This window comes from Chelonia mydas, chromosome 4 (assembly GCF_015237465.2).
Source record: "Chelonia mydas isolate rCheMyd1 chromosome 4, rCheMyd1.pri.v2, whole genome shotgun sequence".
Lineage (NCBI taxonomy): Eukaryota > Metazoa > Chordata > Testudines > Cheloniidae > Chelonia > Chelonia mydas.
In genome coordinates this window covers 4,717,125-4,789,213 of record NC_057852.1, presented here as the reverse complement: position 1 = coordinate 4,789,213, position 72,089 = coordinate 4,717,125, and positions in this window count along the sequence as shown.

Sequence of the window (72,089 nt, the reverse complement as noted above, 5' to 3'; positions counted from 1 at the left end):
CTCCTTTCAGAGATTCATTTCATTGTATACAAAATGGAATGGTGTGACCTCAGGGCCATGGCAAGTGCGGGGGAGTAGGGGTGAGGGCCCCCCTTGGTCCTAGACAGGGCCCAGATCCCCAATTCTGAGAACCCCAGGCCACTATCTCCTCATGGTGTTTCATCTACCCCTTCTGCTTCGGGGCCCATTCCAGAAGGAGAGATGGCAGCTCAGTGAGTACATACAGGGTGGACAGAACCCCAGATATACACAAACACCTCTTGAAACACAACTCATGCGTAATCCCAACGACAAGGAAATTGGGAACCTCTGCTACTTGGCAGGTAACAACCCCGCCTTTGGAACATTCTAATTGCACTCCTATGTAATATTATTGTCCTCCTCTTGAAAATGAGAATTATATATGGCTTTCTGGTAGTTTTAGTAGCCTAAGAAGGTTTATTTAAAGTATCAATATAATATTAGACTGCTTTCTTCCAAACTCAGTCCTGTAAATATACCTGGGATTTCTCAGGGCGTGCGGAGCACTATAGGCCTCAATGCTGTAATGGTTTACGCCCAGGCCTAATTTTAAGCATGAATAGTCTCACTGAGCTGGGCGAGACTACCCATGGGCTGAAAGTTAAGCAAGTGCACAAGCCTTTTGCCTAAGGACTTGGCTACACTTGCAAGTTAGAGCGCATTCAATCAGTCCCGGGCACCCTAACTCCTGAGGTGTCCACACTGGCAAGGAACTTAGAGCACTGGACTCTGCAGCTGGAGTGCTCCTGGTAATCCACCTCCATGAGAAGCATAACGCTTGCTGCGCCTCGGTTGTAACGCATGGGTGTCAATGTGAATGAGGTGTTACGTTACTGCGCTGTGATTGGCCTCCAGAAATGTCCCATAATCCCCTGAAGTCAAGTGGCCACTCTTCTCATTGTTTTGAACTTGCTGTAGGAATGCAGATATCCCCTTTCAAAGCTCCATTTCTGACAGCCGGCTGCTTATCTGCTCTGGGACAAAGCACCCATTACTGTGGAATGCTGTGTGTGTGAGAGAGAGAGAGAGAGAGGCGGGGGAAAGGGGGGTCTGCTGCTGTCTGACTTACAAGACAGAGTGCTGACACACTCTCTGCCCCCCAAAACACACTGTCTCTCCCCCCACACACACACAGCACACTCCCTGTCACACTCCACCTCCCTCCCCGCATTTGAAAAGCACGCTGCAGCCACTTGCACACTGGCATACCTACCACAATGCACTGATCTCTGTGGCATTGCAAGAGCTGCTAATGTGGCCATGCCAGTGCGCTTCCAGCTGACAGTGTAAACACACAGTAGCGTTTTCCCTGCTGCGGTCTCCGAAGGCTGGTTTAACTCCCAGCGCTCTATATCTGCAAGTGTAGCCAAGCACTTAGTCAGCAAACACAAGGCTCAGTTCTGCAAGCCCTAATGTACACAAGTAGTGCCAGGGAGCTCCTGTGAATTAAAATTCCTTGTGTGAGCCAGTATTCACAAGAGCAGGCCCAGCATCATAGGTGACCTCGAAAGTTTGAAGGTGAGGTAGAGATAAGCCCTGAAATGTATTAATACTTATCAGACCTGAATCTTTTGAGGTCTCCCTCCATATCTGCCTCACAGCCTTCTTTCTCACTGCTTCCAATCCAATCTAACCTAGCTCCATCTTTCCACTGACCCCAAATTCCCTCTCTCTGAGACCAACAGTCCACTCTTTCTCCTCACCCAGTCACTGATCACACAGGCCAACAGACTCTATCAGAAGAGACATGAATAGAAACAGGTAAAAACAGTCTGGTGACCTCAGAATTGGCTTGAAACTTCCCCCAAAACTAGCACTGTACCCTGCTAATCCAAAACAAAACATGCTGCAAATCTCTCAAGAAACCTTGATCCCATGAGATTTCCAGCTCAGCTTCCAGAACAAGGAAGCTCAATTTTTTTCAATTTAAATTTTCATGGGAATTCAGTGCATAGGAAAGGTGCTACATTAACAGTGGCAGAATGCTCTTCTATCTATCCACGCACAGCCGCAGCGTGGTTGCCAGGCGTATGAGTCTCTCCTTCCTGACCTTCCAATGTACCTTCACCCTCTCCCAGCTTTTAGGGTTCAAAGCATAGTTCATTCTGCAGACCAGTTGAATCCTTAGCTTCTAAAATGAATCTACAAAGACTCTCACTTCTGATCATGAGTGTTTGACAGACTCCTACCCACTGGGAGAGATTCAAATAAATTTCAGTACATTTCACATCCGAATATTTGTTGGAGCTGTTCAAATTTTTCACTGTAGATCAATTATCCGACAAGCTCTTTTTTCCTGACTATGAGCTGTTTGCACTTTAGCACTGATTATTGTGAATGAAATACACAGAAATACTCACCAAACATTTTCAGTGAACAAATTTCAGCCCATGGGGTGTTTGTGAATTGGTCACTGTGACAATATGATACTATTAGGGCAATGGGAGTGGACACATAAGTCAAAGAGGATTGGTTCTGCTCTGATTGGATGATGAAAACATTATAAATAAGAGAATAACAAATAGCAACCAATGGCTAATGAAGACTGACTACTATTGTTCATGCCCAAATACCTTTACTTACATGCAGATACGGTTATTTATTTCAGGGACAGATATTCCCTAAACATCCATGTGAATAATGTCAAAAGGGAATGAGGTGATCATCTAGTCTGGCCTCCTGTGTAACATGCCAGAGAACTGCCCTAAATTCATTCCTGCTTAAGTTAAAAATGGATATTTTTTTCTATTTTAAAGATTGCCAGAAATGGAGAATCCACCACAACCCTTGGTAATTTGTTCCAATGGTTAATTGCTCTCATTGTTAAAATGTGCACCTTATTTCCAGTCTGAATTTGTCTAGCTTCAATTTCCAACCACTGGATCTTGGGCAAGCCAAACAGCCATTCTGGGTTCTAACGAAGGTGCATAAATGTTGTTTGAACTAACTGACCAGCTCTTAAAGATTCACCTGTCATAAATCTCAGGTCTGAGACTCTCCATGCTGGACTCTCACAAGATGTCCACATCGGATCTCATCTCCTCCAGCGCTCCCTTCACAAAGTCCTGTCATTGGAAAGAAATGCACACCGCACACCGCCCAGCAAAGATTGCCAGACCACCTGCGCCCTGGATCCAAACTCAGTGATGTGGCATCTTTGTGACTAAGGCAATCTGGCCCTCGAATGTGATGGCGCCCAATGTGAACCTGCTTCTGTGACAGCCAGTCAACTGAGAGCCAGCAGGTTTTAAGGGTGGGCCCATTCCTGTCCCCACCCTAGTGATTTTAGCGCAAATTGATTTACAGTCAGAGGTGAAAGTAACATTGAAAACTTACCGCTACGGGGGCCGCCTCCGGCCCCGGCCCCCCCGGAAGGGGCCTCGGGCGGAAAGGCGGGGCTGGGGGCGGGTGTCAGCGGCCCAGCCTGCCCGTCCACACTGACTGGCCCGCGCCGCCCAGGGCTCCGGCAGCGGTTGAAAGGGCCTGGGGCTGCGGCCGCCGCTGCTGCCACTACCACAGTGGTGTCCGGAGCCCCGGGCCCTTTCAACCGCCGGCCCCAGGGCAGCGGTTCCGTTTGCCCCCCCCCCACCTTCCCCCCAGGTTGGCAGCCAGGGGGGCAAAAGGGGCAGCGAGGTTGAAGCATTGCCGCGGCAGCACTTTAAAATAAGTCGGTCGGGGCCGGTACCAGCAGCCACCTGGTACCGGTACAGGGTACCGGCCCGCCCCACTTTCACCCCTGCTTACAGTTCAGCTCTCCAGTAGGTCTGAGGTGGGAAGAAAGAGAGCCAGATTCCCCTTCTGCTTTCCCCGCTGAAGCCCCACCGACATCCGTGGCTTAAAGAAGAGAAGAGCGTGGTCAAGTGGGAGCAGTGGTGGGATGGTAGCACCTGAGATTATACAAACTGCCGGCCAAATTCTCAGTCCCCCCCCGCACATCAGTTGACTCCGCTGCGCCTGTACAATATTGCAGGCGTGCAAATAGCCAGGGTTCATTCGTATTTTTTGATACACTTAATGGTTTGACAAAAATCAGCAAAAATATAATTTACAGTAATTATGCAGGAAGCACTCATCAACAGATGCCAGGTGGCATGCAAAAGTAATTTAATGGGAATATAAAACTTCTCTGTTTTGTGTTAAAACAAGCAGGACTATAATAAAATCAACTCCTCCCCCCCCCCCAAAAAAAAAAAAAACTAATAGAATTTCACTCTACTGTCATTGTCATTCATTTTCCTCAGTGATATAATAGCCTTGGTCATTTTGCATTCAAATCATGCCTGAGTTTTGCTGGTCTCGTTAATTCTTGGAATGGAAAAAAACCTCTTCCTGTTGACTGCATGATTTCTGACCAGAGCTATATATTGATGAGAGGAGGGAAATCTTTGAAAGGTGGCTCAAATAACTCAGCAGCTCATTCTAATTCTAGCCAGAGCAATGGTGACAAACCCATCGTGACAGGCAAGGGAATCAGACACAACTTGTGCTGGCATTTTTAAACCTTGGTCCAAGGCAACATTGGTCCTTACAATCAGTACAGTGACATAACTCCATTACAGCTCAGGCAATGGTCATTACAGCTAAAACATTAAACCCCTCTTTTACAACAGGGTGATGCTGCAGTGATATTAAAGCTTCCACAAAAATATCCTAGTAAACATGCCAACATGATAAAGCTATAACTATCTATTAAAGTTTTACCACAGATTTTAGTACCTCAAAGATACAATCCGGCTAACCCATTTATCTGAGTAAGATTAGGTAGGTGTAGTAAAAGGATTTTGATAGCACAGCGGTTCCTGAAATTGCATGCTTTTGAGCCAGTGGGGAAGCCTCTGCCAAGGCTGATTTTAAAGAGGCAGGTCTTCCAAATTCCCAATCACAATTGTGTGTCATTGCTTTTCATGGGAGTAACCCCATTGCCTCTAAGGAGAGAAAAGGTTTGCAGGATGGGGCCCAGGAGTTGACAATTTTACAAATTCCTCATGAATACTCTATACCAAATTCTGCCTTATGTCCCAAACAAAGTCAAGATAGATGCACAATTCTCACAAAAGACACGTTATGCCACAACAGTTTGAATATTCTTAATGAAACAGCTGTCTCCACAAGAATTTGGAAATGCTCTGTATTGCATTTCAACCTAGAAGAAACAATGCAAGTGTTAAGGACACTGGTCCTTTTACCTGCTTCTCAGCACGTCAATTGTTCTATTTCCTACACTATAAAATGAGATGGCAAATATTTCTTACCTAATCAACACCAGGTAAAGGGAAAAGAAAAGGAAAAGTATTCTTATCTGCAGTATTTAAATCCCTAAACATTTATACCCTTGCTTACAACTTCCTCATTCAACATAGCTGACATACTCCAACCCTTGCAAATATGTTTGTATTCAACATTTTGGAGGAAGGCAAAAAAATACCGATGTCTGGCTTGTACTTTTAATTTGATGAGTTACATTTGCATGACAGTTCAGATGTATTGGGTTACCAGCCAGGTGTACAGCATATCTAACCAAGCCAAGGAGGACCTCATTAAGGCTCCTGGCTGGTGCTGATGCTACTGAGTAGAATTTGGCCTGATATATGTTTGTTTAAAAAGTCTAATCAGCAGATACTGGTAAAAATGTAATAAATGTTTGCACTTCTACTGGTGCTTTCATGGAACAATCTCGAAAAGGCACCCTACAATAATAACTGAGTTGCAACATGCCTGCAAGATAGGTCAATGCTACTGTGCACATGTTACAGATGGGCAAATAGAGGCACAGAAAGAATAGGGTTGGAGGTTTCAAAGGAGCATAAGGGAGCTAAGCACCAAGGACCTACTGGAATTCAGTGGGATTTGAAGATCCCACTCAAATAATCTCTTATGTTCAAGGCCTACACACAAAGACGTTAGATAAAAAAAGATAAATCCTCTCACTGGAAGGTGACAATGTAACAGTATTTTATTTCTTAGAGTTCAGAGTGATAACACACAAGAACCCAAAAACTGAGGGCATGAAACAGACTGCTTCCTAGAACAGAGAGGTGCAACTCACCCAGCCTTACTATAGGCTGTCTGATCACACACTTGCCTAGAGAGCACCATAGCCTGCAAGGAGGATCAGGAAAACCTCTTCAAACTTAAAGTGCTAGCTTGTAATTTTAACATAGTTTTAAATACACCACAACGATTGCCAGTTACATCAGCGGCTGTATTGGGAATAGAACCCAAGGGAGAAATCCTGCCCCATGGAAGTTAGTGAGGGTTTTGCCATTCACATCAATGGGTGGGGAGGCAGGATTTGACCCCAAAAGTCCTGGCTCCCAATTTTCTGCACTAACCAATGCAGGAAAGGGACTTGAATAGAGCTGGTCAGGAAACATTTTTCATCACAAAATGCTGAGACATCAAAGCCAAAAGAAAGGGCTGGTTTCAACAAATTTCTCAACTTGAAAAATGTTCAGAAAAATGGGTTTTGAGATTGTTGAAAGGTTCCATTTCAACATTTCCAAAAAGAAACATTTCCTGGTTTCCTGGTTGAAAACAACTTTTCACCTAGAAACTGAAGCTAAATTGTAGTAAAAAAAATGTTTTAATGGTTAATCAAAACAAAGCGTCTTGATTCATTTAAATTGATTTTTTTTCAGCTTTTTTATTCATGAAAATTCTTGAGATTGACTTTTTGAGCTGATTCAAGAAAAGAAATGTTGTTGAAAATGTTTGGATGAAGGGAAAAACAATTTCCTGCCCAGCTGTAGTCTTGAACTCCAAATCCAGCAACATTTCCCACCCTCTTTCACTTACAGGGTGACCTTTTTAAAATACTGGGCTTGTGGTCTTTTGGACTACTCTGTGATTGAGAAAAAAGGCCTGCAAGGCTTTTCTTTAATAATAAAACAAATTTGCTTATTTACACCTTAGAAATATCAGGACCATAAAGACATAAAATCTGAACTTCTCAGGATTTGCTGGAGTACTACTGGGAAGTCTAAGGGATTTTTAATGTTTGCTCTTAACACCTACACTGAGGGCTGAAGGTACTGACTGTTTAATAAAGACTTCCTTTATTCAAAATGTTAATCAGTCATTGATGTTAAATAGGTGTTTGCAAAACCAGCAAAAACAAATAGTTTTAAACGGTCTGGCTCTAAATCCCTTCATAGCTCTAATTTCACTCTCTTGGCTCTTGCAATGACACCAGTTACATTAGTTCTCCAGAAAGAAAAGGAGTAGTTGTGGCACCTTAGAGACTAGCAAATTTATTTGAGCATAAGCTTTCATGAGCTACAGCTCACTTCATCGGATGCATTCAGCGGAAAATACAGTGGGAAGATTTATATACATAGAGAACATGAAACAATGGGTGTTACCATATACACTCTAACCAGAGTGATCACTTAAGGTGAGCTATTACCAGCAGGAGAGCGGGGGGGACGACGACCTTTTGTAGTGATAATCAAGGTGGGACATTTCCAGCAGTTGACAAGAATGTCTGAGGAACAGTGGGGGGTGTGGGGGGATAAACATGGGGAAATAGTTTTACTTTGTGTAATGACCCATCCACTCCCAGTCTCTATCAAGCCTAAATTAATTGTATCCAGTTTGCAAATTAATTCCAATTCAGGAGTCTCTTGTTGGAGTCTGTTTTTGAAGTTTTTTTGTTGAAGTATTGCCACTTTTAGGTCTGTAATCGAGTGACCAGAGAGATTGAAGTGTTCTCCAACTGGTTTTTTAATGTTATAATTCTTGATGTCTGATTTGTGTCCATTTATTCTTTTACGTAGAGACTGTCCAGTTTCACCAATGTACATGGCAGAGGGGCATTGCTGGCACATGATGGCATATATCACATTGGTAGATGTGCAGGTGAACGAGCCTCTGATAGTGTGGCTGATGTGATTAGGCCCTATGATGGTGTCCCCTGAATAGATATGTGGACACAGTTGGCAACAGGCTTTGTTGCAAGGATAGGTTCCTGGGTTAGTGGTTCTGTTGTGTGTTGTGTGGTTGCTGGTGAGTATTTGCTTCAGGTTGGGGGCTGTCTGTAAGCAAGGACTGGCCTGTCTCCCAAGATCTGTGAGAGTGATGGGTCCTCTTTCAGGATAGGTTGTAGAGCCTTGATGATGCGATGGAGAGGTTTTAGTTGGGGGCTGAAGGTGATGGTGAAGGGGGCTAGTGGCGTTCTGTTATTTTCTTTGTTGGGCCTGTCCTGTAGCAGGTGACTTCTGGGTACTCTTCTGGCTCTGTCAGTCTGTTTCTTCACTTCAGCAGGTGGGTATTGTAGTTGTAAGATTACAGACCTAAACAGACCTAAAAGTGGCAATACTTCAACAAAAAAACTTCAAAAACAGATGTAACTCAAGTGTTGCCCTTAGCCTGACTCCCATCCATACACAACAGGTTAACTGGAGCTTTCGTCTTGGTCTACAGCACTACGCCAGCATAGGCTCTGTGATGTAGGTATACCCTTAGACTTGAGCTAGCTGGCTTGTCAGAGCAGGAGGGCTGAAGCCCAAGTGCTGCTGATGTCTGAGCTAGTAATGCAGTGGGGCCTCCGCTACTCTGTGCCGCTAGTCCAAATTCTGTGCAGCTCCAAGGTAGTTTGCACTGTGGTCACTCGAGCGAGGCTAACTCGAGAGGAGTTAACTTGAGTGTAGGGACTGGTCTATACTACAGAGTTAGCTTGGTTTCACTACATCCCTCAGGGGTGTGAAAAATTCTTCTGTTGACTTAACTACTGCCTGTTGGAGAGGTGGGTGTACTGCAGCAGTTAGGAGAACCCCGTCCATCTCTGTAATAAGTGTCTATACTACAGCAGCACAGATGCAACTGTGTTTGCTGTCTGAGAATCTCTCCATTATGAGAGAGATTTCTAGGTGTGGGTGGAGGCCTGGTCGGTGCTACAAAGTTAGATCAATGTCAACTGCCTTCCGTCAGCCTAGCTATGCATGCGTCTACACTTACATTTGTTTCCCACCCAAGTAAGTGGTCCATTACACCACCATAGTAACCCCGCCTCCCCAAGCACCGTTGAGCCCAGATCAATGTGCGGAGATGCAAGTGTAGATACTGTTACCTATGTCAGCACTGACAGTCCTCCAGCAGCTGTCCCACAATGCTCCCCAGTGACCATCTGATCACCATTGTGAACTCCAATGCCCAGGAGTCACGTAGACTGGAATCACTCCTCTTCTTTAAAGCTCCGTGAATTTTTGAAATTCCTTTACATCATAGCCTGGCTTGGTGAGAACACCTAGCAAAGTGCAACTGCCAGCTCACTGCGCTGGCTACATGCTCCAGACACTCTCTGGCCTGGAGTAGACAAAAGATATTGGATCTCCGGGGCAGCTCCAAACCAGCCATAGAAATGTGGATGTCTATGAGCAGATTGCAGAAGAAGGGATAAGACAGGGACCAGCAGCAGTGCCATGGCACAGCCAACGAGCTGCAGCAGGCCTACCAGGCACCCAGGGAGGCCAACAATCAATCCAGTGCTGAGCACAGACCTGCCACTTTTACAATGATCTGCTTTCACCCACCCCAGACCAGAGTGGATACCTCTGAGGAGCCTGACTCACAGGCCTCTTCTATGAACAGCGAGGAGGAGGAGGTGGGTGAGGAAGAGGAGGAGTATGGAGTGAGGTGACCGGTGGGATCCACCTGCGCAGAGAGCCAGGACCTGTTTTTGACTTCGCTGCCGTCCAGCCAGTTCCACCAGTGGAGCACAGGTGAGCCTGATGCAGGGGAAGGCACCTCAGGTAGGTGCGTAGATAACTTTTCCATTACAGGGATGGCATCCCCAAAATGGCAGGACACAACTGTTGACTTTTCATTACTTTACTCGTGCTAGAAGAGGATGTGGCACAACCAAGAGAGGCAGAGTGGCTACCTGCTTTTCGTTCCCCTCGTTAGGCCAAGGGGGCCAAGTGGAGCAGTCTGTTTATGTGCACCGGCATGTCTCGTGAATCCTCCATCGAGATCTCGATGAAACTTTCATGGAGGTGTCTGCAATCCCCTGCAGAAGGTTTCTAGAGAAGGCAGCCTTATTTCTTCCGCCGCAGTGGGACACTTTCCCATGCCAGTCAGTGATAACTTCAGCAGGCGACATTGGAGTGCACAGGTTAGCAGCATATGGACCCTGGTGGCTTTGGGACCCTAGCAGCAGCTTTGCTCTCTCTGCCTTTGTTACACTCACGAGTGAGAGATCAGCTAAAATCACCCCTGCCGGTTGGAAATGGTGCCAGTGCTCAGTGCCATTGCCCTGTGCCAAGAGAATCATGCCAGTGAGCAATTCCCTCCGCATTTCCCCAACCCCAGTGGGCCATACTCACCAGGGCTGGTGCTGCGAGTGAGGCTATGCACAAGCAATCCCAATCCCAAGCGAGAACGTAGAGCTTACAACGTTAGGGGAGCAGGGGGAGTGAGTTCAGCAGCGGTAGTTTCGCTCTCTGTAGTGAATGTGCTGACAATGTACCGCTGTGTGTTGTATCTTCAGCTGCTGCCACTGTGGCCTTCAGGGTCTCCCCGCCACACCCACAGAACACCTAAGCCAGATAAGGAGGAGAAAGAAGAGGACTCGGGATGACACATTCAATGAGACCCTGCAAGCCAGCACTGCATCGGACCACGAGCACAGGGCCTGGAGGATGAACATTGCGGACAGCCTGGAGAAGGAACGAGTGGAGAGGAGACAGGCCCAGGAGTCCCAGCAGGAAAAGGAGAAGGGAGAGGCACCAAGACATAATGGAGAGATTCTCAGACAGCAAACACAGATGCTGCAGACTCTGCTGGACCTGCAGGTTCAACAAGCCCAGGCTTGCCTCCCTCTGCAGACCATTGCGAACTCAATAGCGGGACCTTCCCATTAACCTCCCCCCAACATTCCACATGGCATCGGGGTCACTGCACTACCCCTACCACACCACCCTGGGGGACACTGAAGACAATTGCAACGTCACAGACCCAGGCCTTTGAAAGCCACCTTTGGTGTACGTGTAGCTGAAATGGATGTGCATGTTCTTTCCCCTTCATAAGTTCTGTGCTCTTAATTTATCACGTTTTAAATTAATTTATTGTAATATTTCAGAGGGGGTTTTGCATTGAATTCTGTTACAAAATAAATGTCTAATATTTAAAACATGACTCATCTTTATTAGTTCGAACCATCTGCTACCGAATGCTTAGCAGGTCTGAAAGCAACCAATTACTTGTTACTGACAGTGTGACACAACTGATAGGATAAGCCACAAACAAAATTACTAAGTGTCTTGACAGAGTTATAGTCCTACACGTACAGCAATCAGCACACAATTCCTAACAGGCCACAAAAGAGCAGGGCCAGGCACAGCACAGAACAGCAAAATGTGTTTCTCGGGCTCGCTGTTAAAATGGTCTTTCAAAGCGTTGCTGAGCCATACAGCTCCGCATTGAGCTCTTCTAAAAGCCCTTGTGTCTGGCTGTTCAAATTCAGCAGATAGCTGCTCCACTTCTGCCCTTCACCCGGGGTGCAGAGGTTTCCTCCTCTCCTTCACAGAGAACACATGCAGGATAGAGCAGGCAGCTATAACCATGGGATATTTTTCTCACTAAGGTCCAATCTTGTGAGCAAACAAATTGATTTCTGACTGACTGGTAGCAATCTGACGTTGCAAGTTTCCACAGTTTGCGATTGACACTGTCAGTCTACTGTCAGTGCTGCTCTCATTTAGGTGCCCCTGCACTGGAGGACTGGGGCAAGCTTGGCACACAAATCCGGGAATGTGGCATTGCGAATTCAAGAATACTGGAGCCTCTGCTCATCATCCCAAACCTGCATTATGATGTGATTCCCACCAGTCACTGCCTCATATCTTGGGCCCAGAAGCCCATTATCTGCATCTGCTCTGTGAATGCCACCAACAACAACCTTGAATTGGTTCTTGCTCTATCCCACATAAATCTGTCCTCCATTGTTCTTCTTGCAGCTCTACAAATATAACACTCATGGCAATAGTGCAGAGCTGTGCAGGCTCCATGCTTCTGTCAGAGATAATGGACAGCAAGGAGGGACATGCGGGTTTGTGGGATTTTGAAAAAAGATGCAAAAATTATGGGCTACAGATGACATTATTGGATGGAGACAGCTGCACACTGGGAAGTTGACCCCATGCTCCCAATCACCCCTGTGTGATTCATTTCGGCGCTATCATGCATTGCCAAAACTTCCCACAAGACAGTGCGCTGTGCAGTGGCAGGTTGCAAACTGGGATACCTACCCATGGTGCACCACACTCTGCATCGATACAGGCACTCCTGGTGAGTACCCGCATTGCCGACACAAGGAGCCAAGGATGCATGCACATAACTGCGGCAGCTTTATGCTGGCGTAACTTGTGTTGACATAAATTTGTAGTGCAGACATGGCCGTAGTCTAGATAACCTGAACTAGCGCTGCAGTGAAGACAAGCCAAGACTGGTTCGTGCGGGAAGCCGGGGCGGGCTGAGAAGCAGGCTGCAGCTTCCGCTCAGGCCCAGGGAGGCAGAGTGGAGGTGAGCTTGGGCCGGGGGGGGCGCGAGGAGGGCTGCCCACGCCGCAGCAGGTAACCCGGGGAGGGGTGGGGGGCGCAGGGGAACCGCTCCCCGCCCCAGCTCACCTCCGCCACCCTGGGCCTGAGCGGGAAGCTGCAGCCTGCCTCTCAGCCCTCCCAGGCTTCCTGCCGAACAGCTGATTCGCGGGAAGCTGGGGGGGGAGGGGGGGGGGGAGAAGCAGAGCGGGGCGGCGCGTTCAGGGGAGGAGGCAGAGCAGAGGTGAACTGGGGCCGGGCACGGGGCAGGGAGCTGCCGGTGGGGGCTCTGCACCCACCAATTTTCCCTGTGGGTGCTCCAGCCCCAGATCACCCACAGGAGTCGGCACCTCAGGCACCACTTTTGATGTGATCAATGCGGGGAGCAGCCGCTCCCCCTGCTCCCCCCCCAGCTACGCTCCCCCACCCCTAGGCGCCAGCGGGACCTGCTGGATGCTTCCTGGGAGCTGCCCCAGGTAAGCACCACCGGGACTCCCCACCTCGCCCCCCGGCAGGTCCCTCTGGCTCTTAGGGGCAGGGTGGGCACACACTACGGTGGCCCACGAGACCCTCCTGCCCGGTCCTGGGGGCAGTCAGGGGACAGGGGAGGGGCGTAAAGGAATTGGGGGGGTTGGATGGGGCAGGAGTCCCCAGGGGGCGGGGGTGGGCCACGACCCCCTCATGTGGTGAGGAGGGAACCGGTTGTTAAGATTTTGGCAGCTCATCACTGGGGAGGGGGATGGAGTGAGCAAGGGGCAGGGCCTCAGGGAAGGGATGAGGGAGGGGGGTGAGGCAAGGGTGTTCCATTTTCTGGAATTAGAAAGTTGGCAACCCTATTTAAAACATCTCCCTTTTAATACATCTTAGTTAGTGAGGCTGGAATTCTTTAACTAGTTTGGCATAGACAGATGGATATTGCATATATACAGCTGAAGAGACAGATGGATACTGCATGTATAGACAGTCAGACAGCACATGCAAAAGATACATATGTTGCATATATACACATGGCATCCATCTGTATGTAGACAGAGAGACAGGATAGAGATTCTCAGTGTAGGGCCCAATGTTGGGTCTGCAATGGTAGTTTTGCACCAGGAAGCCAGCGGATCTGGTTGCTGGAGGGTCCCTCCTGTACAGCAGAAGCTGTGAGTGGCACACAGCCACACGGTGATTCTCCATGCAGCCGGAGGCAGAAACATTTTTCCAGTGAACCTTTTTTTCTGAAAAAAATAATGCAATTTGACGACATCAAAACAGTTCATAAATTCATGTCAATTTCACCAAAATGTTCTGGAGGGAGGGAACCCTAACAAAAATTACCAAAAACAATTGAAAAGTTCAGTCAAAACAGCTTTTTGTTTCAAAATTTTCTTTAATTTAATATTTTATAAATGTTTTAAAATGCCCAAAATCAGAACTAAGCATTTTGCTTTGGATAAAACAAAATATTGCATCATCCAACCTTAAACCAAATTTTTATTTATTTTTCGATTTGCTGATTTAAAAAAAAAATCATTTTTTGTTCAACCTGAAACCAACATTTGTTTTCGAGGTTTTTGAACGGCCAGCACACCCGCAAGTCCAGGATTTGCCCAACTCGAAAATGCAGCTCCCATCCCAGTCACCATTGCACGGGTGCATCCAGAGGAAAAGAGGTGCAGCTACTTTGTCGCTGTTTCTGGATGCTCTCCAGGCCTAGGTACTCAGGTAAGGAATCTGCTCCTGAAGGCGTCTTTTTTATAGCACAACTTCCTGCTACATTGCATTATTTTTATATTATCACTTGTTCGTGGCTTACAAATGCCATTGTATAAAAATAACTCCAATACAGCATTAGGGGAACTTCTGTTCTTAGCCACTCAGGTGTAAATCTGGAGTAACTTTTACAGCTCAGTAACTGAGGGCACACTCTGGCCCATAGTGTTTAAAAATAAATTTCCAAAGCAGGAGTCTGGTTGTGCTGGCTTCTCCCCACCACGGCGGCTCTGTGTCTAGCAGAGCAGCTCAGAAGTAGCTCATCTGTTGCATTTATAGATTTGACCTGTGAACGCAGCTAGGAGAGGTTACACAGTGTGTCATCATCGAGGCCAATGGAGGAGGCAAAACTCTTTGTGTTTTTCATTTATTGACACCGATGACTTGATCCCACTTCATTGTGAGTTCCGGCACAAACAGCAAGTGTCAAAAATGGGTCAAGCCACTTTCTGAATGTTTGCTGGTCATGATCTTATTATTCAAGTGGGATGCTCCTACAGCAGAGAATGAGAAGAAAGCTAGCAGCCATGCTAACCTCTCCAGCACATAGTCCGGAACTGCAGTGATATAAGGCATTGTCTATTGACAGACTAACCTTGCGGGGGTCATTGAAGCCTTGAGGCATTTCAGACACCCCAAAGTGATTTGTAACCTTAACAAAAGCAGAGATTGAGAGGCAGGAGAGCAGAGCCAGGGCAGCAGCATAAGATGTATTGCTTTAAAACCAGGCACACAGTATCCATCCCTTCTTGCTATGGATTTGGATTTTGCTTTTCACTGGCAGAGTATAGCCCCAGCTCCCAAATATCCTTTTCTGTTCATCCGGGTGACAGTGACTAATTGTTCAGCAACTAAACCATTATTAAAACAAATCACCCAGTGCTTCCAGGAGTGGAAGCAGACAACAGTCGGCCCCCCAGGAGGTTAACGCTTCTGGAAACAGGCTGAGCTGTCTGCCCCAAAGGAGACAGAAGGACTGCGCGGAATCATTGCCACTAGGAGAGCTTTACTGGCAACAGTCATTTTTACTTTGATCCCATGTGTCAGCTGGTGTGCAGAGCAAGCCTGCTACAAGGAAATAATGAGATGGCAGCTACTCCTCAGCCTAACCTGTGGCCCAGCTCTGGATCTGGGAACCATGCCAGCTTCCTTCACATCGCTGCTTGCAAAAAGCATTCTGGCAAAAACCTAGCAATACCTGTCCCTTTACTATAACAACATCCCTGGTCCTGATGCACGGAGCTTGGGCCAAAGCTTGCTTTGCATGATGCACTGCATGAGATCAGCTGCAATGGAGCTCTGGCAATGGATTGGCAGACAGTTCCAGGGTGCATGGACAAAATTGCCATGTGAAAGCTGGAGAAGGCGCTATAAAGAAGTGGAAGGTTGGACATATGACCAGGGAAGAGTATAAAAATATTGCTCGGGCATGTAGGAATGAAATCAGGAGTGCCAAATCACACCTGGAGCGGCAGCTAGCAAGAGATGTCAAGAGTAACAAGAAGGGTTTCTTCAGGTATGTTGGCAACAAGACGAAAGCCAAGGAAAGTGTGGGCCCCTTACTGAATGAGGGAGGCAACCTAGTGACAGAGGACGTGGAAAAAGTTAATGTACTCAATGCTTTTTTTGCCTCTGTCTTCACTAACAAGGTCAGCTCCCAGACTGCTGCACTGGGCATCACAGCATGGGGAGTAGATGGCCAGCCCTCTGTGGAGAAAGAGGTGGTTAGGGACTATTTAGAAAAGCTGGACGTGCACAAGTCCATGGGGCCGGACGCGTTGCATCCGAGAGTGCTAAAGGAATTGGCGGCTGTGATTGCAGAGCCATTGGCCATTATCTTTGAAAACTCGTGGCGAACGGGGGAAGTCCCGGATGACTGGAAAAAGGCTAATGTAGTGCCAATCTTTAAAAAAGGGAAGAAGGAGGATCCTGGGAACTACAGGCCAGTCAGCCTCACCTCAGTCCCCGGAAAAATCATGGAGCACTTTCCTCTCATGTAGGTGCTTCAAGGAATCAATCCTGAAGCACTTACATGAGAGGAAAGTGATCAGGAACAGTCAGCATGGATTCACCAAGGGAAGGTCATGCCTGACTAATCTAATCGCCTTCTATGATAAGATTACTGGTTCTGTGGATGAAGGGAAAGCAGTGGATGTATTGTTTCTTGACTTTAGCAAAGCTTTTGACACGGTCTCCCACAGTATTCTTGTCAGCAAGTTAAAGAAGTATGGGCTGGATGAATGCACTATAAGGTGGGTAGAAAGTTGGCTACATTGTCGGGCTCAATGGGTAGTGATCAATGGCTCCATGTCTAGTTGGCAGCCAGTGTCAAGTGGAGTGCCCCAGGGGTCGGTCCTGGGGCCGGTTTTGTTCAATATCTTCATAAATGATCTGGAGGATGGTGTGGATTGCACTCTCAGCAAATTTGCGGATGATACTAAACTAGGAGGAGTGGTAGACACGCTGGAGGGCAGGGATAGGATACAGCGGGACCTAGACAAATTGGTGGATTGGGCCAAAAGAAATCTGATGAGGTTCAATAAGGAGAAGTGCAGGGTCCTGCACTTAGGACGGAAGAACCCCATGCACCGCTACAGACTAGGGACCGAATGGCTAGGCAGCAGTTCTGCGGAAAAGGACCTGGGGGTGACAGTGGACGAGAAGCTGGATATGAGTCAGCAGTGTGCCCTTGTTGCCAAGAAGACCAATGGCATTTTGGGATGTATAAGAAGGGGCATAGCGAGCAGATCGAGGGACGTGATCGTCCCCCTCTATTCGACATTGGTGAGGCCTCATCTGGAGTACTGTGTCCAGTTTTGGGCCCCACACTACAGGAAGGAGGTGGATAAATTGGAGAGAGTCCAGCGAAGGGCAACAAAAATGATTAGGGGTCTGGAACACATGACTTATGAGGAGAGGCGGAGGGAACTGGGATTGTTTAGTCTACAGAAGAGAAGAATGAGGGGGGATTTGATAGCTGCTTTCAACTACCTGAGAGGTGGTTCCAGAGAGGATGGTTCTAGACTATTCTCAGTGGTAGAAGAGGACAGGACAAGGAGTAATGGTCTCAAGTTGCAGTGGGGGAGGTTTAGGTTGGATATTAGGAAAAAAATTTTCACTAGGAGGGTGGTGAAACACTGGAATGCGTTACCTAGGGAGGTGGTAGAATTTCCTTCCTTAGAAGTTTTTAAGGTCAGGCTTGACAAAGCCCTGGCTGGGATGATTTAATTGGGGAATGGTCCTGCTTTGAGCAGGGGGTTGGACTAGATGACCTCCTGAGGTCCCTTCCAACCCTGATATTCTATGATTCTATGATAGATTGACTGAAGTGAGTGTCTCTAAATATGGCCCAACATTTATTGTATCTCAGAAACACTCAATTTACAAGTATAAAGAGGGTGATTATTTTCTACCTGCCAACCCTGCAAACTCAGCATGAGTTCTCAAGCCTTGTCTATACTAGGAAAATTACCCAGAGTTGACAACAGGGGTCAGCAGAAGGCAACTGCTACACCAGTACTGCATAACTCAATTGCTAGTGTAGACATGTGTGCTGCCATTTGTGTGTTCAGACCCTTGCTCTCATCTTCTGAAATGGTGGTGAGCAGCTTGGCCTTGTTCACACTGGTAACTAACACAGGTTCAGCTGTGCCTGTTGCTGACTCCCATTGTCAGCAAGGCCCAATTTTCCCATTGCAGGTTGGTATCAAGTTCTGTTTTTTCCTCCTCATTTACCATTCCCCATAACAAAAGCCTGCCTGCTCAGACCAGGCCCTCGGAGACACCTGGGCAGTACCACTGTCTGACCTAGGTTGGCACAGCTGTAACTGGCTGAAGCCTAGTCGTCATGCCCACTGAGATGCCCAGGAAGGAAGGGAATCCTGCTCTCTCCCCCATAGCGGTGTTGAACAGAGCTGGTCACTAATTTTTGGTTGAAATGACTGAGCCTTGTGGAGCCACAGGAGCCACATAACTGAACCTGCATCATGGGAGATGGTAACCTGGCCTGGGAGCTCAGCCCACAGAGGAGAACAGGGACCCGAAAGCTTGTCTCTGTCACCAATGGAAATTGGTCCAATAAAAGATACCACCTCCCGCCTCCCTAATATCCTGGGATCGAAGGCTAACAGCATTTTGGGCTGTATAAGTAGGAGTATTGCCAGCAGATCGAGGGACGTGATCATTCCCCTCTATTCGACACTGGTGAGGCCTCATCTGGAGTACAGTGTCCAGTTTTGGGCCCCACACTACAAGGTGGATGTGGAAAAATTGGAAAGCGTCCAGCGGAGGGCAACAAAAATGATTAGGGGCTGGAGCACATGATTTATGAGGAGAGGCTGAGGGAACTGGGATTGTTTAGTCTGCAGAAGAGAAGAATGAGGGGGGATTTGAGAGCTGCTTTCAACTACCTGAAAGGGGGTTCCAAAGAGGATGGATCTTGACTGTTCTCCGTGGTAGCACATGACAGAACAAGGAGTAATGGTCTCAAGTTGCAGTGGGGGAGGTTTAGGTTGGATATTAGGAAAAACTTTTTCACTAGGAGGGTGATGAAGCACTGGAATGAGTTACCTAGGAAGGTGGTGGAATCTCCTTCCTTAGAGGTTTTTAAGGTCAGGCTTGACAAAGCCCTGGCTGGGATGATTTAGTTGGGAATTGGTCCTGCTTTGAGCAGGGGTTTGGACTAAATGACCTCCTGAGGTCCCTTCCAACCCTGATATTCTATGATTCTATGATCAACACGGCTGCAAGTACACTGCATAATTCCTATTCAGTTCAAGAAACTGAAATATTTTGATTTGGGAATGTCAAAACAAAACATTTCAACATTTCCAAATTGGAATTTTGGGAACTTTTTCATTGCACAAAAAAAGTCAATATTTCAGCTTTTTGGCCAGATACAAAAAGAAACATTGAAATATCAGAATTTCCTATGGGATGGCAATTCCAGCTCTCACATTGAATAAGCAGTACTAAAAGCATTACAGACAGCAGCTCTGACTCCTAATGCACACACAAACAGCAGATCTGATGAGTAAGAAGGTGCTGTTTTAACACTGTCATATTTCAGAGCAGACTCACTCTTGAGCGGCAATGTGTGCTGCTGTCAATGGATTGTTTTAGTCAAGAATTAAAGAGAAAATGAAATATCTCACAGGCACTTATATACAAACTATCCTAAGAGCCTGATTTGTCTCTGGGGTTCTGCTCACTGAAACTAGGGCGAGGAAAGTTTTGTGCTCAAAGAGTGATTTGTATATGAGAGAGGAAAACTACCACTGAGCAAATAGAGCTGTTGCTGACATTTGTATTTGGTTGTTATGGTGAGAAAATTCACAGCCAGTGCCTGTCAAATCTCAACATACAGAATCATAGAATCATAGAATCTCAGGGTTGGAAGGGACCTCAGGAGGTCATCTAGTCCAACCCCCTGCTCAAAGCAGGACCAATCCCCAATCAAATCAACATCAAAAGTTAACGTACGGGAGCTCTTGTGGGGGGCGTGGGGTTGACAGTTGTACTGATTTCCCTTTCTAAAGGAGGCCATAATCAGGCTGAAGAGTTCATCTAGAATTTAATCCTGTGCTCTCTAGCATGGTACAAGACAGAGGACATGCAAAGGCAGAGACCCAGTGAAGAGGCTAGATTTGCATAGAGAGGAGTGTCATAACAAGCTATTTACTCTTCTCTTCACATTCACTTTGAACTGTTGTCTCCTACCTGTGCCAAGTCAGAGCAGAGTAATGCTATAAGCAATGTAATTTATGTAAATAAAATACATTATGCAAATATGTCCTCCTCACTTGCTGCTTAGAATTTTGTTCTTTTATAGTTAACAGGCATAAGTCTCATTCTCCCCTGGAAGAGACAGAATGTTATGTTTATGCTCTAAAATTCTTCTGCTGCTTCTCTTCTCTTTGAAGGAGAAAAAAAAAAGTTTCCTCTATGAAATATTTACACACTCCAATTTTCTTTTTAAAAAATCCCTTTGCTTAAATTTTAATTGTTTGCACACCATCTTCATGATTGTGATTGCTCAATAGGATCTGAATAATAAAAGGGATGCAGAAAAATCCACATATGCATTATACATGCATTCCCAACGGGGGATCTGTACTTTCATCTTGTTAATGCTAAACTGAATTATTCAATTAATTCAAACATATTTGTGAGCTCCATTCCCTGATTCCTCTTTTGTAAGACCAGGAGTCACAGCATCCATTGATTGAATTCCTTTCTTTGGCAGTTAGTAAAGAAATGTGTATGTTCTTTAATACTATTTGTTAAACATTTCCAATCCTGGATAAGTAGCAATGAGCCGCAGTCAAAATACTACTAGGAAACAGAAAAACTGCTCTGCCCAGGATGTGAAAGAGTGCAGCTGTACTGTTTGGAGAGACCCCAGATGAGAGAGAAATATCTGCTGGTGAAAATGCAGCAATTCATTGCCATGTGTCTTTTATGGGCTTGATTCTCTGCTGCTGGGCACCTTGCCTTGTCATTGGCACTTGTGCAAAGTGGGGGTAAAATGCTGACCCTGGTGTAAGGGAGGGGAGAATTCTGATTTGCATTGGTGTAAGTGATGATGGAAGGTGTACGGAAGTGGAGAATTGGGAACTACATCTATGCAGTTATGGCAGATGTCACAAAGTGGTGCTGTTACACATAGACTTCCACATTCTTTATTCTTCGTCTGTGAGCAAATGTTCAGTCTCAGGAAGACATGCTGGGTAATGTTAGTTTTGGGTTATGCAAAGTTCTGTGTAGAGGCAATGGTCCTTAGAGTGGGAGCTGTATGAGCAACTGCAGAGTTAGCTGTCTGCATTGGTCTCTAATTAGGGTCAATTCTGGAGGCAGAGCTGTTTCCTGGGGACAGGCACTGGGTCAAGATTCTTGGAAGAAGAGATTGCCAGCATGCTGTGAGGTGACCAGGACTGGGGTGTGTGTGCAAATAAAGCAAGTTACATTTAGAATCCACCCAGAGTCCACGTCATTGATTGCTTTTGCACTGGAAGATGAGCTTTAAGGTGCTAGACATAGACTGCCAGAAGATAGAGGGGCAAGAATAGGCCATTCATGTTGGAAGAAAGGGCAACAATATAAAGAAAAGATGAAAAAGAGAAGGACAGAGACTATAGTTCATCTTTATGATCTGCATCCTGAACGTCAAACTTCAAAATGAAGTCTAAGGGTAATCTAATTTGGTATCACTTTTCCTTCGAGAGGGAGGGAGAAATTCCCTGTAATCTTACCCTTCTTGAGCCTCATTACACTCCCCTCTGTCTTGGGGCTTACTTTTCAGAAACGCTAAGCACCAACAACTCCAGCTGAAGCCAATGGGAGCAGCCAATGTTCCCTCCACGCTCTGAAAAGCAAGCCCAAGGTGTTTACGTAACAGTCAGTTAATCAATTGCATTTCAACTAGCTAAGTGCAATATTGGTCTCCTTTGCATGCTAATTGTCAAAGTCTCCCTGCACTCTTTTTGAATGGCATCCATCAAAAAACCCTCACACTTCCGCAAAAAAAAAAAAAAACGAATGCAAATGCTGTTTTTCATTCCATGTTGTTTTTCACAAATAGGCCTTAAGAGATAATATTAGTGTTATGACAGGTTTCAGAGTAACAGCCATGTTAGTCTGTATTTGCAAAAAGAAAAGGAGTATTTGTGGCACCTTAGAGACTAACCAATTTATTTGAGCATAAGCTTTCGTGAGCTACAGCTCACTTCATCGGATGCATACTGTGGAAGCTCACGAAAGCTTATGCTCAAATAAATTGGTTAGTCTCTAAGGTGCCACAAGTACTCCTTTTCTTTTTGCGAATATTAGTGTTCTGATCCTCTAATGCATTCGCCTCAGCTGAACAGCGAACAGCAGAGTGGCTAACAGAGGGAGTTTGCCTGGGAGTTCGCCTGGGGAGAGCCTGCTGAGGCTTACATCTGGCCGGCTTCTCTGAGTAGTTACTACAACTCCTGAGTGAGCTCATAGAAGGAAGGTAATATGGATGGGGAGTGTTCAGCTGTTGTGACCTGCACTGGATGTGCCGTGTGTATCTTTCTTCCACAGGACAGAAGCGACTTTGTCTGTACAAAGTGCAAGCTGGTCTCCATATTGGAAGAGAAGGTTCAAGGTCTGGAGCAACAGGTATCGACCCTGCGTTGCATAAGAGAAACTGAAGATTTCCTGGACAGACGTCAGGATATGCTTCAATGGACACAATGTTCTGAAGATTCAGAGCAGGCTGCGCAGCGGGGACAGGAGGATGGTGAAGAAATTTGGCAGCATGTGACCTCCACAAGAAGAAAGGGGAGCGTCCGCGTACCAGCAACGCAGATACAGGTAATTAACCGTTTTCATGTTCTCTCCACAGGTACTAATGCGGAGAGTGGACTAGATGATACATCTCAGGGAAGGGAACAGAAGGAGACTCCGCCAATTGGAAGGCATGCGGTGCACTGTACTAGGGTTGGGGGTTCCACGACCACCGCTCCCAAGAGAAGGAAGCGGGTGGTGGTGGTCAGGGACTCTCTCCTCAGGGGGACTGAGTCATCTATCTGCCGCCCCGACTGGGAAAACCGAGAAGTCTGCTGCTTGCCAGGAGCTAGGATTCACGATGTGATGGAGAGACTGCCAAGACTCATCAAGCCCTCGGATCGCTACCCCTTCCTGCTTCCTCACGTGCGCTCCAATGACACTGCCAAGAATGACCTTGAGCAGATCACTGCGGACTACGTGGCTCTGGGAAGAAGGATAAAGGAGTTTGAGGTGCAAGTGGTCTTCTCGTCCATCCTCCCCGTGGAAGGAAAAGGCCTGGGTAGAGACCGTCCAATTGTGGAAGTCAACGAATGGCTACGCAGGTGGAGTCGGAGAGAAGGCTTTGGATTCTTTGACCATGAGATGGTGTTCCAAGAAGGAGGAGTGCTAGGCAGAGACAGGCTCCACCTAACGAAGAGAGGGAAGAGCATCTTTGCAAGCAGGCTGGCTAACCTAGTAAACTAGGTTCACCGGGGGAAGAAGACCAAAGCCCTCAGGTAAGTGGGGAAGTGGGATGCCGGGAGGAAGCAGAAGCACGCGAGAGGGCAGGGCTCCTGCCTCATACTGAGAAAGAGGGATGATCAGCGAGTTATCTCAAGTGCCTATACACAAATGCAAGAAGCCTGGGAAACAAGCAGGGAGAACTGGAAGTCCTGGCACAGTCAAAGAATTATGATGTGATTGGAATAACGGAGACTTGGTGAGATAACTCACATGACTGGACTACTGTCATGGATGGATATAAACTGTTCAGGAAGGACAGTCAGGGCAGAAAAGGTGGGGGAGTTGCACTGTATGTAAGGGAGCAGTATGACTGCTCAGAACTCAAGTATGAAACTGTAGAAAAACCTGAAAGTCTCTGAATTAATTTTAGAAATGTGAGCAACAAGGGTGATGTCATGGTGGGAGTCTGCTATAGACCACCGGACCAGGGGGATGAAGTGGATGAGGGTTTCTTCTGGCAACTCACGGAAGTTACTAGATCGCAGGCCCTGGTTCTCATGGGAGACTTCAATCACGCTGATATCTGCTGGGAGAGCAATACAGCGGTGCACAGACAATCCAAGAAGTTTTTGGAAAGGGTAGGGGACAATTTCCTGGTGCAAGTGCTGGAGGAACCAACTTGGGCACAGCTCTTCTTGACCTGCTGCTCACAAACCGGGAAGAATTAGTAGGGGAAGCTAAAGTGAATGGGAACCTGGGAGGCAGTGACCATGAGATGGTTGAGTTCAGGATCCTGACACAGGGAAGAAAGGAGAGCAGCAGAACACGGACCCTGGTCTTCAGAAAAGCAGACTTTGACTCCCTCAGGGAACTGATGGGCAGGACCCCCTGGGAGAATAACATGAGGGGGAAAGGAGTCCAGGAGGGCTGGCTGTATTTTAAAGAATCCTTGTTGAGGTTACAGGGATAAACCATCCCGATGTGTAGAAAGAATAGTAAATATGGCAGGCGACCAGCTTGGCTTAACAGTGAAATCCTTGCTGATCTTGAACACACAAAAGAAGCTTACAAGAAGTGGAAGATTGGGCAAATGACCAGGGATGAGTATAAAGATATTGCTCGGGCTTGCAGGAGTGAAATCAGGAAGGCCAAATCACACCTGGAGTTGCAGCTAGCAAGAGATGTTAAGAGTAACAAGAAGGGTTTCTTCAGGTATGTTAGCAAGGTCAGCTCCCAGACTGCTGCACTGGGCAGCACAGCATGGGGAGGAGGTGACCAGCCCTCTGTGGAGAAAGAAGTGGTTCAGGACTATTTAGAAAAGCTGGACGAGCACAAATCCATGGGGCCGGATGCGCTGCATCCAAGAGTGCTAAAGGAGTTGGCGGATGTGATTGCAGAGCCATTGGCTGTTATCTTTGAAAACTCGTGGTGATTGGGGGAGGTCCCAGACGACTGGAAAAAGGCTAAGGTAGTGCTCATCTTTAAAAAAGGGAAGAAGGAGGATCCTGGGAACTACAGGCCAGTCAGCCTCACCTCAGTCCCTGGAAAAATCATGGAGCAGGTCCTCAAGGAATCAATTTCTGAAGCACTTAGAGGAGAGGAAAGTGATCAGGAACAGTCAGCATGGATTCACCAAGGGCAAGTCATGCCTGACTAATCTAATTGCCTTCTATGACGAGAGGTTTCAGAGTAACAGCCGTGTTAGTCTGTATTTGCAAAAAGAAAAGGAGTACTTGTGGCACCTTAGAGACTAACAATTTATTTGAGCATAAGCTTTCGTGAGCTACAGCTCACTTCATTGGATGCATACTGTGGCACCCCCCTCTGTGGATGAGGGGAAAGCAGTGGACGTGTTGTTCCTTGACTTTGGCAAAGCTTTTGACACGGTCTCCCACAGTATTCTTGCCAGCAAGTTAAAGAAGTATGGGCTGGATGAATGGACTATAAGGTGGATAGAAAGTTGGATAGATTGTCTGGCTCAACGGGTAGTGCTCAATGGCTCCATGTCTAGTTGGCAGCCGGTATCAAGTGGAGTGCCCCAAGGGTCGGTCCTCGGGCCGGTTTTGTTCAATATCTTCATAAATGATCTGGATTGCACCCTCAGCAAGTTTGCAGATGACACTAAACCGGGAGGAGAGGTAGATACACTGGAGGGTAGGGATAGGATACAGAGGGACCTAGACAAATTAGAGGATTGGGCCAAAAGAAATCTGATGAGGTTCAACAAGGACAAGTGCAGAGTCCTGCACTTAGGACGGAAGAACCCCATGCACCGCTACAGACTAGGGACCGAATGGCTTGGCAGCAGTTCTGCCAAAAAGGACCTAGGGGTTACAGTGGACAAGAAGCTGGATATGAGTCAACAGTGTGCCCTTGTTGCCAAGAAGGCCAATGGCATTTTGAGATGTATAAGTAGGGGCATTGCCAGCAGATCGAGGGATGTGATCGTTCCCCTCTATTCAACATTGGTGAGGCCTCATCTGGAGTACTTTGTCCAGTTTTGGGCCCCACACTACAAGAAGGATGTGGAAAAATTGGAAAACATCCAGCGGAGGGCAACAAAAATGATTAGAGGACTGGAACAATGACTTATGAGGAGAGGCTGAGGGAACTGGGATTGTTTAGTCTGCAGAAGAGAAGAATGAGGGGGGATTTGATAGCTGCTTTCAACTACCTGAAAGGGGGTTCCAAAGAGGATGGATCTAGACTGTTCTCAGTGGTACCTGATGACAGAACAAGGAGTAATGGTCTCAAGTTGCAGTGGGGGAGGTTTAGGTTGGATATTAGGAAAAACTTTTTCACTAGGAGGGTGGTGAAACACTGAAATGCGTTACCTAGGGAGGTGGTGAAATCTCCTTCCTTAGAAGTTTTTAAGGTCAGGCTTGACAAAGCCCTGTCTGGGATGATTTAGTTGGGGATTGGTCCTGCTTTGAGCAGGGGGTTGGACTAGATGAGGTCCCTTCCAACCCTGATATTCTATGATTCTATGATTCAATAAATAGAGGGCAGAAAACATGTTTAAAAGGCTCCACATCCATTAAGAAGGAAATAATGTTTCAGAATTGCCATAATTCTGGTGAGAGTCACTTAGTATTTGACAATGTGGTTGATTTAGTGGCCTGTTGTTTTTGCTTAGGCCGATTTTGTTCCGATGTTGCATCTGCAATATTTTTGGGGTATCCCCCCCCAATCCATGAGAGGGAAAATGCCCATGAAAAGCCTGAGCAGTTGGCATAGCAGTTGGTGCTCTCCTACAACCACTTCTCAATGTACCAGGAACAGCTGCCCATTTGAAAAGTCAGTTTGCTTGCAGGTACCACAGAGTCACCACAGTTATTTTCTCTTCTAAGAGGAGAGAAAAATGGTGCTAAATCAGATGCCACTGTGTTGTAAGTGTTGGCGAAGGGTGACTTTTCTGTTGAGACCACTGTGAGTCAGTCTAAAAGCTGGTATTGAGTATTTTACAACCTGGCTACCTCTAGAGTGGATTGTTGCAACAGAAACAGAGAAATTAGAGATAAAAAAAGACGTATGGGAAGAGTTGGTGAAAACTGACTTTTGAAGGATTATTTACTAGAAAATCCATCCTAGGAGAGTGTTCATCATTGTTCTTCTTATTCCAGAAGTTTGTCACTAAATCATGGAGCCGAGATAACAACATATGACCTAGGCAATTGACACTCCATGAATAACACATAGTCAGAGCAAACAGTTCATAGTCAGAAAATTATTACTCCAAACTCTTTGGATAATGCATAGGAATAATGGACACATTCAAGGAAAATTCAGATTGATTCCTGAATGGCTTGCTAACTAAAATGCTAAATCTGAAACAAACATTACTCATAGCAAATAATTCACCCAATTAGCTCATCTAACCCATTGCATGGAAGCCAGTGCAAAATATTTTCTAGTTCTTTGTGCATTCTAGTTTGGAATGCCCCTAGTCCTGCACCCTTGGGAGAAACTTCCCTATCCCTAGCTTTCTCGACTTTTTTTTTAATCACATTATTCTTCTTTCTAATCCCTTGTGGCCTACACACCTTAAACACTTTGCATTCCTCCTTCATGTTTGCACTCTTCAGATATCTGTAGATGAGAACCATGTCTCCCCCTGTATCTGTCACATACATAATAGATTCAACTCCTTTAATCTTTCCTCAAGGAGCCAGTCCCTCCAGCTTCTTATTATCTTTGGGTCTTCGCTGAATTCTATCCAATTTGTTTCCATCTCTATAGTGTTTAAGGGCCGAGAACTGAACTATGTAGGCTCGCTGTAAGAAAGTCCGTTCAACCAGCCTACGATCTCGAGACTCCCTGGTACTGTAATTCATTCATTTGTTCAGATTTTGATCACTGGAATGGCCCACTGAAAAACACAACTTGCTTTTCTGCAAAGGTCCCTGAGGGAGGGCAGCACAGAGTTTTGTTCCAGTCTACAAATGAATAAAGATCTTTCACTTCTCTGAATTCTTGGATGAACCAGAGAAAGAATTTTATAAAAAAGAAACTTTCTAATACAACGGCACATAGATAAAGAAGAGCAGCACCACCCCAGGCAGTCATGAATTAGGACCAAAAGCTTCCTCTGTCAGGCAGAAGTACTTGTTGTAGCGCTGCTAAAGCTGGCAAATGCTGGGTGGGGTTTTCAGAAGTCCATGGCGTTGGCCTAACTTTGCTCCCAGTAATGTCAGTGAAACTCCCATTGACTTCAATGGCCACAGTGTTGGGCCAGCGCTTTTGAAGATGCCACCAGCATAGGGGAAGTTGAGAGGACAGGACCATCAGCCAATCAAAGCAGGGGCAGTGGAATTAAAGTAGACAGGGGAGAGAAACAAAGAAAGCACAGAAGCCTTTCTGGCTCAGATGGACTGCTAGTTGCAGGCAGGAAGGGGGTCAGGGTACATGTGTGCAGGAGGCTGGAGCGTGCTTGTACCCTGGGCTCTCCTGGCTGATACAGGAGAAGGTTCTGATCCAATCTGAACCTGGCAGAATAACACAAGCCCTTCAGGAACTGTACTCTGTGACAGTGTGCACGTCTGCTTTGGGGCCTTACAAGAGGGCATCCACTAACCGGAAATAAAAGCACAGTGGGGCATCATCTCTGCGCCTCTCTCTCTGGAGCCAATGACACTTGCATCCATCGCTCTATCAGGCCACCATCCATTCCTCCTCCACATATGCCATTTCCCTAGCAACCTTCATCCTCCCCACAAGACGAGTTCATGGAATGGCTGCTGTTCAGCAGCACTGTAACAGGGTGGCCCTGCCTCTTTAAGCACTAGCCAGCCCTATTTGGAGATGGAGCCCCCTTTGAGAACAGCTGTTTGGGTCGGGTGGAAGGGGATGATCAGAACCAGCAGGGTCAGGTGCTTGGCTGATGAGCACCTCATTTCTATAGTGGCTTCCAGAGCTCCATCTGAGGAGGGCATCTACAGGAAGCAGACTGGTTCTGCCGCAGGGGGCTCCACGCAGACTGGATTGTAGGACTGCAGAAGATCTGTCAGGAGCAGCAAGACACTGGCAGGGAAGCCCTGGGTCAGGGAAATTGTTTAGCTGTTGGATTTATGTTGGAGTGTTTTATCTTGGGGTGTGCTGAAGGTTGTCAGCGCCACCGATGAGTGGTCCCCACTGAGGCATAGTGACAGCATATGTAGAGTGTTCATGATAAATATCACTCAGCCAAGTAGCGGGCAGCAAGCTAGTGTGCTGTACGTTTACACCCCAGCTTGCCACTCTGACAAAGCTATGTCCTTGTCTCCTGGCGGATTTCGTTTCCTGGCAGATTTCGCTAGCCTCAGAGTCTCACTGTGACCCTCCACGTAACCCTTCTCTCTCTAGAGACAAGGGTCACAGTCTACTGAGCCATTTTCATCATAAGCAAGCGAGGGAGGTGAGGAGAAGTTGCACAGTCTCTGTTGTCTCCCAGTCTCAGTGATTAATCGGAGGGGGCAAAGGCGGGAGCCCGGGCCTGCCCTTTACTCCAGGCTCCAGCCCAGGGACCCTAATAGTATCAGCTATGGTAGCTGACCTTTTAGAAACATGACATGTACAATTCCCTGGGCTACTTCCTCCACAGCAGCCCTCACTTCCTCCAGCTCCACTTCACCCTTACCTCAGGGCCTCCTTCCTTACGCCTGATATGGTGTGTACTACTCAGCCTCTCCAACAGCGCAACTTCCTCCCACAGCTCCCGACATGCACCCCCACCTGACTGACTGGGAGGCTTTTAACTAGTTTCAGCCAGCCCCTGATTGGCTTCATGTGTCCCAATCAACCTAGCCTTCTCCCTGCCTTCTGGAAAGTTCTTAATTGGCCCCAGGTGTCTTAATTGACCTGGAGCAGCTACCATTTCACTTAACCTGGTACCAGGGATTTGTTTAGCCTGGAGCTAATATATCTATCTCCCACTACTTTTCTATAGCCATCTGGCCTTGCCCCGTCACACCACGTACTAACTCTCTGTTTAGTCAACCCCTAACATCTAGACAGGTTCAGGCACCAGCCAACCTCCCATTCAATCACGAATTTATAGTGCATCAAGCAAAACGTCTGTGTAACTAAGCCCACTATGAGTTCCTGAATTGTTTGTGTCTTTGCATTGTTCTCTCCCTCGTTTTCACTTCTCCCTGTCCCTGGATGTGTCTTTACCTGCTGAGTAGCTTTTCTATTATTTATCCTTTATAAATGTTTGTTTTCTCTAAAAACTTTTCTCCTCGAGATGTTTTCCTTTTCTGACAGGCTATTTTTAACCTTCTGCAGATGCTTTGCTCTTGTTTACTGAAATAAAAACTTCAAAACAGAAACTAAAAATTACAGTTGCAACTGGAAGGAATCACAGCTACAAAAAGAGACCATCCAAACCCTCTCCACCCTAGACCTGTTGCCGTGAAAACAAGAAGGTCATTCCGAACCAAGGCCCTCCTTCCACCCATGCACAAATAGTCTGAAATAAAGTTTCAGGTGTGTCATTCTGTGCCTGAAGACAGACCAAACAGTATAAAAGCACTGCATTAACAACTGCCAGGGTCTCAAAAAAAATGCATGGCAAATGTATCTCCTTCCTTATCAAGGCACATGCTGAGTCCTCTGCTGTCTGAAGAAGTCCCAAACCCAACTGTCCATAAGCCTGGCCATGCAACAGCAGGACTCTAAGTTTTGAAGCCCACAAATCCCAACTGTGGATGTTAAAGGAACAGAATAACAAAGTGCTTTGGATATGCATCTTAAAAACAAGTCACATCTAAGAGAAAGCCTGCTTGGCTGGTGCAGGGAAAAATACCTTCCTCTTTTTCCCACCAGTTTCCCTATTTCCTAGTAATGCTGGAAAATGAGTGGCCCAGGCCCTGCCCCCACCCATGTGAATCCAATGAAAATTAAAGAACAAAAACAACACCAGCAAGAAAGCTTCAGGGCAGTCCATCCCCACTGGCAAGTAGACTCTTCTCTTCACAAGATTACATTTATTGCCCCAGAGCCTCTGAAAAAATCTGACCAATAATGAACTAGGGGGAGGATATGCACCTGTCACATAAATGCAAAGAGGTAACGGGAATGTTTAATTAACATCACCCCTTCTGCCAACATCAGGATCCATCTCTTCTGCCTTAGGCCCTGCAGGAGGCAAACCACTTCTCCCAGTTCAACGAGGCTACTGAATCACTGCCGAAGGGGAGTCCCAAAACATCTCTAACCCCAGGAGGGCTCATCACAATCTGTAACTCCTCCAGAAAGGCACATGAGCACCCCCAAATCCCCACCCACAAAGCCTTGCTCTTCTTCATGTTAATCATTGCTTAGGCTGCTGCTGAAGTGTTATGTAAAGCACCAAAAAATACGTCCCTATCTCCTATCCTGCCTACCAGCACTGTAATATCATCCACACGGGTGAAAATTTTCATTGACTCAGTGAAATTCCTCTCCTCCTTAATCTTCATATTTAAGCCCTGAAATCCCCTGTTACCACACACTGCCCACAGTCAAGGTTCCATAGAAAAGAATACAACAATGGACTCAGGGGACAGGCTTGCCTTGCTCCAGAATGTATCTGCAGCCTCATCCCTCTACCCATTTCCTAGTGGGATACATAATGCCTGAACATGGGACAGCCATAGCCAGCTAATAAACAGGGGGAATACCATACTGCGACAGAGCAACTGTCAGCAAGGCCAAAACATAACACTGCCACTCTCCCTGTTTCCCAATTTCAGATGCATCCCACAAGCTACACAAAGTGACTGCCACTGTGTGACCTTTAACTGATTTAGACTGACTGGGATGCAATCATGTCCCTGCTGTTTTCCCCACTAGAATGGAAGTCAAAATTTTGTAACCCGTGTTCCAAAGGGCAATAGGCCTCCCCTTCCTGACATCTTCCAAATTCCGTTTCTGCCCAAAAAATGAAAAGGCTTCATAAAAGGAAGATCCCAATGTGCCTCTGGTCACAGCATCACTGAAATCATGAGAGCACCACAGAGCGGGGATCCATGAACCTCTGATAAAATTCTACTGTCAAAGCATCCACCTCTGGGGAAGTTGTCTTCTTCAGTAACAAGATAGCTGCCTGAACCTCCATCTCCTCTACTGGCCTCACAAATGAGGCCTAATCCTCATCTGCCAATATGGGAAAATTCACAGTACTACCCCAACATCGCTGCTGCTGGAAAAGAGGGATGTTTGTTTATTAAAGAGCTCAGTGTAATATTCCTGACCTACCCTCCACCTGCCAGCAGGGTCTCTGAGGACCCATCCAGTGCTGGGATCCTGTAACCCCACTGTGTCCTGCTGCAATCTCATTTCCTTATATCCTGCACATATATTACAGGAGGCTGCCCCATCTTTTGTCCTAAAATCCTTTGCAAATTTATCTGATTCCAGCTTTCTTCTGTGGCACTGAACCATTTCCTTCTTACCTCTTCTAAGACCCTTATTTCTATGCATGCCACTGCTTGTAGTCAACTATGAAGATCTCTCAAACAGTTCTGCAGTGCAAAATAATGTTTGTAATCAGATGTATACAGATGTCCTGAAAGGGAACGCCGAGAGATCACCAGACTCCTCTTTGTCAGTCTCACCATTCCATCTGGTATGCACAAAACTTCCAGACTGTTTCTTGTTCCATAAATATGCTTCAACGTTTCTTATTGACAATGCATTATTAAGTGAGCAAGTATTTCGTTTCCAGTAACCATAGCCAAAGGTCATTGTGTCACAACCTGAGGGGGTTCCCCTGGGGAAGGCAGATCAGCACTGCATGTTGCTAATGCTGTTGCAAGCATCACAAAGCATTTTGGGGAGAGTCAAAGGTGTGAGTGGGGAGTGGAAGATTCTTTTGCAGGCTGCAAGAGGACAAAGGGGGAAGGAGAAAGAGAGCAGAGAATGGGTTAACTCAATACTGCAGCTAGCAAGCTCAGTCCAACGATAAGATGCTGGCCCCAGTCCAAGGTCATGGCGCTAGATGAGAAGCTTATCTCTTACCCAGCCACAGCCAGCCATGAGAAAACCAAGGCTGCAGAGATGGAAAACACGGGGAAGACAATGAGGGTGAGGGCAGAGCTTCTCGTCCCTGGAACCGTTGTGTTTTGGGAAGAAGAAGACCACAGAAAGCCGGTTTGGACTGGCACAAGGAGCACCAAGAACAGAGGTCACGGAATGGAACACCCCCAAACGAGCCCAGGACTTAAAACCCTCCTGAGAGCTGGAGCAATTTGGAGATCACAGTGGACCCCGGATGACCTGGGCCCAGGACAGAACTCCTGTCCAGCCTTCCCCCTCTTCTGCTTACCAGCCTCTTGGCCAGCCTCTGGTAGAGCGTGTGTGAGTATGAAAGTGAGTTAGGGCTTGGGGCACTAATGCTTTCTTCCTTCCTCTGAGTGACATGGGGAGCACCCATCACTCTCCGCTGTTACTTTATTATTTATTTATTGAAAGCTTTAAAATTCAGACACTTGGTGTGTTTCGTCATCTCCTCCCCAAACGATCCTGCAGCTTCAGCCTGATCACCTGGCGCCTCAGGCTGATTGGTAACAGAAATCTGTCACAACTGTTCCCTACTTCCTGAGCTCACATTGGACCAACAGGGGTTAGAAAACTCTACAGGCTGCATTGCCCATCTGTATCCCTGTGCAAGAGGGCAAAGGGCTCACTAGAACCTTGTAGTGAGTTCCAGCTAGTCCGATCAGTTCAGTGTACCCCAGCTCACTAATGGCATAACCTATACCCAAAAGGTGTCATGTAAGACACCAACATAAAGCTAACAATTTACTGATCATTAATATTATTGTATGCTGTATGCATGGAGGACAAATTCAAAATTACAAACATACTGGGAATTATATTCTTAAAATGTGTCTGCCAGGCAGGGCTGAAATTACCCCACCCTAGACAAAGGAATATGGTTCATCCACCTTGAAGGTACTTCCAAGGTACATTAACAGACAATGGGGATGCAAATTACATCAGAACCATCATGATGGCAGGGGGAGGAGATTGCAGGAACAGATCAATTTGAGATTTAGCAAATATCAGTGCGGGAAGACACCAGCATGAAACTTCCTTCACCAGGAGACTCCATGTCTCAATCTTCACAGCTTAAATGAACTTTACTGGGGGTGGGGGGTGGGGAATAGCCTTCAGAAGAATCCATTTCAAAGGGTCACTGGACTATAATGAAGGGCAGAGAACCCCAAGGGATCTTTCACCTAAGAAGACAAAGGAACCGAGCACTTTGGACTTGGTGGAAGATTCTGAACAAGGGGTAGTCAGCCACCTTGCTGGAAAGTAGGTTGGTAAGGAAACTATCTTGAACAAAGGCTGTAGCTTGTTTTGTTAAGTCTTAGCTGCTAGAAAGTGCTTTTCACTTTAATTTACTTGTCACCATTTCTAACGCTATCTGTTGTTTCTGAACTCACTAAAAATACTACCTCCCTGTGTTAATAACTTGGTTTGCTTTTAATTGAAACCCACCCAATGCTGTGTTTGATTTAAAGTGAATGTTAACTCTGGTTAATCATAGAATCATAGAATATTAGGGTTGGAAGAGATCTCAGGAGCTCATCTAGTCCAATCACCTGCTCAAAGCAGGACCAAAACCAATTAAATCATCCCATCCAGGGCTTTGTAAAGCCTGACCTTAAAAACCTCTAAGGATGGAGATTCCACCACCTCCCTAGGTAACCCATTCCAGTGCTTCACCACCCTCTAGGGAAATAGTTTCCTAATATCCAACCTAGACCTCCCCCATTACAACTCGAGACCATTGCTTCTTGTTCTGTCATCTGCCACCATTGAGAACAGCCTAGGTCCATCCTCTTTGGAACCCCCCTTCAGGTAGTTGAAGGCTGCTATCAAATCCCACCTCACTCTTCTCTTCTGCAGACTAAATAACCCCAGTTCCCTCAGCCCCTTCTCGTAAGTCATGTTCCCCAGCCCCCTAATCATTTTCGTTGCCCTCTGCTGGGACCAAAACTGGATGCAGTACTCCAGGTGTGGCCTCACCAGTGCCAAATAGAGGGGAAAAATCACTTCCCTTGATCTGCTGGCAATGCTCCTACTAATACAGCCCAATATGCCGTTGGCCTTCTTGGCAACGAGGGCACACTGCAGACTCATATCCAGCTTCTCGTCCACTGTAATCCCCAGGTCCTTTTCCGCAGAACTGCTGCTTAGCCAGTCGGTCCCCAGCCTGAAGCAGTCTATGGGATTCTTCCTTCCTAAGTGCAGGACTCTGCACTTGTCCTTGTTGAACCTCATCAGATTTCCTTTGGACCAATCCTCCAGTATGTCTAGGTCACTCTGGACCCTATCCCTACCCTCCAGTGTATCTACCTCTCCCCCCAGCTTAGTGTCATCTGTGAACTTTCTGAGGGTGCAATTAATGCCATCATCCAGATCAGGGGTGGGCAAACTTTTTGGCCCGAGGGCCACATCTGAGTGGGGAAATTGCTTGCAGGGCCGGGGCAGGGGGTTGGGGAGTGGGGGCAGAGTGCAGGGTGCGGGAGGGGGTGCGGTGTGCAGGAAGGATCTCGGGGCAAGGGGTTGGGGCAGAGAAGGGGTGTGGGGTGTATGAGGGGGCTCAGGGAAGGGGGTTAGGGTGCAGGAGGGGTGTGGAGTGCAGTAGGGGGCTCAGGGCAGGGTGTTGGGGTGTAGGAGGGGTGCGGGGTGCGGCAGGGGGCTCAGGGCGGGGAGTTGGGGGGCGGGGTGCAGGAGGGGTTCAGGTTCCGGCCTGGTGCCGCTTACCTAGAGTGGCTCTGGGGTGACAGTGGTGCGCACCGGGGCCAGGGCAGGCTCCCTGCCTGTCTACTTGCCCTGGCCCCGCGCCAGACCGCGCCACGCCACGCCACTGCGGGAAGTAGCCACACCACATCCCTGTGGCCCCTGGGGGTTAGGGAGGGCACAGAGGGCGCCACGTGTTTCTCTTGCCTGTGGGTACCTCCCCTGAAGCTTCCATTGGCCACTGTACCCCATTTCTGGCCAATGGGAGCTTTGGGGGAGGTACCCATAGGGAAGAACAGTGTGCAGAGCTCTCCGCCGCACCCACCCCCACCCCCAGGGGCTGCAGGGACATGGTGTGGCCACTTCCTGGAGCAGTGCAGAGCCTGCGGTGGTGGCAATCCTGCGGGCTGGATCCAAAGCCCCGAGGGGCTGGATCCGGCCCACGGGCTGTAGTTTTCCCACCCCTGATCCAGACCATTGATAAAGATGTTGATCAAAACCGGCCCCAGGACTGACCCCTGGGGCACTCTGCTTGATACCGGCTGCCAACTAGATACCAAGCTGTTGATCACTACCCGTTGAGCCTGACAAACTAGCCAGCTTTCTATCCACCTTATAGTCCATTCATCCAATCCATACTTTTAAAACTTGCTGGCAAGAATACTGTGGTAGACCATATCAAAAGCTTTGCTAAAGTCAAGATATATCAAATCCACCACTTTCCCCATATCCACAGAGCCAGTTATCTCATCATAGAAGGCAATGACATCACATCAGCCAACTCCCTCAGCACCCTTGGATGCTTTAGATCTGGACCCATGGACTTGTGCATGTCCAGCTTTTCTAAATAGTCCTTAACCTGTTCTTTCTCCACTGAGGGCTGCTCTCCTCTTCCCCATACTGTGCTGCCCAGTGCAGCAGTCTGGGAGCTGACCTGGTCTGTGAAGACCAAGGCAAAAAAAGCATTGAGTGCTGCAGCTTTTTCCACATCCTCTGTCACTATGTTGCCTCCCCCATTCAGTAAGGGTCCCATACTTTCCCTTACCTTCTTCTTGTTGCTAACATACCTGTAGAAACCCTTCTTGTTACCCTTCACATCCCCTGCTAGCTGCAACTCCAATTGTGCCTTGGCCTTCCTGATTACACCCCTGCATGCTCTAGGAATATTTTTATACTCCTCCCTTGTCATCTGTCCAAATTTCCACTTCTTGTAAGCTTCCTTTTTGAGTTTAAGCTCACCGAAGATTTCACTGTTAAGCCAAGCTGGTCTCCTGCCATATTTGCTATTCTTTCTGCACATCAGGATGGTTTGTTCCTGTGCCCTCAATAAGGCTTTTTAAAAATACAGCCAGCTCTCCTGGACTCCTTGCCCCCTCGTATTAGCTTCCCAGGGGATCCTGCCCATCAGTGCCCTAAGGGAGTCTAAGTCTGCTTTTCTGAAGTCCAGGGTCCGTACTTTGCTACTCTCCTTTCTTCGTTTTGTGAGGATCCTGAACTCAATCATCTCATGGTCACTGCTGCCTAGGTTGCCACCCACTTCTACTTCCCAAGCCAATTCTTCCCTGTTTGTGAGCAGCAGGTCAAGAGGAGCACAGCCCCTAGTTGGTTGCTTCAGCACTTGTACCAGGAAGTTGTCCCCAACACTCTCCAAAAACTTCCTAGATTGTTTGTGCACGCTGTATTGCTCTCCCAGATGTCAGGGTGATTGAAGTCCCCCATTAGTACCAGGGCCTGTGATCTGGAAACTTCAGTTAGTTGTCCGAAGAAAGCCTCGTCTACCTCATCCTTCTGATCCGGTGGTCTATAGCACACGCCCACCATGACATTTGTCCCCGTCCTTTGTAGGTGACAAATCTGAGGAATTGCCATTGAAGTGTCATTAGAGGAGGTTTTGGAATTAATTGATAAACTTAACAGTAACAAGTCACCGGGACCAGATGGCATTCACCCAAGAGTTCTGAAAGAACTCAAATGTGAAATTGTGGAACTATTAACTATGGTTTGTAACCTGTCCTCTCAAAAAAGATATACCGGCATTAGAAAAGGTTCAGAAAAGGGCAACTACAATGATTAGGGGTTTGGAATGGGTCCCATATGAGGAAAGATTAAAGAGACTAGGAGTTTTCAGCTTTGAAAAGAGGAGACTAAGGGGGGTATGATAGAGGTCTATAAAATCATGAGTGGTGTGGAGAAAGTGAATAAGGAAAAGTTATTTACTTGTTCCCATAATATAAGAACTAGGGGCCACCAAATGAAATTAATGGGTAGCAGGTTTAAAACAAATAAAAGGAAGTTCTTCTTCACTCAGCGCACAGTCAACCTGTGGAAGTCCTTGCCTGAGGAGGTTGTGAAGGCTAGGACTATAACAAGGTTTAAAAGAGAACTGAATAAATTCGTGGAGCTTAAGTCCATTAATGGCTATTAGCCAGGATGGGTAAGGAATGGTGTCCCTAACTTCTGTTTGTCAGAGGGTAGAGATGGATGGCAGGAGAGAGATCACTTGGTCATTGCCTGTTAGGTTCACTCCCTCTGGGGCACCTGGCGTTGGCTGCTGTCGGGCTGGATGGACCTTTGGTCTGACCCAGTGTGGCCATTCTTATGTTCTTATGACATCACCCTTGTTGCTCTCACCTCTAAACTTAACCTGAAGACTCTCAAAAGGCTTTTCTCCAGTTTCAAACTGGAGCTCTGAGCAAGCATAAGGCTCTCTTACATACAGTACAACTCCTCCACCTTTCCTCCCATACCTATCCTTCCTGAACAGTTTCTACCCGTCCATGACAGTGCTCCAGTCATGTGAACTGCCCCACCAAGCTTCTGTTACTCCAATCACGTCATAGTTCCTTGACTGTGCCAAGTCTTCCAATTCTTCCTGCTTGTTTCCCAGGCATCTTTTGTTCATGTACAGGCACCTAAGATAACTAGCTGATTGCCCAATTTCTCGGTATGAATCAGGAGGCTTCCCATCTTGTACCCTCCTCCTTGTGTTTCCTCCTGGTATCCCACTCCCCCACTTACCTCTGGGTTTAGGTCACCATCTGCTGGCGAACCTAGTTTAAAGCCCTCCTCACTAGGTTAGCCAGCCTGCCTGCGAAGATGCTCTTCCCTCTCTTCATTAGGTGGATCCTATCTCTTCCTAGCAATCCTTCTTCCCAGAACAACATCCCATGGTCAAAGAATCCCAAAGCCCTCTCTCTGGCACCACCTGCATAACCATGCATTTACCTCCACAATTCGATGGTCCCTACCTGGGCCTTTTCCTTCAACAGGGAGGATGGATGAGAACATGACTTGTGCCTCAAACTTCTTTATCCTTCTTCCCAGAGCCACATAGTCTGCAGTGACCCACTCAAGGTCATTCTTGGCAGTATCATTGGTGCCCAGGTGGAGAAGTAGGAAGGGGTAGCTGTCTGAGGTCTTGATCAGTCTCGGCAAACACTCTGTCACGTCCTGGATTCCAGCTCCAGGCGAGCAGCACACTTCTCGAGTCTCCTGGTCTGGATGGCAGATAGATGACTCCATCCCCCTTAGGAGGGAATCCCCGACCACCACCACCTGTCTCCTCCTTTTGGGAGTGTTGTTCATGGAACCCCCATCCCTAGAACAATGCATCCCCTGCCTTCCGGCCGATGGGGTCTCCTTCTGATACCTTCCTTCAGAGGGCTCTTCCAAGTTACTGAGTATTGTATCTTTAAAGGAACAAACAAACCTTAATCTCTCTCTCTGAATGGTCCAAGAGGGGGCTGGACATTGCAGAGCACACAGTTTGGGGAATATTGGGAAATAGGGCCTGTTGGGATCACCTTGCCAGGTGTAACCAAGGCGGGTGGAGGCAGGAGTGTGGCAGGGATGTAACAATGCTTAAAGACATTCAGTGCATGCTCAGATGCTGGCTGGAAGCACCCAGACAATGGAGCTACAATAGCAGGACATTTTGAGGCACTCAGGGTTACAGGGCAGGTGGTGACACAATCCCTCCCTGGTCTGAGCTGCACCCCAGAATACGACAACGTTGTTTGGTATTGAGGTAGCTTTCATACACACCCTGTCCAATTGCCTACCAGATTCCCTTCTAAAAACATAACGGTCCCTTCCATCCTTAAATGAGCATGCCCCAAACCATTCTTTATGTCAGAGGGATCACACACTGCTTGTAAGTGCATTTCAGCAGCTTGTAACCCTGTACGTTGCTTCGCTCTGACAGTCACTGAAAAAGCAGGAACTTCTCTAAAAAGATCTTTCCTCAGCTTCTAACGGTATGGGCCATCGATAGTGACACAACAAGACCTCACACCCAAGTAACAGAAACCAACTATGAAACCCCTCCCTTGCTACAGCTCTACCACCCATTGCACCAATCCTGCATAAGTATAAGACTGTACCCCTACCCCAGCGTAAGTATCAGGCCCTGTGGACCAAAAAGACAGGGTCTTCCTCCAGTGCTTCTGAGCTCCCAAAATGTCACATAGGATCTAGTGGGGACCCAGGAAACAAGACTAATCCTGCCCTTCCAAAACCTGCAGGCTCATCTGCCTCAAACTCAGGAGGGAGTGCATGTTCCAAGTTGCAGTTCCCAGTACCATCGAAACACGGGCTTCGGTCTGAGTCATCACAGCATTTCAGATTCCCATCACATTGATTGCCTTGTCATTGCTATGAAACCGTCAACCCTATCCCTCTCACTTGCTCTTTCCTTTTCTTTAGCCACTTTTTCCTTGTTGAATGGCTCATTTACTCTCACCTGGGGGGCCTCCTGAGTCCCCAGACCTTGACCCCAACTCTGATCATTCTTTCTGGAATTGCTGAAACCCAGTATCCCTTGGTTCCTTCCCCCAGTGCATGTTCTTGTTACACATCCACAGGCTCCTCTCTCTGCTCTCTCTCGTCCACAAAAGGGTCTGTCATAAATATAAAGGGAAGGGTAAACCCCTTTAAAATCCCTCCTGGCCAGAGGAAAAAATCCTCTCACCTGTAAAGGGTTAAGAAGCTAAAGGTAACCTCGCTGGCACCTGACCAAAATGACCAATGAGGAGACAAGATACTTTCAAAAGCTGGGAGGAGGGAGAGAAACAAAGGGCCTGGGTCTGTCTGTATGCTGCTTTTGCCGGGGACAGAACAGGAATGGAGTCTTAGAACTTTTAGTGAGTAATCTAGCTAGGTATGTGTTAGATTATGATTTCTTTAAATGGCTGAGAAAGGAACTGTGCTGAATAGAATGACTATTCCTGTCTGTGTGTCTTTTTTGTAACTTAAGGTTTTGCCTAGAGGGATTCTCTATGTTTTGAATCTAATTACCCTGTAAGGTATCTACCATCCTGATTTTACAGAGGGGATTTCTTTACTTCTATTAAAAGTCTTCTTGTAAGAAAACTAAATGCTTTTTCATTGTTCTCAATGGGATTATTCTCCTGCACAATGGGGCTGTGTGTGTATTTTCAGACATTATGTCCCCTTTACTGTTCACTTCTGATACTGGACTAAATACATTTTGGGTGTAATGCCATTGTCTTCAGCACAGCAGCAGCCCCTTCACTTCCCCTTGTGTCTTACTCTCTCCCTCCCTCCTTCTCCAGACCTGAAAGCCAATGATTCCCTCAGAACGCAGGCCGAGCTTGATCTTCAGCCATTCACAGTGGGGATTTTACCCTAATACTGTTTTCAGCAAGTAAGTCGTCCAGCAAGACTGCCCGCCCTCTCCCTAAAAAATCAAAAGCCTCACATGAAATGATCCCGCGGTGGTTATCAGTGAACTCAAACCCAATGTTTAGATGTAGGGAAGGCACCTGAACTGATTTAATTTAATACTACATAGAGGCTGGGTTCTCGGGTACATAGTAAATTGCAAGCTGATCCTCATTCCACTCTTCTTTTTTAAGATGGAGACCAGCCTGCATCTGAAACTACCAGCCACTTTGACTATTTACCCAATCTCTGCTCTTCTGTGGGAGATACTGAAATTAGACAGGCCCAAAGAAAGTGGTTGGTCCCTCATGGTAAAAGGTTTGGGGAGTACAATGCCCACTTTACAGATTCAGGATTTGTAAGTATTGGGATGCTCTGTACTTTGGCAGTTCATGTTAGCTCTGGGTATCTAGTCATACGGAGGGCATCAGATGAAATATTGAAAACCCATTTCCTGTTGCCCTGTATCTGTGCTCAATTTGAGTCATGTTTCCTAGCCTGCTTCTTTAGGGAAACAGCTGAAAGCCAAGATCAAATATATTCCAAATTACCAGCTGTGGTATTATCATTCCAGTGCCCTAATGCAATTGTACCGCATGGTTGGAATGAGTTTACAGTGCTGGTGCTTTGCAGGATACAATGGGAAGGTCAAAGGTGGGTTCATTACTGTAATACATGTGACAAAGCTCTGTCCTTGCCTCCGTGGGTCCCGTGTTTCCTGGCGGATTTCGCTAGCCTCAGAGGCTCACTGTGACCCTCCACGTAACCCTTCTCTCTCTAGAGACAAGGGTCACAGTCTACTGAGCCATTTTCACCATAAGCTAGCGAGGGAGGTGAGGAGAAGTTGCACAGTCTCTGTTGTCTCCCAGTCTCAGTGATTAATCGGAGGGGGCAAAGGGGGTAGCCCAGGCCCTCCCTTTACCCCAGACTCCAGTCCAGGGACCCTAATAGTATCAGCTATGGTAGCTGACCTTTTAGAAACATGACATGTACAATTCCCTGGGCTACTTCCTCCACAGCAGCCCTCACTTCCTCCAGCTCCACTTCACCCTTACCTCAGGGCCTCCTTCCTTACGCCTGATATGGTGTGTACTACTCAGCCTCTCCAACAGCGCAACTTCCTCCCACAGCTCCTGACATGCACCCCCACCTGACTGACTGGGAGGCTTTTAACTAGTTTCAGCCAGCCCCTGATTGGCTTCATGTGTCCCAATCAACCTAGCCTTCTCCCTGCCTTCTGGAAAGTTCTTAATTGGCCCCAGGTGTCTTAATTGACCTGGAGCAGCTACCATTTCACTTAACCTGGTACCAGGGATTTGTTTAGCCTGGAGCTAATATATCTATCTCCCACTACTTTTCCATAGCCATCTGGCCTTGCCCCGTCACATACAGTATAAAGCCTTGTCATTAAGGGAGGAATAATGAGGATAACTCTTGTCAATCTGTTTATTTAGGGGTAAGGTAACAACTCTGTAAGAAAATCCTCCTTAAATTTATAATTTGGGGCCTGATTCTCTTCTTACACAGGTGTAAATCAGGAGTAACTCCACTGAAATCAATAGGATTGCACCAGTATGAAACTGATGCATAAATATGAGGAGAACCAAGCCTGTTATCAGTAATAAAATACACAAGACCTTCAAACAGGGGAATTAGATTGTAAATGGAGATTTTCCCCGTAACATTTTACCCTTTAAATTGCATGGATGATGAATGGCGCATCATATTAATATTTTCATATTTGCCCATACTGAGAGATTTGTTATCGTGCAAAGCAAGATTTCGTTTAAAGAGTAGAGCACTCGACCAAGCATTTTCACAATACTGCAAAGGCCTGGCAGGAGACCAGTGAGAGCACTTTGGGGAAACAGAACATGACAGCTCTACCTGGGAAGAACAGGAGCTAGCAGGAAGTCACAACACACCAGTGATCACACGGCAATACAGTTATCTGAATTAACTCCTTCTGCTCGCGACTGCACGGAACTTAGATTTAAGAGCGTGGAATTGCTGACTCAGTGCACCTGGAATGTAATTTATTCAGGACCTCTCCAATCACTGCAAGGCCACGTTAACCAAATGTCAGCCTGATGCTTCTGTTTCAACAGAATACTGAAATTCAGGGTGCACCCACGATCAACTCCGTGCATGTCACAGACTTGCTTTGTTTTACCCCCCGATTATAGGTGTACACTGTTGGCATGCACCCAATGGGATGATGGAGGGTCTGTATTTCTGGGGCTGGCTGTATGGCTCATCACATAGACATCCTGCTGCTGCATGGAGTGATCCACTTTAAGGCTAGACTCAGGTGGTGCCTGTACTGCAGTCTCAGGTTGTGATCGCAGCTTGGGCACACGCACCTGGGCTAGCCTTTAATCTAGCTCACTTGGTACCAGAGCAATGAAGCTGCTGCAGCATGGACCAGCCACCCCAGTAATCACCTGGCATTCCAGGTGGGCTTGTACAGACCATCCTGAAGCCCGTGTTGCTGCAATTTCACTGCTGTGATGCCCTCAGACTCCCACAAACTGGGCTTGGTGAGTATGGCCCAGTGAAATGACCAGCCTCCAGGGAGAGGGCTTCCCCCACCCAATCCCTTCCATGCTCCCTGGAGTCTGGCTGATTTGGAGGGCTGTCAGGGTTCCTGAGCACAGGGATTGCTGCTGTTACTGTACATGGCTACAGCTGGCAAAGCAGCTGGAAGGAAGAGATTGCCTATTTTCAATGTGCCTGAGCCAAGGAAAAGGTGAAATTCCCCAGCTCCTACGCTCACTGCACTGGATTTTTAAGCTCGTGTCTTGAGCACCTCCTTGATACCTCCCCTGGCCAGTGTTGCCCAGGTTTGGGTAAAGCCCACACCCTGGAGACTGCATGGCCCAGACAACAAAGCCAGGGAAGGGAGTTTGAGAGCAGGTCTGCCTCCTGCACTTGGCTCTCAGGAAAGGCCATCGGTGACCTCCACAGCGACATGCAATGTCTCTTAGCGACAACTTCACGTTAGAAAGGTGTTTAAAGGGTAGCAAAGTGAAAAGCGAGGACTCTAGTGCCCAGACCCAGTTCAGTAGAGCAGGGGCATAGGGAATGAGCCTGCATGCCCATGAAGCAGTCCCAATTCACCCTGACATAAAGGGCAGTGACTGTAACTCCCCAGTGTGCACAAGGGGACAGTGGGCCACCTCTGCACCCCTGAGCAGCAGGAAGCGCTCGGTGGCGGTGGGGGGAGGGAGGAGGGCTCTGAGCAAGGAGTGGGCATGCCCAGGGCTCTACAGTCTGTCTGAGGGGGCTGCTGACGTGCACAGCAAAGGCTCTGGGAGGAAATGGCTGCTCCTGGCATTGACCGCTGGAGTAAGAGAGACGGAGCTTGTTGTACCCTGCCAGCCCCGCTGGAGCCTGTGCCCGCTGCAGTAGAAAACACACGTCCCATTTGCAGTACAGTTGCTCCACCTCACCAGCACAGTAAGCAGGCGGTGAGGAGCAAAGACGCACAAATCAGTGGTTCCCAAACCCCAAACCCCGCAAACCCATCTCACCTCTCATCACCTTCCCAGCCTGCAGAAGGGCCTGGGCTTTATGAAAAGATCTGTCCCTGAGCCCTCAGCTATGCCACATCCTATGGCCTGAAAGAAAGCACTCACCACTGGCTTGGCCTCCTGTGATGTGACTGAACCCTGATGAACAGGAGCTGGAGATTTCTGCCTTGCCTACCCACACAGCTGGCAGCATTCGGAGCAGATCCTGATCCCATCCCACCAGTTGAACCATGGACAGGCATAGGCACGGGATACCCTCTCATCAACTCCCTTTTACTTTCCCTGCCACTTCCACCATAGCCTGCAGAAACTCTTCCTCCTAAATTGTCCCTTTTCTCCCTACTTCTCCTCTCCTCACTCTGCTTCTCTGCAGCTTCTGGCTGTGCCCCTTGGGAAACTTGGTTCTTGTGTGAGAGTTTAGCCCTGGCTTTCATCTGGGGGAGATCAACTCATAGCTGACTTTGCAAAAGCTTTTCCCTGAGGCAAGGGCTTGTCTCTAAAGCACACCACCAGTTTTGTCACACTTGATTCTGAAGGGACCCCTGGCATGTGAGCCAAAGCTCTCCCTCACCTCAGCCTCCTGCATCAGGGAATGAGACAAGTCAGACAGTGACCAAGTCTGCTTAGACCTATGCCTTTCACACTCCAGGGCAAGCCTACTGTGACCCAGGCCTGCAACCCCTAGGTATGCACACTTCTGCTGAGAACCCTGCCTGCCTATGACAACAGAGTTATGGAAATCTACACATCATGTATAATTCTGCTACACAAACGGCTGCAGCAGGGAAAGGGGACACCACACTGCTAAAAACAGCAGTGTAGACATGGGAGGTGCTGTCCAGGCACTCACAGAGCAGTGCAGGGTGTACCCCTTAAGGTTGTGTTGTGTCTCTACTCTGCTCGCCTAAGCAGTGACCCACCATCACACTGCTATTTATACCCTACCCGTGTTGGGGCGGGGAGGGGGCATGTAGCGTATGTACTCTCCACACTGCCATACAGTTAGACACAGCTGGAGATGCAGAAAAAAAAGGTTCAATTCCCAGGCCTACCCAGGCTCCTTCTGTGACCTTGGACAAGTCTTTTGTGCCTTAGTTACCAGTCTGTAAAATGGGGATGATCATTCTGATTTGTCAAGTTAGATTGCAAGTTCTCGAGGGCAGGGATTATCTCTTACTGTGTGCATGTGCAGCACCTGCACAATGGGGTCCAGGATCTTGGCTAGGGCCTATAATACCCAGCTGTTAGATTGTACTTTTCATCAATAGATCGCTACGGGTTTTACAACGGTCAGGATCGCTACCCCCATTTTACAGATGGGGAAACTGAGGCACAGAGCAGCAAAGTGACTTGGCCAAGGTCACCCAGCAGGCCTGTAGTCAAGCTGGGAATAGACCTTAGGTCTCCTGAGCAAGGGTGTCATTTGCTATGAGACATGGGGGGCAGTTCCCTCCCTCCCCTGACTTTTCATAGGTCTACATACTCCACGATGTCTTCCACTTGTAACCCTGCCCTTCCTCCCAGACTTTGCAGGACATACTATAATCACATAAAGTTCTCTCTGCAGACACAACTTTGCCCCCCACCAGAATTCTTTGGAAATGACACCCCTTCTCCTGAGTCCCAGCCCAGTGCATTGATCTTACCTGCTCATAAACTAACTACCTCTGTGCTGTTTCCCTCCTCAGGCTACAGGTGGCGGGGAGGGCGTGTCACATGCTCACCAAGAATATTTTAGCATATTATGGCAGATATTAGCATATTAGGCCATGGCCCTGCTCCCACCGACATCCACTATTCTCCCCTATAGGCTAAAATGACAATATTATGGCATGAAAAAACATGTTGTGGAAAAAAAAGCAGCCGAATACATGTCCCCAAAGGATTTTGTTTCTATCACACTCTAACCAAAGCCAAACCCTGCCACTGGAAACGGGCGCTGCTCAGCACTGTGGCCCTCACACTATGGGTATTTAGTGCTCCAGCTTTGTGCTGCAGACCCAGGGGACAATCACTTGGCGCCGAGCTTCAGTGCAGGCAGTGGGGACGGAAGCGGAGCAGACAGCTCGCTACAGCTGATGGAAAGAGTTTGTACTGCTGGCACCGCGGGCTCTGGCTGCATTGGAATTGGAATTAAAAGCAAGTTTCCGCATCTTGAAGAGCCAGACAGGACATGGCCACTTGTTAGAGCTTTAGCCTTTTGAGGGAGCAGCCTTGTAATAGGCCACAGAACTGTTCTAACCTTCCTTCCCTCAGCTGTCACAGGCTCCTGGATCAAATCTATCCCTGGCAAAGCCTATCGCTGTGCTATGGAGCAGCCTCAAGAAGCATCTCTGCCTCTCAGAACACGAGCCTAGAGGGTCTGGATGGTAGCGGGTTCAGGAAGATGCTTGTGCTGCAGAGAAGAACCCAGAACACCCGTTTTCAGCGAGTGGTGCCACCCTCACTTGAAAATTGTCATGGCTCAGGCCAAAGAAACTGGTTGTGGTAAACCAACACCGAAACAAGACAGATCTTTCTTTGCCATACTGTATCCCCAACTCCCAAGCTATGCTACAGCCTAATCCTCGCTCTGAAATATTCTGCCTACAGCACTGTGTCTTCCAGCCAACCTTATAAAACATAATAAATGCTTAGCTCCTACAGCAGCATATGTTGGAGACAAAGAACACAGGAATATGTCATTTCGTATAAAGGCCAGAAAGGGTGTTGTGACCAGTGAAGTGTTAAAATGACATTTGCACTTCGGTGACAAACAAGCCCATTCTGTGTTAATAAAGCCCATGTGCTGTTTGGGGATGACGGATGAATGCAATGCCAAGACTGCCCTCTGGAGCGGGTTCTAGGAAAGAGCGGGCTCAACAGAGCAGTCTGCAGCAAAGTACCCGACTCCCTGCCTTTAGGGTAATCCAGGTGCTAGCTTGGAAGCTGTGTGGGGTGGCAGGGAGGGAGTTTGACAACCCCTTCACTTCCAACAGATAAGATCATCTGTCTTCTCCCTTCTATAAATCCAACAGCCGCACTACGCTCCAGGGGGGACTGCGCTTAACATCCACTGCATTAATTGGCTGATACCCCACTGATGTTAGAAAAATTGGCTGTGAAATAGTAAGCTACCCACTATCTTAACTGTGTGGTGCTACCACAACAGTATAATTTAAGGGCAAGCGACTTCTTATTCCTGATAACTATTGAAAAGGATCACTGCTGGTGTGTGAAAACAACTGCATTTTCTGTTTGGCAAGATTTAAAACAACAATCGTGTAGGTGCTTCTAGATTTAAACCAGAGAGATCTTTGCTTTCCTGAGTAATATTCCTGAATAATATGTCGTCTCCGATAGGGGGGAATTTGCTTATTGACTTCGATTTTAGAGTCACAGGAGCTGGAGATGGATAACACCTCTGCCATCATCCAGTCTACCCTATGGCAGAGCGGGATTGTTTCCTACACTGTCTGTGTCAGTGTTTTGTCCATCCTAGTTTTAAATGTCCCAAACAATGAGGCCTCACCATTTCCCTTGGCAGACTAATCCACAGCCTAACAGATCTCAATTTGATTTTAATTGATTGTGAATTAAAAAGCTAATATTTAATCTTCATCAGTCAGTCTTTTAAATTCATAATCAGCTGTTGTTTGGGCTTTAAACTAAACACAAAGTTGTCAGGTTCCTGACAGGGGACTGGGGCTTTACAAAAACTGAAAACACAGATTTGGCAAAGATACCACATCAGGCAGGTGCAATGACCTGGAAAGAACCCCTCTGGTGTACAACAGGGCAGTGGAAGGACTGCAGTAGAGACAACCCCCCAAACCTGAGTATGTGGAGTTTCACAGAACTGTGCGGAAGTTTGATCTGTCTGTGATGGTGTGGGTGGTGGAATTCAGGAATGGGGTGCTGAAAGTCTGACAGCTCTAGCAGGGCAGAGATAAAGTAACCGGAGCAGAGCCTCTGTTGATGTAAACTTCCCAAAGCTCCATTGAGACTTCAATGGAGCTACAACAATTTACGACAGCTGCGGATCTGCCATATGGTGCATCCTCTGTGATGTATGGTGCTAGCTGTGAGCATCTCTGGCTGGAGGAGCAGAGGGTATGTGCTGCTGGTTGCTTTAACATTTCCTTGCCTTGCTTTGGTGGCTTTCGGTTAGGTACCCTGTGCATTTGACTAACCTTAACTGATATGCAATGTGGCGTGTGGGTGCATTAATTCTAGACAGGGACCCAGTCTGCATTCAGTGCTGAAGGAAAGGCTGCATGGCCAGGTGGAAGGAACCAAAAGGCCCCTTCACATTCCTATAAAAAGGAGGTGCTCTCAGTTGCCCTGTCTCTAACGTGGCTGGGGAATCCAGGTGCCAGCGTATGATACTCCCTCTTTATCCACTCAGCTCACAAGGGAACCGAAGCTTGTAGTCTCAGGGGGCTGCCCCTCTTTATAAAAGAGAGAGCGACCTTGGGTTGCATCACAGGATGCTTCGGGCCACACTTCGGTCACCCCTATGCTCCTGCTCTGTCTTGAAGGCGACCCTTAGCCTACTAATGCCAGGTTCTCCGAAATCACAGAAACAGGATCATGTGTGTGCAGAATTTACTAGAGAAGGAGCCAAAGCTCAGAATGTTTAGGGGAGCTGGACTGACAATCTCGAGAACATGTGGAGGAAAAGGAGAGCAGTGGGAGATGCAGATGAAGGAGCAGAGAGCTTTTCTCTCCCACTGATGATATTGGGGGACTCTGAAATTAAGCACTGTATGCAGGAAAATCCTGCCCAGATCTCAAAGGCTAATATGTGTTTATACACTGTACTTTTGAGTCCCACATCTGATTGTGAGGCAGCAGACTTCAGAGAGACTTCTGCCCCATATTCTCGAACAGTAGGTGCTTAAACTGGAGGGGCTGTTTCTGGGTAACATTTATGGCAAAAGCTCCCGATCACGTATGGCTTAAAAAAGCAGTGTTTCCCCCTTTTGATGATGGAAGAATCCCATGCACCGCTACAGACTAGGGACTGAGTGGCTAGGCAGCAGTTCTGCAGAAAAGGACCTAGGGGTTACAGTGGACGAGAAGCTGGATATAAGTCAGCAGTGTGCCCTTGTTGCCAAGAAGGTCAATGGCATTTTGGGATGTATAAGTAGGGGCATTGCCAGCAGATCGAGGGATGTGATTGTTCCCCTCTATTCGACATTGGTGAGGCCTCCTCTGGAGTACTGTGTCCAGTTTTGGGCCCCACACGACAAGAAGGATGTGAAAGAATTGGAAAGCGTCCAGTGAAAGGCAACAAAATTGATTAGGGGACTGGAGCACATGACTTATGAGCAGAGGCTGAACTGGGATTATTTAGTCTGCAGAAGAGAAGAACTCGGGGGGGTGGTGTTGATAGCTGCTTTCAATTACCGGAAAGGGTGTTCCAAAGAGGATGAATCTAGACTGTTCTCAGTGGTACCAGATGACAGAACAAGGAGTAATGGTCTCAAGTTGCAGTGGGGGAGGTTTAGGTTGGATGTTAGGAAAAACTTTTTCACCAGGAGGGTGGTGAAGCACTGGAATGGGATTCCTAGGGAGGTGGTGGAATCTCCTTCCTTGGAGGTTTTTAAGGTCAGGCTTGACAAAGCCCTGGCTGGGATGATTTAGTTGGAGATAGGTCCTGGTTTGAGCAGGGGGTTGGACTCGATGACCTCCTGAGGTTCCTTCCAACCCTGATATTCTGTGATTCTAATGATCAGTCAGAGCTGAAATCTGACCTTGAGAGTACTTACCTATACACTGGCACACATGCCTCCTGGTCACAGTGTATGTTACCAGTGCTCTGGGCTCTGCAAGGGCTGCTTGTTGATTTCCAGGTAGGGTTTAAGTTCTTGAGGTATAAATGTTTGGAACCTTTCTCCTTACCCCCAACCATCAGTTATGATCAGCAGAGATCTTTGCACTCCATCCCCCTCATTGTACAAGGGATTGGGCTGCTGGCAACACTTTCACTTTAGGGACCCTGTCCTGACCCAACCAGGCCCCAAATACCCTGAATTTGCTGAGCTAGTGGGCATGCTGCTAAGGCCACTACTAGAGCCAGTTGGGAGTTTTCTGTCAATGATTTTTCTGCAAGATACAATTTCCATCAAATCGAAGTTTTCCCATGAGAATTTTAATTGTACTGAAAGTTTTCAATTTTCAGTCAGGAAAATTGAAACAAAACATTTTATTTTGGGTTACTTTGACCCAGTTTGGAATACTTTGATTTATTTAACTGACTCAAACGTTTCATGTTGAGTCAGTTCAATATTAAATTCCATTTCGCTATGACACTTCATGGGGGTTGTAGTTTGGGCTCCCACTTTTCCCTATGGGCCAGGTTCCTCTAGCTGGACTACAGCTCCCATGACGCAATGCAGATTCGCCTCTGCCCAAGCTGTGTGGTGCACCATGGGAGATATAGTTCAGCCATGGAACCCAGCCAAAGGGGAGCATGGGGGCTTCAGGCTTCCCAACCACAACTCTCTTGTGGTTCCATAGGGAAATGCACTTTAACATTGAAATGAAGGGTTTTGCTATTTCCAAAACAGAAATTTTTCAAAAATATTTAATGCCATGAGAAATTCCAGCTTCTTGTCCTGCTTTGGGATGAATATCGCTGGCATTTCCAAGCCACTCAGCTCTATCCATCTCTGAGCAGCAACTGAGGGAGAGCAGAGGGGTGGATTTTGTCTAGTGGGAAAGGGAAAGCACGACTGGGGTGAGGTTGTAAACTGTGCTGATCACATGGGTGATCAAATGCTGCATGCTAGGGTGGGAAGAAGGGGTGCTGCTGCTTCTGCTGACTAACTTTGCATCTCCCCATTGTTGCAGAGTTCAAGGCCAGACTGACTAACAAATCATCAAGTCTGACCTCTTGCCTAACACAGGCCACTAATTCGCACCCAGTTACCCCTGGACTGAGCCCAATAACCTGGATTAAACTAAGGTATTACACCTCTCAGGACAGTCAACTCTTCTGAGCCACAGGCACAGAACTGGAGGGACTGAGGTGCACCAAAGCCCGGGTCCCTGCAATGGAAGGGAATTGTTTTAATGAGATATACCCAGATTATCCCAGCAAGTGACCCAGGCCCTATGCTGCTTGTGCCTTTTATACTGGGCAAGGGGCCCAGCACTTGGTGTGGAGACTACATAAAACCAAAATTTAAATAAACAAGAGATCCTACCTACACAGGATAACACAGAAACACAGAGTTGTAATTGTATAAAAATCTTTCATGAGGTTTTCAGTGGAGATCAAGGACACTGCATGTTCGAGGCAAAAACTACAATTGTCCCCTCAAAAAGAGAATGCATATTTCTATTTCAACACCAAGTAGCATCAACGGCTGCTGTGACATTCCAGAAAAAGCCACAGCTCAGTTACACAGTGTCATAATGAAAAGAAAAGAAGAGGATTGGGAAGTTTCTTGAGCTATACAACAAGCAGATGGCATTAAACTATTTCATTTGATACAACCACTTCTTTTTTTAATAACCGTGACATTTGTACTCTTCACAGTTGCCTTATTTCTTCTGTCTTTCAGTAACAGGAGAAAATCTGACCATATTATCTTCACTTCACACCTCCACCCCCACCCCCATATTGAAAGAGCTCACTAAGGTAAAGAAAAAGAGCTTCGATTGTATAATACAAAAAATATTCAGCTGCATAAAGGGCTGGAATTAAATATCAGACAACATAGGCTGCAGCAACAAAAGGCAGAAAGAAAAAGCTCTGCTTACTCAGCCTTGTCCTGGTATATTGTAATTTCCCACAGCTGGATTTATAATAGGTAAGGGCCCTATGTATTGCAGAGGCACTATCTTCCTTTGATCTACAACAGCTTTCCTGGATGTCTGCAGTAAAGCTCAGCAAAGGTTGAGACCTCCATTTCCTGGGTGGAAGCCAAAACCCCTTCCAAACTGCTTAAACTGATCTTCCACTGGTGTGATTGACATCTGTTTCCTGCGTCAGCTGTTTGCCTCACAAACTTTGTTGGACTGTTGACAAAATACCCTCCTGCCAGAATTCTCCTGCTTCTTGCATGATCGCTATTGCTATTACAATGGCCTCTGTTGCGATCCACCCCCTGCCCCTTTGTGATAGATGCCGTATATACAGTGAGAGACAGCTGCTGCTCTGCACAGCTGACCATCTAGAGGTGGACAGAGAAAGCACCATCCCCATTTGGGCAGGGAGGGGAGCAGCTGAGGCACAGAGTTGAACTGATTTGTCCAAGGTCACCCAAGAAGTCTGTGGCAGAGCAGGATTTTATTCCCAATTCCTTTTAGCACAAGTTCACCCTTCCTCTTCCAAGATAGGCCGTCTTCATCTGAGGAAGTGTGCACACTGGCTCTCCTTTGGGGCCAGATGGTCACCTATTGCTAGGTAAGGCAGGCCTTCCACAGCTGCTGCAAAGAGATCTGGGAACAATGGTCAGGCTGGAGTATGGGACAAACAGCTGTCCCCAGTGCGCATCAGGCTTCCATTCAAAAGCAGATCAAATGACACAAAAAGAGTGATTGGGTGAACTAGAGGCAGACTTGTTGTCCACAGCGGGAAGCACAACTTGAGAAGGGGCGGCCTGGAGTTAGGCTGTTTACTCTTTGACTACATGTGGCGCTTGAGTCGAGTCTAATCCTGCAGCAATTAGCCTTAAGAAACTGAGATATGCATTTTTATGGCACAGAACCATCTCCAGGGTAACAGGGGCATTCTGAAATGTGCAAATATTTATGAACATGCCTCCAAACTGCATTTGACAGCACCAGTTCCATAACACACAGCTGATATGGCACAATATTGGCAATCCCAGGTATTCAAAACTCATGAGTCAAGCTGCCCCAAAATCATGAGATTTTAGAAAAACCTCATGATTTTAAGCCATATAATAAATGTAGGGTTCTTTTTCTTTGCCTTCTAGTTTTTGAGCCTTTAGGCTGAACTCAGGACATGTTTTCAAACTTTTCTCTGCAGCAAGGAGGGCTAGAACCTTGCTTATATTTTAAATGAAAGCTGACAGTCCGATGTAGTTACAGGATTTCAGGGTCTGGGGCTTTAAGAAACACTAAATATCACAAGACCTTCTATAAAAATCACTAGAGTTGCCGGAGCTGATGGCGCCCTTGGAACCAGAAATAACGGTACTTGGTTCTCTTGTAGCGCCCTTCAGCAGTAGATCCCAATCCCACAGTGCTTTACAAATGGGAGAATCACTAGGCTATGTTTCTACATAGGGAAAAGGAGGCAGAGACCTGCCCAAGGGCATGCAACAAGCTGGTGGAAGCATCTGGACTAGAACTCTGCTATCCTGACTCATAGCCCGCTGCCTGATCTACTGACCCATGTTTCAAATACATTAAAACTTACACACTAATGATTTGACTCAGACTTTTAGATATGGAATTTCATACCATGCTTTTCTACATTATAAAATCAGGGCTACTTTTGTGTATGTCACAATAGCCATTTGCTAGATATGCATTTTCTATACAAAGCCTTCAGATCAATAGGTATATTTTTCCCCATATGAAGTTGACTATATTAGCTTTTAACTTACCTTTTCAATTTTTAATTATGTTCTAAACGAGGTTGAAAGAAGTCTCGTTTCCATACTCATTTGCATCTCAGTAGACACAAGGCATGCACTGTTTACCTAGTGCCATGCCCATCACCTAAATAGCTTTCTTTCTCACGCCATGTGGCAAATGGGCAGCACAGAAAACAAACCAAAAAAAAAGCGGCCACTAACAAAAACCAAGGTGCCCTCAAAGACACCCAGTGAAAATTATAATCCAGGATGGATGCTCCTTCTCTCTTATTTCTGTGTGGTGGCAGAAGATCCTGCTGGAAAGCCAGGGTCAATGAGCCCTGGTCTATACTAGGAGTTGAGGTCGAATTTAGCAGCATTAAATCGATTTAACCCTGCACCCGTCCACACGATGAAGCCCTTTTTTTCGACTTAAAGGGCTCTTAAAATCAATTTCCTTACTCCACCCCCGACAAGGGGATTAGTGCTTAAATCGGCCTTGACCGGGTCGAATTTGAGGTACTGTGGACGCAATTAGATGGTATTGGCCTCCGGGAGCTATCCCAGAGTGCTCTATTGTGACCGCTCTGGACAGCACTCTCAACTCAGATGCACTGGCCAAGTAGACAGGAAAAGGCCCGCAAACTTTTGAATTTCAATTGCCTGTTTGCATGGTCACCTGCAGCTTGCCACGCTGGCCAGAGCTCATCAGCAGAGGTGACCATGCAGAGCTCATCAGCAGAGGTGACCACGATGGAGTCCCAGAATCGCAAAAGAGCTCCAGCATGGACCGAACGGGAGGTACGGGATCTGATCGCTGTATGGGGAGAGGAATCCGTGCTATCAGAACTCCGTTCCAGTTTTCAAAATGCCAAAACATTTGTCAAAATCTCCCAGGGCATGAAGGACAGAGGCCATAACAGGGACCCGAAGCAATGCTGCATGAAACTTAAGGAGCTGAGGCAAGCCTAGCAGAAAACCAGAGGCAAACGGCAGCTCCGGGTCAGAGCCCCAAACATGCCGCTTCTATGATGAGCTGCATGCCATTTTAGGGGGTTCAGTCACCACTACCCCAGCCGTGTTGTTTGACTCCTTCAGTGGAGATGGAGGCAACACAAAAGCAGGTTTTGGGGACGAGGAAGATGATGATGATGAAGTTGTAGATAGCTCACAGCAAGCAAGCGGAGAAACCGGTTTTCCTGACAGCCAGGAACAGTTTCTCACCCTGGACCTGGAGGCAGTCCCCCCCGAACCCACCCAAGGCTGCCTCCCGGATCCGCCATGTGGAGAAGGGACCTCTGGTGAGTGTATCTTTTAAAATAGTATACATGGTTTAAAAGCAAGCATGTTTAATGATTAATTTGCCCTGGCATTTGCGGCTCTCCTGGATGTACTCCCAAAGCCTTTGCAAAAGGTTTCTGGGGAGGGCAGCCTTATTCCACCTACCATGGTAAGACACTTTACTACTCCAGGCCAGTAGCACGTACTCGAGAATCATTGTAGAACAAAGCATTGCAGTGTATGTTTGCTGGCGTTCAAACAACATCCATTCTTTATCTTTATCCCCGCTGTTAGCCATGGGGGAGGAGGGGTGAGCGGCTAGTCATGTGGCGGGGGAGGCAAAATGTGACCTTGGAACGAAAGCACATGTGCTGTGTATGTAATGTTAACAGCAAGGTTTACCATGAAAGAGTGTAGCCACTGTTCTAGAAAATGTGTCTTTTTAAATACCACTGCCTCTTTTTTTTTCTCCACCAGCTGCATGTGTTTCAATGATCACAGGATCCTCTCCTTCCCAGAGGCTAGTGAAGATTAGAAGGCAAAAGAAACGCACTCGTGATGAAATGTTCTCTGAGCTCATGCTGTCCTCCCACACTGACAGAGCATTGACGAATGCGTGGAGGCAGACAATGTCAGAGTGCAGGAAAGCACAAAATGACCGGGAGGAGAGGTAGCAGGCTGAAGAGAGTAAGTGGCGGGCTGAAGAGAGGGCTGAAGCTGAAAGATGGCGGCAGCGTGATGAGAGGAGGCAGGATTCAATGCTGAGGCTGCTGGAGGATCAAACCAATATGCTCCAGCATATGGTTGACCTGCAGGAAAGGCAGCAGGAGCACAGACCGCCGCTACAGCCCCTGTGTAACCAACCACCCTCCTCCCCAAGTTCCATAGCCTCCTCACCCAGACGCCCAAGAACGTGGTGGGGGGGCCTCCGACCACCCGGCCACTCCACCCCAGAGGATTGCCCAAGCAACAGAAGGCTGGCATTCAATAAGTTTTAGTTTTAAACTTTTAAAGTGCTGTGTGGCCTTGTCCTTCCCTCCTCCACCACCCCTCCTGGTGCTTCTCTCCTCCACCATCCCTCCTGGGCTACCTTGGTAGTTATCCCCCTATTTGTGTGATGAATGAATAAAGAATGCATGAATGTGAAGCAACAATGACTTTATTGCCTCTGCAAGTGGTGATCGAAGGGAGGAGGGGAGGGTGATTAGCTTACAGAGAAATAGAGTGAACCAAGGGGCGGGGAGTTTCATCAAGGAGAAACAAACAGAACTTTCACACCGTAGCCTGTCCAGTCATGAAACTGCTTTTCAAAGCTTCTCTGATACGCACCGCGCCCTCCTGTGCTCTTCTAACCGCCCTGGTGTCTGGCTGTGTGAAACCAGCAGCCAGGCGATTTGCCTCAATCTCCCACCCCGCCATAAACATCTCCTCCTTAGTCTCACAGATATTGTGGAGTGCACAGCAAGCAGTAATAACAGTGGGAATATTGACTTCGCTGAGGTCTAACCGAGTCAGTAAACTGCGCCAGCGTGCTTTTAAACGTCCAAATGCACATTCTACCACCATTCTGCACTTGCTCAGCCTGTAGCTGAACAGCTCCTGACTACTGTCCAGGCAGCCTGTGTATGGCTTCATGAGCCATGGCATTAAGGGGTAGGCTGGGTCCCCAAGGATACATATAGGCATTTCAACATCCCCAACGGTTATTTTCTGGTCTGGGAATAAAGTCCCTTCCTGCACCTTTTGAAACAGACCAGAGTTCCTGAAGATGTGAGCGTCATGTACCTTTCCCGGCCATCCCACGTTGATGTTGGTGAAACGTCCCTTGTGATCCACCAGCGCTTGCAGCACTATTGAAAAGTATCCCTTGCGGTTTATGTACTCGCCGGCATGGTGCTCCGGTGCCAAGACAGGGATATGGATTCCGTCTATGGCCCCACCACAGTTAGGGAATCCCATTGCAGCAAAGCCATCCACTATGACCTGCACATTTCCCAGGGTCACTACCCTTGATATCAGCAGATCTTTGATTGTGCTGTCTGCTTGCATCACAGCAGCCCCCACAGTAGATTTGCCCACTCCAAATTGATTCCCGACTGACCGGTAGCTGTCTGGCATTGCAAGCTTCCACAGGGCTATCGCCACTCGCTTCTCAACTGTGAGGGCTGCTCTCATCTTGGTATTCTTGCGCCTCAGGGCAGGGGAAAGCAAGTCACAAAGTTCCATGAAAGTGCCCTTACGCATGCGAAAGTTTCGCAACCACTGGGAATCGTCCCAGACCTGCATCTCTATGCGGTCCCACTAGTCTGTGCTTGTTTCCGGAGCCCAGAATCGGCGTTCCACCACATGAACCTGTCCCATTAGCACCATGACGCCCACATTGCCAGGGCCCCTGCTTTGAGAGAAGTCTGTGTCCATGTCCTCATCACTCACGTCACCGCGCTGACATCACCTACTCACCTGGTATCACTTTGCCAGGTTCTGGTGCTGCATATACTGCTGGATAATGCACGTGGTGTTTAATGTGCTCCTAATTGCCAAAGTGATCTGAGCGGGCTCCATGCTTGCCGTGGTATGGCGTCTGCACAGAAAAAAGGCGCGGAACGATTGTCTGCCGTTGCCCTGACGGAGGGAGGGGCAACTGACAACATGGCTTACAGGGTTGGCTTACAGGGTATTAAAATCAACAAAGGGGGTGGCTTTGCGAGAAAGTGAATGGCCCCCTCAAGGATAGAACTCAAAACCTCAAGGATAGAACTCAAAACTGGGTTTAGCAAGCTGTTGATTTCACAGAGGGAGGGAGGAAGGGTGGGAGGAGAAAATGAATACAAAACAAATCTGGGTTATTTCTTGTTTTGAGCCACTTCATCTATCTTTATACAGCTTGCTGGCAGCAGACTGTGCAGTACGACCGCTAGCCATCGTCATTTCCTGGGTGCTCAGCAGAAGACGGTGCAGTATGACTACTGGCCATCATCTTCTGCTAGCTGCAGATTAAAAGACAGTGCACTGCCGGTAGGACTGAATCGCCACGAGACAAAACTTAAAAGGGAAATGACCTGGCTGAGTCACTCCCATGTTTGCCCAGGCGCCCGATTAAAAGAGCACCCAGGACTACGTCGACGACGGCTACCAGTCATACTGCACCGTCTGCAGCCAAAAGGTAATAAACTGCTGCTGTGTAGCAATGCAGTACCACGTCTGCCAGCACCCAGCAGACATACGTTGACGGTTAGCTGAGCGGGCTCCATGCTTGCCGTGGTATGGCATCTGCACAGGTAACTCAAGAAAAAAGGCGCAAAACGATTGTCTGCCCTTGCTTTCACAGAGGGAGGGAGGGAACGGGGGCCTGACGATATGTACCCAGAACCACCCGTGACAATGTTTTAGCCCCATCAGGCACTGGGATTTCTACCCAGAATTCAAATGGGTGGCGGAGACTGTGGGAACTGTGGGATAGCCACCCACAGTGCAACGCTCCAGAAGTCGACGGTTGCCTCGGTACTGTGGACACACTCTGCCGACTACATGCACTTAGAGCATTTGTGTGGGGACACACACAATCAACTGTATAAAACCGCTTTCTACAAAACTGACTTCTATAAATTCAACCTAATTTCGTAGTGTAGACATACCCTGAGAACAGCTAAGATCACTGACTTTATAAAAGGCTGTGTTTTTTGTAGCTTCTTTGCTAATATGACCTGTTCCATTGCATATTTGCTTATTATAATTTCTCCTCCCTCAGTTCCTGTGTACTGTGAATTGCAAGCCAGGAAAGGCACATCCTTTATGCACACTTGGGTTATTTTAATATAAGAAGAATAAAAGAAATAAAGAAAAAAAGCACATGGTTACCAATAAGTATTGGATGGTTGTGCCTCTTGTCTAAATAAACTGGTCTCTTAGCATTAATGGCACATGTACTCTATTAACATCTTGCCTTTTGCTCATAAACCACTGTGTATGCGGTGCCAAGTAAATCAATATACAAAGAGCCTCTGGGACAGGTGCTTGCAGGTTAACAAGCATTTCTTACCTTCTAACAGCTTTGCAAGATATAGAAGCGGCCACTAAACAGCTCATAGGCCACATGGCACAGGTCATGCCTACAGATCTATCTCCTGGAATCTGAAAACACAGTGGTCACCCTTCTTTGTGCAGTACGAGCTAAATATCATCCATGTAGCACCACAATAAAACAAAGCATGCAAGAAGTGTCAGCCTTTGTACTGCTTCCATGGGTGATTGCGCTGGATAATTGCGCTGGGCAGTGACTGGTAGAGAAATCTTCAAGGGAAAGGCAGCTTGCTGCCTAGATTCAAAGCAAGGACTTGGCTGACTGCAGCCATTAAGGATCCTCCAGCTCTTTTCAGAAGAGTAGAGGTAATTGGCCTGGCTGTCACCACAGAGTCCTAGCCATCCAGGTAGTCACGCACACAGCACCCTGCATGGTATGGAAGGGCTATCCCCCTGGGGAACAGAGGCAGCTCAGTGACTTGCCAAAGGTCACGCAGGAAGTCTGTGGCTAAGCCAGGAATTGAACTGAGCCTCCTGAGTCCTTGTTTGGTGCCCTATCCACCAGGCTGTTCTTTCTCAGCTAGTGGAGAAAGGACAGAGCGCAACTGACAGCAATGGAGCTATGGCCATTTACACCGCCTTCGAACCCAAGCACTGCTAGAGCAGGGACCCAGTCAATAAGGCTGAGGAGACATAATCTATGGGAGGGTAGGTGACACATAGCAGTGTGGAGACGAGTGGTGGGGGAAGAAGTGATGGCAACAAGCAGTTCCAGGCAGGGTGCTTACAAGATTAATCAATGTTTTAAAGTGCTTTGAAGATTGCAGCTGCAACACAGAGGCTATGTATTATTAATGATAATAACTAGCTTTTATATAGATCCCATAGCACATTAGAGGAGGGCAATAGCCATATCCCTGTTTTACAAATGGGGAAACTGAGGCACAACGAGAGAAGTCTCTTGCCCAAGGTCACTGAGCAACACTGGCATCTGAACACAGGTCTCCTCAGTCCCAGTGCAGTGCCCTAGCCCTTAGGCCACACTGCCTCCATCCATGACAGGGGAAGAGTAGGTGGTGTGAGTCCAGTTCATACTCAGACAGCGTCCACACCACCATTGATGCTAACTGGCATGCTTCTGACAGTCTCAACAGAGTCCAACAAAAACAGTTAGAGCTGGTTGGAAAATGGCAGTTGCTTTACATGAGAAATGTAAATAATATGTTTTTTAAGATTCCTGTAAACATTGTTTCTTTTTTTTTTTTCAGTGGAAAACTGAAAAAATGGGGGAGGTTAATTTTTCATTCCCCCTCCTTTGTCTCTTTTTTCCTTCCCTCTTCCCCCTCCTCCCTTCCACATTTTCCTGTCGGAAAATGGAAATATGTATAGAAAGGGGGAGGGGTAACCCCCAAATTTTGAATTGGGGATTCTTAGAATTTTTTTCCAATGGAAAAAAATACAGAATTTCAAAAGAAACTGAAATTTTCCACAGACACTTTCATTTGGTGACAAAGAAGTTTTGACAGAAAATTCTCAAGGGCTCTGAAAGCCGTATTCCCTTGAGGGGAGAGTACAGCATGTTGTGAGAGGCTTGTATTCCCACAGCGTGTGCTGTACCTGCTCCGTGGATGAGTAGCTGGTTGGGACTCATGCTCTGCAGCTGTCAATCTGGCTCTTTTCACTGATATTGAAGTCCCCAGAGAGGAAAGTGTCTCCGTTATATGAACTAAGCCTGCAGCTAAGGAGATAAAGAGGTGAGATTTCACACAGGGTGGGCAAACCACTTTCCCTGTTGGTAACTTCACCTGAAGAAGTAGTTTGCAAGATGTCTCTTTTCCTCCTGTTAAATAAAGTCACTGCTGTTCACAGGATCCTGTCACTGTGACTTTTGGAAGTGTTCAGTAGTGCAAACCCAGCAAGGTGCGAGCCTATGAAGGAGACCCAGGTTTGGGAATGGAAAAAAAGTCTCACATTTGCTGCTGGCAAAGACTAGCAAGAGCATCATACTCACCTGACAGATGTCAGAGGTTTTGAAGTGAGCTGGTATTCACGCTGCCACTGTCTGGGGGACATTTGCTGTCTCAGGCTACTATCCTGGCTAGTGAGCCATCCTTCCCTCCTATCTACCTAGATCTCACTCTCATTAAGAACTGCGGAGATGCATATCCCTACTCCACCTCCTCCCCATACTGCTAAGGAGTTCCTGTAGCTTTCTACCTGGCAATCTAAGGAGAACCTGAAACTTTGGTGAAGAGCAGGCTCACCCCTCACTACCTACGTTGTCCTTTTCTGCAGGAAATATGTCCAGTTGGTGCCAGGGTCAGAAATTGCCTCAGCAGGGAGTGACAGATTCAGTTATCTTTGAAAAAAGCCCAGAGTGGGATGAGCATTTTGCAGCTCGTATCCTTTTTGTGGCAGCAAGAGCATTTTTGTGTTGGTCCCACTCAAAATGGCCGCCTGTCTCTGCAGACAGCCGAGCCCTTAGAGATGTCTGGGTGCGCTAAACATAGCGTCAAAGCATAACTTTTGTACAGCCACATACATCCCAACCTCACGCTGGCACTCAGCACAGGCAATAGGAATGAGGTGCAGCGGCACACACACCTCTCCACAGCCAGCCTTGCCCGTGTACAATCCATGGACTCCAATGGGCAAAGCCTGTTCTCTCTTCGTTCCACATTGTGCTTTAATTTAGAGATTATAGTGGTGTCTCACCACAAGCCTGTATTCAAGGATGCTTTATTCTTACCATGTAATTAAATAAATCAGTTGTTTAAAAACTAAAAACTGGGAGGAGGGATAGCTCAGTGGTTTGAGCATTGGCCTGCTAAACCCAGGGTTGTGAGTTCAATCCTTGAGGGGGCCATTTAGGGATCTGGGGCAAAAATGGGGGATTGGTCCTGCTTTGAGCAGGGGGTTGGACTAGATGACCTCCAGAGGTTCCTTCCAACCCTGAGATTCTATGATTCTATGAAAAGGCAGCAAAATCAGAAGTTCAGTCGTAAGGACTCCCCACGTGTGTTAGAAGCAGAGTTTGACCCTTCAGTTCCCCAGCACAAACTGCTCACACTTCAACAGCCACAAGAGCAGGCTAGGGCATGCACTTTGCCAGCGGATGCTAGGCAGTTGTAGAGTGTGGGGCTGCAGGTGGTGGTGGGTAATGTGCTTTACAGGGGTGAGATTTCTAGAGCACACTCATCACTTGCACATTAACTGGCCCTCATAGACCCTTCTGGTACACTTTAATGTAGTGCTGTTTGAAACGGTATTATGTTAAAGCACACTAGGGAACCTTTAGTGCGCATCTGCAGGGTCCGCATTGGCCAGTTAAGATGCAACACATTAGTGGCCTTTAGAAATCACATCCCCATAGAGCGCATCACCCTACCAGGTAGACAAACTCCAAGGCTCAGCCGTGCTCCTTTTCACAATGACTGTGCTAAATCTATGTGCTTCGCTCTTCTGCCCGTAACCATTCCTGTCCCCGAGACTACAGTCCCCTCCCAGGGGCCCTCGGATTCTAATCCCTGTGAATTTATGCAACTTCTGAGTTAACTTATTTGTAAAAGAGGAGACAGGGCCGATAGCAGACAGAGAAATATAGGCAAAGGTGAAATCTGAGCATATGGCTCACAGCTCAGGGCACTTCCCCCTAAGCTAAGGGGTATCTTGGTGGGGAGAGCCCTCTTTCACACCTGCAGCATGTTGCCAGACTGCTGGCGTGATGGTGCTATAGATCAGGGGGCCTTATTTAGCTGACATGTGGAACCCTCCTCAAAATCTGGTACACTTTGGAGCTCATCAGGACACAGCAATTTTCCAGAAATTACAGTTCTACAAGTAGGTTGCTTCCCTTCCTCCTGCTCCTTGACCTCTGAACTTGTATTTTATTGGTCTGTAAAACACCATGCACACCTTCAGCACTACATCTATAACCACAGGGGGTCATGTCATGGGTAATCAGCTGAGCATGAGCTCCCAGTGTAGCCAGAAGAGCTAATGCTATCCTTGGCCACAAACAGGACAATCTCAAGTAAGAGGAAGAGTGGCAAAAGAATCTCTTATTTGGCCCTGATGCAGTCACTGCAGGAATCCTGTGTCCAGTTCTGGTGACACAATTCAAGAAGGATGGTGTTAAATCGCAGCGTTCAGAGAAGACCCTTGAGAATAATGCCTCAGAGCTATAGTTTCAAAGACCTCAGTCTATTTAGCTTAACAAAGAGAAGGTTAATGGGTGACTTGATTACTGTCTGTAGGGGAAGACATAGTTAATAACGGTCTGTTCAATCTAGCGAAGAAAGGTATAGCAAGATCCAATGGCTGGAAGTTGAAGCGGGACAAATTGAGACTTGAAATAAGGTGTCAGCTTTTAAAGAGTGCAAGTAATTGACCATTGGAACAATTTACCAAGGGTCATGGTGGATTTTCTATCACTGACACTTTTTGAAAGATCTGTTCTAGGAATTATTTGGGGGCTTTCTATAGTCTGTGTTATACAGGAGATTAGACTAGATAATCACAATGGTCCCTTCTGGCCTGGGAATCTATGACTATGAATGATAAATATTGATAAAACAAATGTTACTATTTCAAAGAGAGCGAGATATGGTGGTTGCTATTGATTTGTGTGCTCACACCAATTCTCCATTCATGTCGTTTAAAAAATGCTGGCAGAATGTCCCATGGACTAGCTAGAACACCAGGATTTCCACACACTAGCACACCCAGGTGGTTCAGAGTCACGTCATACCTATCAAAATTGAGCAGGAGACACATCGGAGGGACTGAAATTTATTTTTCCTCTTATGAATGTGGTGTCATAAAAAGCACGAGTATGGCTCCAGTTTTTAAACATAGTTTTTTCTCTGAAGAGCCAGGAAGAATAGCCCCTGATATGTATGCACCAGTATAAAATATATGAGGCAGTAGCTTATCTGAATAGAGGGGAATTTTATCTGAGGCCAGAGGAAATAGAATGGATTTTCATCTGACATCCTTGCCTTTCCCTACAACAGAAGGAGCAGTGCACCATCTTGTGGGCATATCCAACATGTCAGTTTTCATTCCTAGAGATGTTTCAGAGTAGCAGCTGTGTTAGTCTGTATTCGCAAAAAGAAAAGGAGGACTTGTGGCACCTTAGAGACTAACCAATTTATTTGAGCTCACGAAAGCTTATGCTCAAATAAATTTGTTAGTCTCTAAGGTGCCACAAGTCCTCCTTTTCTTATTCCTAGAGATGTTTGCTATATACATGCAAGAAATAAAAGATGTGAATCAAAGCAGAGCTAACTCCTCACTGGTTACCCCCACAAAAATGTGGTGTGCAGACTTCTACAGCAGTTAAGGTAATTACAGATATGCACAGACTTCACTCTACTACTGTAGTTTCCCTCTGCCTTTTGGTAGAAAATCCCTCGCAGGTGCCATGCATAGATAAAGGTGGCATTGCAGGGGTTGTTTCACCCATGAGTCAGTACCAAAGGAGTTGTTGTACAAGATAAAACTGGATCTAAATAAAAGCCCCTTCTCCCTTATACTTCCCTCTGAGAACTCATCCCAGGACTCCCACAAATCCACTTTAAATAGCCTTCTTTTTAATGTTACGCATCAATAGGTATTGTGGCAATTATACACACTGAGCACCAATGAGATCACAGATAACTGAACTGAAGGGTTTTCTTGTCAGTCCAAGCATTACTGGTTCCCACTTTCTTTGAACACTGGGTTTTCTTGCACCTTCTGAGGCACTGTGCAAATTTAAACAAGTCTTTTGTCTGCTCAAGGTCTTACGTGCCATCATGTGCCCGCGAGGGCGGCGGGGGGGACATACCAGCGAAAGGAGGACACTCAGGACTAAGAATAGTAAGCTACGCTTTACTGAAGGAAGGAAGGAAGAACTTACACTCCAATCTGCGCAGGGAGCCCCTAGGTTGCACGGAGGGGCTGCAGGGGACTCTGGCCGTTCGGGACATCTGACCAGGCAGGACTCTGCAGGGGCGGGAAGTCCTCTGGGGCGCCATATTCTCCGTGCTTATCTCGGGGTTACATGAAGTCACAGCTGGTTACATTCTTATATGCATGATTTATGCTTATTACATAAACTGACTTGTTTACAGGCAAAAACATGCTGAGCTATGCTACAATATCTTTTGGCAGGGTCTGTCAGACAAAGTTCATTGAAACTGCCTGCATCCTCTGCTTACATCCAGTCACGTACTCAGTCCATCACTTAGCTCCTCACCAATCTTCCGCAACCTTGCCCCTACACACCAATATTTAGTTATTGTGTCTCAGCTTCTGGCAATGCTAGCAGGGTATCTACTTGCTTCCATTTCTTACTCTGCTCAGCATGCCCCCCACACACAGCACCCGGAGAAGGCCTCAGCACCACTTCAACACCCCTTCGGCCCTCAAAATAGAATTCACAGGGGTGAACAGCCTCCAGCAGGAGTTGCTTACACCACCAGAGTTTTGGTGTCAGCTGGTACTGAAGGACTTTTCTGCCATCTCAGAATATGTTGTTTACACTGACACACCAACACCCAGGGGTGCCATGCACTGATTGTCTAATACAGAAGGTGCTAAGTAACACAACTAATCCTGAAAAGTTTGCTTGGTTATATTTTAAATAAATTATGGGTCATTTTCCCATGGGAAGAGCAATATTTTCCCTCTTCTAGATACAGGATTAGGAACATGAGGCCTGTCGTAAACGTACAGCTAAGGGTAGCATAAAATCCCTCCTTTACCTGTAAGGAGTTAATCAGTTCCATTAACCTAGTTGGCACCTGACTAGAAGGACCAGTGGGGAAAGAAGATACTTTCAAATCTGGGGGTGGGGGGAAGGTTTTGTTTGTGGTCTTTTGTTGGTTCTCTCCGAGACAAAGCAAGTAATCCAGCTTCTACTGAAATGATACATCTAAAATTACAGAAATAGTAAGTAATAGCAAGGAAATGCATTAGATTATCTTTTGTTTTAGCTTGTGAATTTTTCCTATGCTAAAAGGGAGGTTTATTCCTGTTTTTGTAACTTTGAAGTTTTGCCTAGAGGGGAATCCTCTATGTTTTTAAATCTTATTACCCTGTAAAATTACCTTCCATCCTGATTTACAGAGGTGCTTCTTTTACTTTTTTCTTTATAATAAAGTTCTGTTTTTAAGAATCTGTTTGGTTTTTAGTGTCCTAAAAACCCAAGGCTCTGGTCTGTGCTCACCTGGTTTACCTATTTGGTTCGTATATGATCTCAAGCCTCCCCAGGAAAGGGGGTGAAGGGGCTTGGGTGGATATTTTAGGGAAACAGGAACTCCAAGTGGTCCTTTTCCTGAATCTTTGTCTAACTCACTTGATGGTGGCAGCAGTACCCATCCAAGGACAAGGAAGGATTTGTGCCTTGGGGAAGTTTTAACCTAAGCTGGTAGAAATAAGCTTAGGGGGTCTTTCATGCGGGTCCTCACATCTGTACCCCAGAGTTCAGAGTGGGGAGGGAACCCTGACAAGGCCTGATCCAAAGCCCATTGGAGTCAATAGGAATCTTCCCATTCACTTAGGATTCATCAGGACCATGATGGATGATGTTGCCAACACCCGGGCTTTGAAGATCACTCTGGCCCTAATCCTGCAAGCTGCTCCAAGCAGCCAGACCCAGGCACTCATGCAGCCAGACCAAAATAAGTGAAGGTCCATACAGGCACGGGGGACCATCCAAAGGGAACAGCTTGCAGGATCAATACCGGGGCTTAAACCCCCCTGAGAAACCGATCCTTCCCATGTTCACCATTCCAAAGACCCACCTAGCCCCTGCCTACAAAGCCGCTTCTGCCTTTTCTGTTTGTGCAGAACCACTTTAAACGGTGACTCTCCTGTTCTCGCCTTCTTCCTACACACTGGAGCAGTGGCTCCGTTTCTGCCTCCTGCTGAAGCCAAGGTTTTCTAAAACAGGGGTCAGAAGTTGGGCTCCTGAATCTGTATTCAGGCACCTGAATAAATGGCCTGATTGTCCAAAGCACTGAACACCCAGCAGCACCCACCAACTCCAGGAGTGTTGAATCAGGCCCCGAGTACCAGCTGGCATCAGACTGGACAGAAGCTGGAGTCAGACTCGGGGTCTGTCCCCACTGCAATCAGAGATGTGACTGGAAGACAGGCAGTGTTAGGATATAGATATCCAGGCCTGTCTGTAAAGGCCTATACTCTAAGAATTTTGGTGTATTCTTATCACTTGGCTAGTTATAGAGGTATAAAAGAGAGAATCAAAATCACTGTCTGCTGGTGTAAGGGCCTTCTCTTACTGTGACAGTCTGAGGCCCTGTGCTTAGGCTAAGGCCTTTGGCTAAGCAGCAGAGGCAGCCATAAGCTAGGAAGCGACCGGTCACATCCTCACATTCCAAACTAGTCACATTGAAATAAGGTGCTATTGGGCTGTTACGAATACAATCCTGTCCTGAATACAATCCTGTCCTGATAATGCCTATCACCTCCAGAGAAAGGGAAGTGCCTAGAAAATGTAAAAGGAAACAGCATCCTGTCTGGCAAGAACTCACTTATCAATACTGGGATGTGAAATCCTCACTTCTGTATTGTTTTGTCATTATAGTTCCCACTTTGCTATTGTTTGTCTGTATAATCTCTGTCTGGTTCTGTGATTGTTCCTGTCTGCTGTATAATTAATTTTGCTGGGTGTAAACTAATTAAGGTGGTGGGATATAATTGGTTACATAATCATGTTACAATATGTTAGGATTGGTTAGTTAAATTTCAGGAAAATGATTGGTTAAGGTATAGCTAAGCAGAACTCAAGTTTTACTATATAATCTGTAGTCAATGAGGAAGTGAGGGGGCGTGGGTGGCTGGGTGGGGGTGGGCATGGGCATGCGGGTGAGGGAGATGGCAACAGGGAATGGGGGTAAAGAAATTGGAATCATGTTTTGCTAAAGGGAGAGATGGGAACAGGGAATGGGGGTGGAGAAATTGGAATCATGTTTTGCTAAAGGGGGAAATGGGAACAGGGAATGGGAGTAAGGAAACTGGAATCCTGTTTTGCTAAGGGCAGGAATGGGAACAGGGACACAGGTGTAAGGCTCTGTGGTGTCAGAGCTGGGAAGGAGGATACTAAGGAAGGAAACTGGAATCATGCTTGCTGGAAGTTCACCCCAATAAACATCGAATTGTTTGCACCTTTGGACTTCGGGTATTGTTGCTCTCTGTTCATGCGAGAAGGACCAGGGAAGTGAGTGGGTGAAGGAATAAGCCCCCTAACAGGCAGACTCTCCCCAAGCTAGCACAGCAACAGCATTGAAGCTCAGGCAGCAGCATGGGCTGTACATGGGAACCTGAGCATGTCAAGCAGCTAGCCCACGCTGCTGAGACTTCACTGCTCCTGCGGCAAAGAGTCCCGGGGCACCTTATAGACGAACGGATGTGTTGGAGCAACAGCTTTCGTGGGTGAATACCCACTTCGTCGGAGGCATGGAGTGGAAATTTCCAGAGGCAGGTATAAATATGCAAGCAAGAATCAGGCTAGGGATAACGAGGTTAGTTCAATCAGGGAGGATGAGGCCCTCTTCTAGCAGCTGAGGTGTGAACACCAAGGGAGGAGAAACGGCTTTTGTCGTTGGCGAGCCAGTCATGGGCCTTGTTTCATCCTGAGCTGATGGTGTTAAATTTGCAAACGAACTGAAGTGGGTATTCACCCACAAAAGCTTATGCTCCAATACGTCTGTTAGTCTATAACGGGGGTCTGCAACCTATGGCACGTGTGCCAAAGACGGCACACGAGCCGATTTTTCATGGCACGCTGCTGCTTGCCGGGTCCCAGCCACTGGCCCCGCTCAGCCTGCTGCCGAACCCAGGCCGGGACTCCGGCAGGCAGCAGCGTTCCATGAAAAATCCTGCCCGCCCCGGCCCGCTCTTCTCCACCCCCCCGGGTCAGGGTGAAGAAGCTTGGTCCTGTCAACAAGCTCCCCCTCCCCCACCTCTTCCCCCAGCATGCTGGGTTCCTGCCCCTCCTCCTCCTCTCCCTGCCACCCATCAGTTGATGGCGCTTGCGAGGGACGGGGAGAAGCGGAGCCGCAGTGCCCTCGCTGCTCCGGGGAGGAGGCAGAGAAGAGGTGGGGATGGGGATGGGGCCTTGAGGAAGGGAGTGGAATCAGGGCAGGGGGCTGGGAGTACCCCCACAACCCTAGCCCACACCCCCAGCACTCTGCCCTGACCCCCACACCCCCCTCACACACTCCCAGCCCTCTGCCCTGACCTCTGCACCTCCCCCCCACACACAACCCTCTGCCCTTACCCCTGCACCCCCCCGCACCCTCCCAGCCCTCTGCCCTGACCGCTGCACCCCCCTCACACACACTCAGCCCTCTGCCCTGACCCCTGCACCCCCCACGGCCCCAGCCCTGACTCCAGCACCCTCCACACATACTCAGCCCCCCACACCTATTTTCCTGGCTCCTGTAACCCCTCACACACACCCAGCCCTCTGCCCTGACCCCTGCATCCCCCTCACACACACCCAGCCCTCTGCCCTGACCCCTGCACCCCCACACACCCCAGCCTCCTGCCCTGACCCCTGCACCCCCCATGACCCCAGCCCTGACTCCTGCACCCCCCCACATGCTCCCAGCCCTCTTCCCTGACTCCTGCACCCTCCTCATACGCCCCCAGCCCCCTGTCCTGACTTCTGCACCCCCACACATACCCAGCCCCCCATGTCCTGACTCTTGCAACCCCCATTCCCACCCCCACCTTGAGCACCAAATGGGAGCTCCTGCACCCCCCCCCACATTCCCACCTGCACCCCTCGCACCAAATGGGAGCTGCCCAGGTAAGCACTCCACACCCAAACCTCCTGCCCCAACCCTGAGCCCACTCCCGCATTCTAGCTCCTGGCCAAATCTTACACCCCAACCCCCAGCCTGCTCCTTCACCCCCAGCCCTGTGCTCAGTGCACTCCCACCCTCAGCTCAGTGCAGAGAGAGGGGAAGAGAATAGGCCAGAACCAGGGAGAAGGTAGGTACCCGCTCTATGTGGGCAGGGCCGGGACCCCAGACCAGCAGCGGGCTGAGCGGGGCAGGCAGCCGGGACCCTGGCTGGCAGGAGCCAGCGGTCGGAAACCCAGACTGGTAGCGGGCTGAGTGGCAGCGGGCTGAGCCGGTCTGGGGTCCTGGCCACCAGCCCCTCTCAGCCCGCTGGCGGTCTGGGGTTCTGGCTGCCGGCCCCTTGCCAGCCGGGGTCCCAGCCGCAGGCCCCGCTCAGCCTGCTGCCAGCCTAGGTGAACAGAACCCCAGGCTGGCAGTGGGCTGAGTGGGCTGGCGCTGTGTAAGACCAGCATTTTAATTTAATTTTAAAAGAAGCTTCTTAAACATTTTGCAAACCTTGTTTACTTTACATACGACAATAGTTTAGTTATATAATATATAGACTTATAGAGAGAGACCTTCTAAAAACGTTAAAATGTATTAAAGTGAATAAATGAAGACTCGGCACACCACTTCTGAAAGGTTGCCGACCCCTGGTCTATTAGGTGCCACAGGACTCTTTGCCGCTTTTACAGATCCAGACTAACACGGCTACCCCTCTGATACTTCCCAGCTACTGTTATTCAAGCTAGCTAGATCAAAGCTAGTTCAGTTATGTCTACATATGCTGCAGTCACATCTCTGACTGCAGTGGAGACATACCCCTAAAGGTGCCAAATACTAACCAAGTAAATGCCCTTCTTTAGTGCTTGTATGGCATCCACAGGACACAAAATGGAAAGTAATAGCCAAATACAAGTGAAACAAACTTGTTCAAACCTCCAAGGAAGTTCCACTCAGGTTTAGTTGGTGTTCAGGGTCAAAGTTCAGGTTGGTTACTTTATAAAACCAATTTGCCAGTCTCCATGATTAAATAACCACCAAAATCTAATCCAGGGATTTGCTAAATTTGGACAGCAAAGACTATACTGGTGTGAAATAGTTAAAGTGGTTTTTCAATCTTTAAATTCACCCAGAAGAGGGAAATACAATATGCTGAACTGAACGTAATTATGTGTCTCTGTAACGGACTGTGGGGCATCCCTATGCATATATCTCCAGATGCCTACTTTTGCACTTCTATTGTACGTCAGCATTATTTAAATAAGTTCATTTGCCTCCATGTGATTTAAAGAATATGGTCCTCAAGGCTGGACTGTAGTAGCTGAAAGAAGATGGCAGGGTTAGATTTAGATTACGGATGATTTATGGAGGAGTAGTGAATTTTAAGCTATAGATCATTTTCCTTTTAGCCTCATCTTTTTAATGTCACTTTGGAGCAGCTTTTCCAGCTCAGAATTAACACAGCACAGAGAATCAGCAAGTTCACAATTTTCATAGTTAATATAAACTCCTCTGTATTCAGTGTGTAACCCTACCTTTTACTATTTAAAAGATAAAGCCTCGGAGTTAAATTTTCCAATTATTACCTGTCTAGTACAGTTGCAACAGGACCATATAAAGTATTTGAGTTTTACTGAGGAAACGTAATTACAGTTTGAAAAATAGTGGTGAATG